Source organism: Pituophis catenifer, unplaced genomic scaffold (genome assembly GCF_029215685.1).
Source record: "Pituophis catenifer annectens isolate HBS135680 unplaced genomic scaffold, rPitCat1.0.hap2 SCAF_2, whole genome shotgun sequence".
NCBI classification, from domain to species: Eukaryota; Metazoa; Chordata; class Lepidosauria; order Squamata; family Colubridae; genus Pituophis; species Pituophis catenifer.
The window spans coordinates 157,035,233-157,106,989 of NW_027256882.1; the positions used below are offsets into that span (position 1 = coordinate 157,035,233).

A 71,757-nucleotide genomic window follows, 5' to 3' on the forward strand; every position below is an offset into this window, starting at 1 on the left:
GGCAAGCACTTCAATAATTCAGCAGCCAGGATTCAGGAAAGCCACTCTATGACCTAACTGGCTGTTTCAGTTTATTCAGCTCCACCTCTCTATGCTGCTCTGCAAGAAGAGACTGGAAAATGGCATTAGCAGGCTGAAGGCTTCTGCTTTGAAGAAACAGTTCCCATCTCTTCGAAACTACAGTTTGTCTTCCATCACATATTTCTGTGCCATGAATGGCTGTACCCGTTGTGGTTCAGTGAAGATGAAGCTTCCAGGGTGAATGTGGGAGAGGAGCAATTGAGCATCACGTCTCCAGACAGTTTGTGGGAAGAAATTTAGCCGGAATCTTCAATGAACCAGCTCCAAGCATGAAAGAACTCAATTCCTGGCTGCTGTAACTTACTTATATCCTCATTGTGGATATACCCCAAACCCTCCCTTTTCCCGCTCCATTAACACTAATTTTGTGTTGCCTAGCTTGGTATAAACCCTCCGTCCCCTTTCTAGTTACCCAAGGAATTTTTATTTTTGTTTAAAGCACTATTTGCACAAACCATGTGGGTGCAGGATTGCCAAGGCTAGGAAGAGAGTGCCACTGCGGCTATGTTTCTGTGGAAGGACTGAACAAGCTCCTTCTAGTGTCTCCTTTATCCTGTAGGCTTGGGTCATCCTGAGTGTGATGCTAAAAATTCTGGGTGTGTGTGAATGTGCAGTTTGGTGAAGAGGCAACTTTGGGGGCGTGCGAGAGAAATACTAGTGGATCAGTATATGTATATTTTTTTATGGAAAGGGCTGGGTATCAATGTAAACTCATAAAAACGAATAAATGTTTTCCTTGGGGTAGGGTGGGTGGGTCTAAAATAATATGCCTAAAAGTCAGGCCCTGCTTCAATGTGCCACAGGTTAGTAAACTCCCCCTTGGTTGTGCATTTTGAGAAGCCTTTGCCTGGGGAGTATTTACAGGGTAGGAGGAAGCAAGTATTCTGTTGAAGGAATGGCTCAGTGGGGATATGTGACTACAATGATTTTTCCTCAGAACTTTCTCTTTAGGATTAGAATCTCCAGATTTAATTTGTCATAGATAAAAAGCCTTTCAGATTTGAGTAATGAGGAGTGAGTCATATGCATAGATCCATGGGAAGATAGAACATTACTTGGGGTGCCTGTCACGGAAGCAGATTCCTTTGATGTACTGGACGTAAATCTTGGCTGCTTCTGTCTGTGGACTGTAACTGTTGCCAAACTTTGGAAGGAATTGCTTGCTGCAAAGCAGCTTGGCTTTGAGGTAATTCCCATGAATCAGTTCAGCTGCCATTTCTCTGCCACTCCTGGCTTTTGAGCGTTGGCTCCACTGTCATGGCAGAGTCCTGTAGATTGGGCCCTATAACAGCTACCTTTTTCTCAGCAAATTCCCAGCTATCATCATTCATATTTAAATAAGCTCCTCTTCCTTCCCACCCTCTCAAACTCATCAACTGCTTAATTCCTGTAAAATGCTTTGAGGTCGTTGACTTGCTCTTTATCTTGGTTTGTCGTTGTGTACCATGCATGGCAAGCTTTCACAACAGAGGGCACAGCCTGCAGTAGTCTTTTCTTAAGTCTCAGGCTTAAGAAGGCAAGATTGTGTTTGTGTTTTTAAATGAGGAATGCTTGCCTGAAAAAGTATCTTCTCTCTCCCCCACCCCTCTTTTTAAGAGTGGTGAAATCGCTCCTAGGAAATTTCAAATATCTAAACAGTCTAACAAAATCTAAGTTATGTTAGCATTCTGTCTTCCTCAGCAGACCGCATCTTGGGTTATGATTTTAAAAAGAAAAAAAAAAGACCCAGCAAATTTATAGAGATCTTCCTGACTAGCTGCCCTTGTTATACAAGGAGGATGAGCAGTTGGGCCAATAGTAAATAGTAAATTTCAGTGACACAGAACAGAGCCTTTGAATTTAAATCTAGTAATGCATGGCAGACTTTCACGCTGTATGCATGAGCTGTAAGCAACGCACTGAAAGATCTGAATACAGTATATATTTTAATGAAGCTCAGTTATTGTCTGGAAGAACACGGCATGTTCAAATCCCATCTAACCCTGCTGTAGTAGCTTTTTTCAGCTGCGTTTCTATACAGTGAGAAATAAGCATTTTAAAACAGTTGATATACTGATATTAATAATAATGCAACTTAAAAGAACAAACACTTCCCCCAAGGATTTTGAAATAACTATTCTCGGTCACCTTAACTGACCAAAGCTGCAAACCCTGTTCATGCTTCCTTGAAATTCAATCCTGCTGAACATGGTTAGACTTCTGTATAATCATATTAAGGACTGCTCATGTTTAGAACAACTAGATAGCTGTGCAACAGTCCAAGAGGAAGATTAAGGGCAGTTTTGACAGCAGCAGGCTTACTGCTTTGATTAAGTGTCACTATTGCTCTTCTCGTAAAAACCAAACCAAACAAGAGCTTGATGTATGTAGAAATCAGTTTCCAAAGAAACCTAGTATTCTCTCTTTAAAAAGTTTCCAGTTGCTAGGAACAACGATGTTTAAGAATCTCAGAAAGCAAGCAAGCCACTTAGGGATCTTGTTGCTGCCTCCTGTAATTTCAAGATTATAAAATGCAGCATTATGCAACATCCATATTGTTCAGTAATAGAAATCCTAGAATGCTAGTTTAGAATAACACTTGCCCTGGCATCAATTTGATTTCTGAATAACAGTACAGGGAGGCACCTACCCACCAGCACCAGGATTGTCTGCCTTTGTTTTTCATGCTGAGAACAGCTGTTGCTCTACAAAGCTGGTTTGTTGGTGAGTAGAAGATATATCTCACACAATTGTTTTGTTATAATAGTCACTATGAAGAATGCTAACTTCACAGAGGGCCCCTTTTAGCACAGGTGGGTGCCCCTAAAACTAAGAGGTAATTGTGCATCCATTAATTTGCCAAGAGGGGACCAAATCTAGCTGTTAATGAAGGCATGGTGGCTATTTTTAGTCACTGACAGGCAAATTAATCTTGAAATATATTAGAACCTTTTTTCAAGGAACAGGATTCAGAGTTGCAGCTTTTATTTTAAATTATTCTAAATGAAATCCTTGGAATCATTGCAGTAATTGTGATTGTGACCGCCTCCACTGAAATAGCTTTTATGCAGATCCAGATACTTGAACAAGAGTCCCACTGAAACCATTTGGATGTTAAATTAGGCACACAACCAAAATCGGGTGTTGTGGCATAGTTAACCAATTTATAAAGTGAGATAAGCAGGCTGTCCTGCCCAGGTGCTTTTTTTTTTTTACATCTTGTTCCTGAAGTTTCCTACCGGTTGTAGTTTAGCTGTGGTGTTTTATTTGCTGCCATCTAATGAACCTGAAGAATATGAGTTTTCTCAAGTCTGTCTGTATTAAATGCCTAATTTTGCTGCTGTCCTTTGTCAAAACAGATGTCTTAAATTTGTGCCTTCTGTTTTCTCCCTCTGCACATATTTTTATTGAATTAGCTGTCTTATGTTCCTTAGCCTGGTACGTGCTACCTCACATTGTAAAGAAAGGATGTTTGTAGACAAAAAGAGTAGACAGAATCATGCACAGTAAATGAAATTATTTTCCCCTATCCTTTTTCCTTATTTGATTATTGAAAAACTGAACAATCCCCACTGCATTTTTATGGACTAATAAAATATGTTTGCGAAAAGATGCAGCGATTCCCCATCAGATGTTGTGGCTTATATGAGGGCAGGGATGTGTTGAAAAGTCAGCAGAACATCTTATGGGTCGTGGGACATTAGAATGCAGTTGCTAAATGCGGACAGCAAAATTCCCCTTCTAGTGTAGGCAAGTATCCGCCTACTTCAACCACTGCTATCCTCTGGAATTATGGGAGGCCTGAGTGCTTGTACTCTCTCATGCCCTCAATTCTATATGAGAAATGATGAGCACTGAACTGTTTTACAAAACTGATAGCCACCCACTGAAGTGCAGGTGAGGCTAATTAGCACTGGCCTTACAAGAAGTGGACATCAAGCACTGATTTTGCATAGAAGAGAGACAGCAAACACTGTGGAACTGTAGTATAGGCAACTATATCCAAGCCAAGACATGATGTAGGCATGTTAACACAGTTTATGCATCCCTAGAAGCATGGGATGTTTCAGATTGAGACTTCTGGAACCCTTCAAGGTTTCTGTACCTAAAGCCATGCTCACAACTTCTGGAGAAAGTATTTGTTAATGTTGCCACTGGCCACTTCACTGCTTTGATTTATTCAGGCGGAAGTAGAATCCTGCTACCTTTTCTTCAGTAGCTGAAGGATCTGGGGAATGTTTACTGAAAGTGAACTCCCGTTTCTCCAGAAGATATCTTGCTGATTCATTAAGAATTCAAATCTTTGTTATGCATATTCAGATCAAAGAACTAGAAATGTGTTGAAAGAAAAAAAAAATTACTTGAGCTGAATGAAATTGGTCAGCCATTTGAAGAATATTAACATTTTGCCTGACTCCCAGTGACATGCGTGCACAAGTATCTCGATAGCTTCAATTGTAATTTATAAAAACCTATACATTTAGCTCCAGTGGTCCCTAGAATGCTGCAAAATTTCCAGTCAAAATCGGAGTTGAGTCTTTTATTACTTGGCTTTCAATAGAGAGCACTCCAACTGGATTAATGACAGTCATCTGATAGTGAGATGGGTGGCATATAAATTTAATAAATAATAAAGCAAAATCCCACTAGAGAGAATCCTTCCACTCCTGTTTGGATCCTTGGAATTTAATTTGTATGGACCCATTCATGTGGGATTGATAGCTCAGCTTTCCCCCTTAACTCCTTCCATGTCTGAGCGCTATTACCTATGGCTTTATGTGTGGTATGTGAACTAGTCTATAATTTTCAGTCACATATATACACTTTTGCTTATTGAAATACCACTATTTTAGTGAGCTTACTTTCTGGACACATAGAAAACGTACATTTCACCCTAAAGATAAGTGTCATAAAAAGCAGCTTTCAACTGTTAAGTGTCTCAACATTTCCCCCCCAAAAAAACTTTTAAAACAAGCTGAATAGATAATTAAATGTGCATTTTAAAGTGCTTCTCATCTTGATTCCTGTCCAGTTAGTCAACTAATCTCAGAATAAAATACATCTTTATCTTTGAGCTTATTAAACCAAAGCTCACAATAGAAGTTTCAAATTCAGCAATAGATTTCTTTAAAGCAAAAACATTCAAAATAGGATAGCCTATACAGTAATGCAAAATGGTGCTATTCAGAGGAAACCTGTTATCAAATGCTTTTTTCATTAATGTGTTTACTTAACTCTATGATGCTGCTGGATTAAACAAACAACTATAGTGATTTGAATGTTCAAACATAGCCTCTGTTTTCTGGCGTGTCCACAAGAGACGGGTTATTTATAGAATGTTTCTGGGAAGTTCATTCCAGCTGAATTTCATTCCCCACTATGGCATACATCCAACCATCTACAGCAGATGTTGACTTCCTGCCAGTGTGCACTATGCACTTCAAGGACAAAAAAAAAAAGTTTGTTCACAAGTTGAACTGAGGTCTTGATTTGATTGGAAGATCTAATTTCAACTTTTGTACTACATCTACAAGCCTGCAGCCAAAAGTCTACAACCACTATGTTTTTTCTGAGTTTGTAAGAAACAATGAATCAATTTACTGTAGGTTGTGCATCAACATTTTAGTTTGTTTGAATACCGCATGTGAACGCAGAATATTGAATAAAACAAAGGAGTGCTGTATAGCATAGAAAATTATTGTATGTACAATTTGTCACACAAAACAATGTATGATCTTGTACCCAAAACTACTTTGATGTACTTTCTTAATATCAACATGGGAAGATTTGCGTCTGGAACATAGAACATTCATCTGTGTGCCCCTGAAATATTACTGCAAATTACCAAATTTTGGCAATACATCTTTCAGAAACAAAGATAGGACCACATTTAATTTAGATATGGGGAACCGTTGCTCCCATTCATATTTTTAACTCTCTCCAATCAGCATAGAATGGAAAATCAATACTGCCATCTCAAGGAATTGAGATAAAACCAAATCTAACATTTAGCATTATCTTTCTACTTTGGTGACAAGCAACTGTACAAATATTCCATATAGGGAAATGGCAAGAGCATCAACCCAGACATAATTTCATGAGGATCAAGTAAGTACATACATGTATACTTCTGGTTGGCTGAAGGAGCCAAATGAAAAAAAGGAAACCATTTGTGATTTAGCTATTATGTGATATGCAAGATCCCTGATTAGCAAACAAATCAGAAGTTTCCCTACTGCTTTCTGATCCAGGCTTCTTCAAAGAGCAAAAAGTCAGATTTCAGGATGGAAGTAGTGAGAAAATCAACAAGAAAGCAGGATCAGATAACATAGTATTGCTCATTTTCAGGATCCCAAATGTTGCTACGTCCAAAGCAGGTAGATATGAAACAACGAAAGGAAAAACTACTACACAGGCCAGCTCTTCTCCCTATTCAGTCGTTCACAGAGCTTCCCCATCTATCCACGTGTAGCAGCTTTTGTTATTCCATTTACTGCCTCACTGCAGTATTGTAAAGAAATCAAATATTCTGGTCAAAATTGGGGGGGGGCGGGGCGGGGGGCGCATGAGGCCAATGGTAAAAAGCTCCAGAGATAAAAGCTACATGTTTTACGGAGGTGGTGGTGGTGGAGAAAAAGGACGACGTCACTGTAACTTGTTAATAAAAACATTTATTTTTCAGTTTATACAGAACCATCCAAAGTTTGCAACGGAAGCTGATGCTTACACAGGCACTTACCCTGCATCTTCAGCTTAAGTGGAGGGTTTTTTTTTCTCTTGAGGTTATAGGACAAAGGATTTCCCACGAACACAGAAAAACAAACATTGGTAGGAGTGTATGAGGTCCTTTCAAGAGAGGAAAGGAGGCCTGGAGGCAGACTTTGTCTCAAAATGGTGGCAACTGATTTAATGCCACTTTGCAGCATGTTCACAACTGCAATTATAGAAGCATTACCAATATTTTAGGCAACCTCCCCTCCACTTTTTCAATTTCACTGCTATGACATGGAAGTTAATGGTGAGGGGGAAAGAAAATACAAGAAAAAGGTTTCCAACATAAGGTGCCGCTTTGTTCCTGACTAGCTATCGCTATAGCTCTGATTTGGGAAACAAAGCACCAACCCACACAAAATCAGGATTTTTGAGGAGGAAGAGCGTATGCCCAAAGGGAATCCAGACAATCGGGTATTGTGGTAGTTTGAGGAGAAAAAAAGCAAACTGTCCCTCTTTGTTAGACAAAGAGGTAAGCGATATTTGTTCAGCACACTAATGCGGTGGCTCAAGCCTCAGCTGTGCCGGCATCTTTTATCTTTTTAAGAACATAAATCCATTGCTTCACACTATAACAGAATAAAAATAACACAGAATGGGAAGAAGGCTGGACATCTTGAAGGAGAGGACCATCCCTCCCTCTCACTCACTGATAAAAAAACAACACTCCAAGGTGGCTTAAAAAGGAGCACATTGTTCAAATGCAGAACACCCCATCTGTACGGAGATGAGAGATGGTTCAACACAGTGTGTGGTAATGACATGATTGTAGAAAGGGGCAGTGTGTCCTCTACTCCTAGTGGTACAACTTGGGGCAATGAAAAAGAATCTGAACTGGAAAGGAGCACTTTCTTTAGCTTTGGGCATCAGCTCAGGTTGGGAAGAGCTGCCTGTGGAGAGAGGGACATGGGAGGGAGGCCTTGCCCTTCTGAATCTAACTTTTGGTGACAAGGTAATGTGTGGAGGAGGGGGGGGTGTAATAAGAATCTAGCTTTATCTGCATTTATTTCATAAATAACCTGGAAAAAAGTGATGGCCAGTGCCTCTAAGGAAGGATCTTTTCAAGGCCCTTTGAACAAACACAAAAAAAATTGCATTGTCTCTATCATTCCCTCAATAGTTCTAAAACCCCTGCCGCTTCCCTTGCTTTTAACCAGACTTTGCACCCACAAGCACCATCAGCCCATCTGTGCTCATGGATTTTGGTCTCTCCAGTGGGAAGCCCAGGGCCCGACTCCAGATGAGTTGCGACAGAACGCCAAGGGCCCGAGACACACCAAACAGCACAGTGTAGTAGTTCATCTCCTTCATGCCATAGTACTGCAGAGAGGGTGGGAAAAGAGTAATGGTTAGAAGGCAGCCCGGCAATATTTCCACATACAACCCAAACAAGAGGGAAGGGTATTATTTCGTATGTTTTTCTTCCTAATTAACTTAAGGCTGGCTGGGATGTTGGTCCTGCTGCATGTCTTTCAGAGTCTCCTCATTCTTTTCATACCTAATGCCTGCTCAAAACAACATTCATTCCCACTAAAAAAATAACTAATTCAAGTGAGCCTGCCTTTCGAAAGAATGTAATATGAAAGATGCAAGCACATCCCTCTTCAGAGTGATTTTGGCAATTGAGCAGAAAAGGATTTCGGTCATTTTTATTTCATTATAGTCTGATTTTATTGGACAACCTAGCACATCAATCTACACCTACGAAGAAGAAAATGACTTGCACGTTTTCATGTTGCAAAAAAACCCTTCCATGAATTATTTCTGTGTCAGCATTTGGTGCAGTCGTTAAGGCACCAGGCATGAAATCAGGAGGCTATGGAGCTTCAAACTATTTATCTTCAAATGTTTGGAATTTAGCCATTAAGGAGGAAAAAAGCAACGAAATAAGTAGAGGAAGCTAAATGCTGAGACAGTCTGATAACATACACAAATTTCCCTCAGTTATGGGTAAGTTCACACTGGCTGACGTTTCTTGATCAACTTTTCTTTGACTAATCAGATAGTGCCTGAGAGGCTCCTCCAAACTATTAGGATACAAAAATACCATAGCACCTTCTACAATACATTCTCTGAATATCATCCTTTGTGACCACAATTTCATTCAGCACAACCATTCCTTTCAGTTTGAATCTGGATGCATGAGTACAAGTCTTCCACCCCATCCTGCAAGAAGGAAAGATATTAGAACTAGCAACTCACCTGTAGCAGGACTCCACTATGTGCATCCACATTGGGCCAAGGATTCTTGGCCTTTCCCTGCTCCAGAAGCACATTAGGGACAATCTTGTATAACTGGGCTACTAGCTTGAAGAGAGGGTCTTTGGGAAGATGCTTGAGAGCAAATTCTCTCTGGCAGGTGTAGCGGGGATCTGTCTTCCGCAGTACAGCATGTCCGTAGCCAGGAACCACCTACAATATGAACATTGCTTAGAGTACAGAACAACGCGGGGAGACCGTGAACAACAGGTTCTTATACTTCCTTTCCAATGACTGATCACCAACAATCACAGCTCTCCAGAAGACCAGAGTACTACTAGCACAACTTTCTTTGCTTTAGAAAGGATAAACCTATCTTTCTATGAAATCATACCTCAAAACTTTACCTTACAATGGTTGTTATGACTAAGTGTAAAGAAGCCTTGGTGGTGCAGCGGACTAAAGTACTGTTAAGTAGCACTTAGCTGCCAGCTGCCTGCAATTACTGCGAATTCAAATCTCACCAGGCTCAAGGTTGACTCAGCCTTCCATCCTTCCGAGGTAGGTAAAATGAGCACCTGGATTGTGGGGGCAATAAGCTGACTTTGTATATAAAAGAACACCACTTGGGGGGGCCGAAAGCCCTACTAAGCAGGTATATACAAAAGTATGAAGGCTATTGCTTAACGCATTGTAAGCCGCCCTGAGTCTCCGAAGAAGGGTGGCATATTTATTTATTTATTTATTTTATTTATTTTATTTGTTTCAATTTGTATACCGCCCTTCTCCAACAGGACTCAGGGCGGTGAACAGCCAGAATAAAAACAGAACATACAAAATTTAAAAACAGTTTAAAATAATTAAATATTTTTGGCCGCAATTTAAAACAAACCCAATTAAAATCAATTAAATTTAACCCAAAACTGTGGGATCAAGCCAGCCCGGCTAGTTGAAATAAATAAATTTTCAGGGCCCGACGAAAAGTCCGGAGGTCTGATATTCTACGTATCTCTAGGGGGAGGTTGTTCCAGAGGGTGGGCTCCGCCACAGAGAAGGCTCACCCCCTGGGGGTCGCCAGCCGACACTGTCTGGCAGACAGCACCCTGAGGAGGCCCACTCTGTGTGAGCGAACTGGCCGGTGGGAGGCTATTGGTGGCAGAAGGCGGTCTCATAAATACCCCGGCCCTAAGCCATGGAGCGCTTTAAAGGTGGTCACCAACACCTTGAAGTGCACCCGGAAGACCACCGGGAGCCAGTGCAGCTCGCGCAGGAGAGGTGTCACATGGGAGCGCCCTGTCGCTCTCATAATCCCCCGCATGGCCGCATTCTGGACCAGCTGGAGCCTCTGGGTGCACCCCAGGGGGAGCCCCATGTAGAGAGCATTGCAGTAGTCCAGGCGGGAGGTGACGAGTGCCTGAGTGACCGTGCGTAGGGAGTCGTGATCTAGAAAGGGGCGCAACTGGCGTATCAGGCAAACCTGATAAAAAGCCCCCCTGGCCACAACCGTCATATGGTCTTCTAAAAACAGCCGTGCATCCAGGAGGACGCCCAAGTTGCGAGCCCTCTCCGCGAGGGCGAGTGATTCACCCCCAATAGCCAGCGATGGCACCAGCTGGCTATATCGGGACGCCGGAAGCCACAGCTACTCGGTCTTGGAAGGGTTGAGTCAGAACCTGTTTCTCCCCATCCAGGCCCGCACGGCCTCCAGGCACTGGGACATCACTTCAAGGGCATCGTTGGGGTGGCCTGGGGTGGAGATGTACAGCTGGGTGTCGTCAGCGTACTGATGGAACTCCACCCCAAAGCCACGGATGATCTCACCCAGCGGCTTTACATAAATGTTGAACAGAAGGGGCGAGAGGACCGACCCTTGTGGCACCCCACAAGCAAGGTGCCTCGGAGTCGACCGCTGCCCCCCTGTCAACACAGATTATGACCGGTCAGAGAGGTAAGAGGAGAACCACCGCAGAACAGTGCCCCCCACTCCCAGCCCCTTCAACCGGTGCAACATGATACCATGGTCGATGGTATCAAAAGCCGCTGAGAGATCTAACAGGACCAGGATAGAGGAGCAACCCCTATCCCAAGCCCTCCAGAGATCATCCACCAACGCGACCAATGCCGTTTCCGTGCTGTGCCCAGGCCGGAAGCCGGACTGGAGCGGGTCTAGATAGACAGCTTCATCCAGGTACCGGGGAAGCTGCTGCAGCACCACACTCTCAACAACCTTCGCAACAAAGCGAAGGTTGGAGACTGGACGATAGTTAGCCAAAACAGCCGGATCCAGAGAGGGCTTCTTGAGGAGGGGCCTCACCACCGCTTCTTTCAAAGCGGCCGGCAGGACCCCCTCACTCAGAGAAGCGTTAACAATCCTCTGGAGCCAGCCTCGTGTAACCTCCCGGGAAGCCAGTACCAACCAGGAGGGACACGGGTCCAATAAATATGTGGTCGCATTCAGCCGTCCCAGGATCCTGTCCATGTCCTCGGGAGCCACAGGATCGAACTCCTCCCAGATAACACTCTCAAGACCTGCCTCAGTCATCCCATCCGGACATACCCAGTCAGAGGCCAGCCCTTCCCGAATCTGAGCTATCTTGTCATACAGATACTGCACAAAATCCTCAGCTCGACCCTGCAAGGGGTCATCCCGCGCTCCCAGATGGAGGAGGGAGCAGGTCACCCAAACAGGGCGGCTGGGTGATTATCTGATGACGCGATAAGAGCGGCAAAATAGCTGGATTTCGCCGCTTTTATCGCCACTAGGTAGGTCTTAATATGAGACCTCACCAGTGTTCAGTCAGATTTGGAGCGGCTGGTCCTCCAACTGCTCTCTAGGCATCTTTTCTGGCGCTTCATCTCCCTCAGCTCCTCGGAGAACCAAGGAGCTAGGTGAGTTCGGTGCCAGGTCAGAGGCCGCAAAGGCACGACGCGGTCCAAGGCCCCGGCGGCCGCACTATCCCAGGCGGCCACCAGGTCTTCAGCCGAGTCATGAGCCAGAGTCTCAGGGAATGGCCCAAGCTCCATCTGGAACCTATCAGGATCCATCAGGCGCTTGGGGCGGAACCACCTGATCGGTCCCACCTCCCTGCGGCGGAGTGCAGCGGTTAGAAAGTCCAGTCGAAGGAGCAAGTGGTCAGACCATGACAAGGGTTCGATGACTATATCCCCTATATCAAGGCCACTCAACCACTGACCAGAGACAAAAACTAAATCTAGAGTGTGTCCGCCTGTGTGAGTGGGGTCATGAATTAACTGAGTAAGGTCCACGGCCGTCATGGAAGCCATGAACTCTCGAGCCACCTCAGACGTTTCACCGATAGATGGCATCAAACCAATAAATAAATAAATAAATAAGTAAACAAACAAACTGCTTCAATCAACAGCAGGAGAAGCAGCAGGTGAACATATTTCTAAATGAAATACCAAAACGCTGCCACCCATATTTTTTAAAGAATGCCTGTAGGGCCCGGGGGTATTCTTAAATTTTGAAGATGGCATTTACAGAATGCTAGACTGTCTGTCCATCCATTGCCTGCCTGCCTGCCATGAAACACAGAGGTGAGTCACTGAAATATCTATTGGAATGAATAGATTGTAAGCCACTCTGAGTCTCCGGAGAAGAGCGGCATATAAATCGAACCGATAGATAGATAGATAGATAGATAGATAGATAGATAGATAGATAGGTAGATAGATAAAGAAATAAATAAAGAAATAAATAAAGAAATAAAATATAGACTAATTAAATCATAACAGTTTGCTTGGTGTAAACATAGCTATTATGGAGTTTTCTACAAACCATATTAAAACAAGCCATGATTTAGTGCAAAGTCTGAATCGAGCTATGCCTTAAACTAGGAGCAGATACTTCCGCAATTTTGATTTCTTGACCTAACAACATATTTTAAAACATACCATAGAACACAGTTTGTTAGGACATGTATATCATAATCAAGGCCACCATATCTATCTTTTCTATTTTATTATATTTCAGCTGTCATTTCCTGATTGGTGTCTGGGAAAAAGATCTCATAGGATAAGCTGACCATGACACCAGTTATTTCTTTCACACTGTCATCATCCCAAGCCTTTTTATCTGTCTAGATGGGAAGCACAATACATAGGGAGTACACTCCTTTAAATTACAAAGGCAAATTATGCAAAATTTAATGTTTCTAATATATAACTCATTTTCTACTGTTTTATCTTGGGAAATTAATGTTTTTCAGTTATGGCCTTTTTTTAAAAAAAAGTTTTTTATTTTAAACACATTAAAACAGCATTAAAATCAAACATGTACAAACAAGAAGTAACACAACAAAAAACAAAATATCATTTTCTTTTCAGCTATATACAGCGGTCTATTCTTTCTATACATCAATATTTACAGATATTTAAGTATTAACTTATTTGACATTCATTTTTACTTTATATCATTTCTTCTTTACTAACAAAAGCTCATACACATTTTCCCCCTCCTTTCTTCATACATTTAACTTATTTCCTTATTTTTCAACCATTCATACCATCTACTCCAGACCTTATAATACTTTGATTCTTCTTTCCTCTTTAGTTAATTTATCTAATTCTGCACATTCCAGGATTTTTTTAATTAAATCCTCTTCCGTTGGTACTGTTTCTTTCTTCCAATATTGCGCATATACAATACGTGCTGCTGTCAATATATGCAATATAAGGTACTGTATTTCTTTGGTATAATTTTCTATCGAAATGCCTAACAGAAACAGTTCCGGTTTTCCCTCTATGGCCTCCTAATTTGCCAGCTCAACCACTACCTTTTTGTGGTATCCCTGTTGAATTTGCCTGAACAATTCAGCCAGATAAAGAAATACCTTGTAGAGTAGAAGTTCAGATTATTTGTCTGTATTTATCACCTGCCTAGGAATGCTGGGAGTTAAAATATACCACATCTGGGCAACTCTGGGCACTAGTTTAGAAGTGATCAGCTTTGCCCAAATTTGTATACTCTGACTGTTAACAACTCTCCAATAATGTCTCAAGCAGAGAAGAGTTTTTCCCATTTGCAATTATTTAACCACTGCAAGAATTCTTTCACTAAATGATGTTTCTTCTCTAACATCTAAATCAACCTCGCTGGCAATTATTCTCTCAGACACTGAATTAAAGATAAATTTTCTTTGTGCTTGCCTATTATGCAGAGAATTATGCATTTCCTCCAGGGAAAGATTGAAGGCAAACGAGGTCCAGGCAGAAGAAGAATATCATGGCTTCAAAACCTAAGGGACTGGAGTTTGGACAAAATTCAGCAGCACTTTTTCATACGGCTGTTGACAAAAATAGGATTGCCAACATGATCGCCAACGTCCAATGACAGATATGGCACAAGAAGATTATGCAGAGATGTCAGCACTTACCCTGCCAGAGTTCAAAGTGTTCCAAATGAAGTCCCTCAGTTTTTCATCAGATACATCCTCACCCAGTTCCTTCTGTAAATTTGTCAACCACACCAGCACTTCCTATATCAAGGTAGTGAGATTTGATGACATTGTGAGAAGAAGAAAAAGCAGTAGCTCCTCAAAAGCTCTGCCCACAATGCAAGGTTGGCTTTTGGACAACATGTCTCTTACCTGATTTGCGAGACCGTGAAGAGGCCCAGCCAGGCCATTCATAGCTGCAGCAAAAGCTAGGTAAGGGTCAGAGAGAGCACTGCCCACAAGATGACTAGTGTGAGCACTGACATTGCCACCCTCATGGTCACTGCAAAAGGAGAAGGGCGGGGTGGGGAGAGATTGAGATTGAGAGATCAGCATTGGGCAAGCCAGTTTACAGCTATATCTACAGAGATGGAAAGAATTTCATATGCATTTGGCCAAGTATAATAAATTAAATATTCACCAAAATCTTCCCCTGAAAAAGAATATTTGAGGTGACGAACTGAAGCCTGCTTTTAGTCATTGGTCAATTCTTATGGTTAGTGACAGAAATTCCAGCCCTAATTGCCATCTTACCCCCGAGGACTGCATTTCATAATAGGAAGTCTTTTATTGAGAATATCAGAACTTGACAGTACTAGCACTGCAGGAGAATTTTCCAAGACAACAGCCAAATACTATCCTGTGTCCCAGAGGTGGGCATTGCCATCTTCAGCCCTAAAAAAATTCAGTGTTTGATTTGCTTGAGGGCTTATCCAGTGCTAAATTTTGATCTGGATGTCAGTGGATCTCTTTTGATGAGGCTTTCAAGAACAGAAGAAGCCCAGAGAAGTGCCAAAAGAAAATGTTTAAAACACTTTAAAGTGACTATCAGACTAAATTAGAATTTTACAGCTATTAAATATACCTCATATGGTAAATGTATTAATAAACCAAAGTATACATATTATGTTATGTTCTTAAAATAGTAAAGCAGATTAGCAAAGTGGATTTAGTTCAATAAAAGTTGGTATAAAAATAAAATAATAAAATAAAAAATGCATATTTTTGTTCCCTCCTTCCCTTCAAAAGGGGGATTGGGAGGTTGATTTTCCCCTCATGGGTGTAAATGTACTGGAATGTTTCCCTTTCTGTGTCATGTGCCATGTAGTCAGTAGGATTAAAACTCATCTCAGGGCTGTTTATTTTAAATCACACTAACAATCATTATTTCTGACCCCTGAGGACGTGGACAGGATTCTGGGTAGACTGAATGCGACCACATGTTTGTTGGACCCGTGCCCCTCCTGGTTAGTGTTGGCTTCCCGGGAGGTGACGCGAGGCTGGCTCCAGGGGATTATAAATGCTTCATTGAGTGAGGGTGTCTTTCCCGCCGCCTTGAAAGAGGCGGTGGTGAGACCTCTCCTCAAGAAGCCTTCCCTGGACCCGGCAATATTGGCTAATTATCGTCCAGTCTCCAACCTTCGCTTTGTGGCGAAGGTTGTTGAGAGTGTGGTGGCACGACAGTTTCCCCAGTACCTGGATGAAACGACGTATCTAGATCCGTTTCAGTCGGGTTTCAGGCCTGGGTACAGCACGGAAACGGCATTGGTCGCGTTGGTGGATGATCTCTGGAGGGCTCGGGACAGAGGTTGTTCCTCTATCCTGGTCCTATTAGACCTCTCAGCGGCTTTTGATACCATCGACCATGGTATCATGCTGCACCGGTTGGAAGGGTTGGGGGTGGGAGGCACCGTATTACGGTGGTTCTCCTCCTTTCTCTCCGACCGGTCGCAGTCTGTGTTGACAGGGGGGCAGAGGTCGACCCCGAGGCCCCTTATATGTGGGGTGCCACAAGGATCGATCCTCTCGCCCCTTTTGTTCAACATTTATGTGAAGCCGTTGGGCGAGATCATCCGTGGTTTCGGGGTGGAGTACCATCAGTACGCTGACGACATCCAGCTGTACATCTCCACCCCAGACCACCCCAACGATGCCCTTGAAGTGATGTCCCGGTGCCTGGAGGCCGTACGGATCTGGATGGGGAGAAACAGGCTCAGACTCAACCCATCCAAGACCGAGGGGCTGTGGTTTCCGACATCCCGATATAGTCAGCTGGTGCCATCGCTGACTATTGGGGGCGAAGCATTGGCCCCCACGGAGAGGGCTCGCAACTTGGGTGTCCTCCTGGATTCACGGCTGTCTTTAGAAGAGCACTTGACGGCCGTGACCGGGAGGATTTTTCATCAGGTTCGCCTGATCCGCCAGTTGCGTCCCTTTCTGGATCGGGACTCGTTACGCATGGTCACTCATGCCCTCGTCACCTCCCGTCTGGACTATTGTAACGCTCTCTACATGGGGCTCCCCTTGAGGAGCACTCGGAGGCTCCAACTGGCGCAGAGTGCGGCCGCGCGGGTGGTGATGGGAGCGACGTGGCGCTCCCATGTAACGCCTCTCCTGCGCGAGCTGCACTGGCTCCCGGTGGTCTTCCGGGTGCGCTTCAAGGTTTTGGTCATCACCTTCAGAGCGCTCCATGGCTTAGGACCTGGTTATCTACGGGACCGCCTGCTACCACCAATAGCCTCCCACCGACCAGTACGCTCCCATAGAGAGGGGCTCCTCCGGGTGCCGTCGGCCAAACAATGTCGACTGGCGGCCCCCAGGGGGAGAGCCTTCTCTGTGGGGGCACCTACTATCTGGAACGAGCTCCCCCCCGAGATACGGAGGATTCCGGATCTGCGTACCTTCCGTCGCACGCTTAAGACGTTCCTATTCCAGCAAGCCGGCCTGACCTAAACTTTTCCTCTTTTAAATGGGAATTTTAAATTTGGTTTTAAATTATTGGGGTTTTAAAATGGTTCAGCCAAATTTATTTAATTTGTTTTATCTCTATTTTAAATTTTGTATTTATATGTTTTATTTTATGGCTGTTCACCGCCCTGAGTCCTTCGGGAGTAGGGCGGTATACAAATTTAATAAAATGAAATGAAAATGAAATGAATGAAATAACCTTTGGAGGAATCTTGAATTTGCATTTGCCATAAAGACTTTAAATTGTCTACCTTTATTCTAAATTATGTGAAGGCCTTTACAATATTAATGCTGTTTAATATTTGACACTTTTTTTGCAATCCTAGAGTACTGCAGATTTTAGTTTTTAAAAGCAAGCATGACACAGCCTTCTCTTAGTGGCTGTCTGACAAAATTAACTAGGAATTATAGGAAAAACTATAGTGGCATCTCACCTTCCCAAGAGCCATGTATGCAGAGAAATCCCATAACAGCTGCTTAAAAATTAGATGAATCGTGATGCAAAACTAGATGACCTATACACACATCTTATGTCAGGACTAGAATGCAAAGCTAGCATTTGTGCCATCGCACACTTCAACTTTTTTTCATCATGGTTGTTTGTACCAGACATATACGAATGTACAATAATATTCAAACATTTGAATTGGTCAACTTTCTGCTGAAAAAAAAATGTTCTTTGCCACTAGGTGGAGTTATTCATGAACATCAGCAGCTTTAGCAAGTTTATTTAGATCAATATTGTTGGCAGTCTAACCAATTGCAGCTTCCAGAAGTCCTTGCTAACCTAAGAGCTTTTAAAGAGTGAAACTATGCAATGAACTGAACTCAGGAGCTTATGCTGCAGTTGAAATCAGGCAGTTAAAATATTATGCCTTTGGCTAACAATGTCCTCAAAGACACTGAAACACAGATCAGCTTCAAGCATCACACAATATCATAATGTGGATTATTTTGTGGATTTTGGCTTCCTCAGTCAATGTGGTTTATTAACCAAAATTTATGGCTAACTGAGTGAACCTAATCAACTACGGCTTACTTGACAATCCATACTTAAGTAACTATATCAAGAATATATGAACCCAACCATAGTTAGTCCTCACTTACTGACCACAATTGGGACCGGCAATTCCATCACTAAGTGATGCGGTTGTTAACCGCATCATGTGACTTACGACAGTTCCACTGTAGTTCCACTGTAGTTGTTAATAGTATTACAGCTGGTCATTAAGACAGGCATCAATTTGTGACTTCCTGCTGATTTACCCGTTGACTTTATTTAGACTAATCCAACTTTTTACTGTGTGCCAGAGTGCCCACAGGAAAAAAAATGACAATAAAGGTTATCTTGTCTTATCTTATCTTGTGAAGGTCACAAATAGCAATTGTGATTGTGAGATGCTGTGACTGTTGTAAATGTACGCTGGTTGTGAAGCTGAGGTGCTTCACTGGGACACTGCAAGAGCCGCAAAACTGAGGACCGGTTGTAAACCTACTTTTTAAGTGCCCTCATAACTTTGGTCACTGAACAAGGCAGTAAGTGAGGATTATCTGTATTATCATCCACCGCTTAAATCTGCTCAGATACTCCCAAATTTAGCCGCACTGGAAGTAGCCACTGGAAGAATTTGGATTACTCCTGTTAACAGCACATGCAATACCCAGAACTGCAACTGTAGCCCTCTTTGTGCAATTTTGGTTGGTGATTTCACCCACTTCCCTGCAGCCTTTTTTTTTTTTTTGACAATTATCAACCAGCTGCCACCCAAGCTCTATCTTTCTCCATTGGTCAATTCAGCCTGTAACTGTAGATGTACCCAGAGAATCTAGGGCTTTCATATAGGCACGGCTTACCTGTGAATGGTGAGGTAGAGCCGCATAAGTTCAATAAACTGGGGGTCAGTGTAGCCCAACATGTTGGTGAAGTTATATGACCAGTCTAAGGCGGGATCAATGGCGCCGATGCTGCTACCTTCACGGTAGAGATTGCGATAGATCTTTGCAGCAATACAAGGCAACTTGGCAATCAAGTCCATGGAGTCTTCATAGATAAACTACAAGGCAAAACAAGAAGAGAAGACGATCAGAAGGACTTGTTAAAAGGCTAATTTCCCAGCAGCATGTGATCTGCTAAGCAGACCCCCTCGCTGCAGAAGTTTCAATTAAGGCAAGCGCATATGCAGTTTTAAAAATGTTATTTGTATAAGAAATATGCCTCATGTAAGGCTTTACAGAGTGGTTCCCCCCCCCCCAAGCTTTGGAAAAAGATTTGATGTCCTGGTTTTGCCCCCCGAAGCTTTGGAAAAAGATTAGATGATGGCACATTAGAACAATTTGGTTCAAGGTTTTTATGGTTTTTTATGTTTTATGTTTTAACTGGCTGTGTTCATGTTTTTATATGTTTTTTAATTTTTGATTGGGAGCTGCCCAGATTTGGCTGTAAGGCGGACAGCTATATAAATGTTTTAAAGAAACAAATAAATAATCATGTCTTCCCTGCTGGAATTGTAAGACCATTATAAGATTATCGTTAAGGGGCTGGAAGGCTCTTGTCTCTTACTTGCTTAAGCGCCTGAGTTTGCTAATAAATACTACTGCCAAGAGCCTTTGTAAAGACTAAAGAGGAAACACCCATAGTAAAGGGGAGCAGTGAGTACCACTGCTACCCATCATCTCCCAGATTTGTTTTACATTCCCCATTTAGACTTTCAGTGCTTATTCCTACTCAGCATTAGTCAGTAGTCTGGTGGGATAAATGTGCCAATCCTCCTTGGCCTTCTGCTGGTTGGCACAATCCATCTGCTCAATGCAAATTGGAGGACACACCCAGAACTGAAAAACCATTTGCGGTATTCTCTCTCTCTCTCTCTCTCTCTCTCTCTCCCTCCCTCCCTCCCTCTCCTTACAGCAGCTGCCCTGATAAGAGTTCACAATGCTGGCGCAGCCAGGTCAAGAAGGACACATAAATCTGTCCAAATCTATTCAAAATCTGATCATATGGGAAGGGCACATGGGAAGGACATTATGGCAACCACGAAGCCAAAGCATACTTAGATCAGGAAGCAAAATGAACATTGCCATTCCTGGGATCTATAACACTGGAAAAGGAAGGATAACTAAGGGGTCTGGCATGAGGGAAAAAAGCTACTTTTAGGCAAGGGAAGACAGAAAACAGCAGACACATAAAGGTGTGTAAACAGCTCAGAGAAGCTCTATCAGACATGGGGATTTGACAAGGAAGCAGCAGATCAGTCAAGGAAACTCAAAGGTTGGATGGAAATCATAGGTTAAGTGGGCAGGAGGGTATTATTTAAGAAATCAAAGAAAACAAAATCTAGGATCAGATTCCAGCTACCTTTGCTTTTCCAAGGGTGTTCTGACAGATTTAGATAAAGAGCACTTTTGAAACAGTAACTCATCACCACTTCTATCATAATGCAGTCCGCAATGAATATGTGGTTTAAATATTTTGCAAGGACTCAATTGACAGGAGTTGAAGACATGGCAAAACGGAATGCCAACAGAATTTATATGGTAGTAATTTATACTAACAATCAAATTGTCAGTACTGGTTGCCTAAAAAAGGCTCTGTCAAAAATATGGAGAATTCTGTAAGCGAATGAACTGAAAATGGTGGTCGTCAGATGATACTGCCAAATGGATAATATGTATACAGGTAGTCCTCAATGTACGACCACAATTGAACCCAAAATTTATGTTGCTAAGTGAGAAATTTGTTAAGTGAGTTTTGCCTCATTTTACGACTTTTCTTGCCACATTTGTTAAGTGAACCACGGCAGTTGTTAAAATACTAATGTGGTTAAGTGAATCTGGCTTCCCCATTGACTTTGCTTGTCAGAAGGTCGCAAAAGGGGATCACATAACCTTGGGACACTGCAATCGTCATAAATGTGAGTCAGTTGTCAAGCATCTGAATGTAAATCACATGACCACAGGGTTGCTATAATGGTCCTGTGAAAAAATGGTCACAAGTCACTTTTTTCAGTCCCGTTGTAACTTCAAAAGGTCACTAAACAAACTGTTGTAAATCGAGGACTACCTGTATTATCATGTATCATAAAGGGTTTGCTAATATAAAAACAGGACAGGGGGAAGAAACAGAACTGGCTGTTTAGAATGAAAAGTGTCGTGTTTTCTTAGTTACACAATGATCGCTACGTTTGTGCATTGCTTTGGATTGAAAGCAAAAAGATGCTGTGAGAATGTACACATGGTACCTGTTACCATCTCTTAAGACAAATCTGTCTTTCTGAGGATTATGCTTTAACTGCAGAAGGCACCCGGGCAATTCCAGGGAGACAGCTGCAGAAAGCTGCTATAGGAATAACTACATTTATTTCGAGTATCTTTTTGCCTTCAGATTGGAAGGGTTGCACGGCTCCAACTATCAATTTCCAATCCAGCTGCAGGAACAGGAAGTCATTTCAGGGCATGTTTCATCATACAAGTTGGGGAACCTCCAATCAATGGAACGAATCCAGCATATCTGACTGGCCCATTCATCCAGTGAGCATTTTAGAAACAGCCCTACCCAAAGCTGCCCACGTTCCGATTACTTGATATCTTTCTCCACATAATTATTTTCTCCACAATTGCAGAAGATGTGAAGTAGTCAAGTAATTTGGAGCCATGATGAGAAATAGCTGAAAGATGAGCCTACAGGTTCTCTCTTGGTTAATCTATCTCTGATGAGGAAGACTTGTGAGAGCTCAGCTTCCAGTTGGCATTCCTGCAAGGATGGTGATGTTATCGTTATCCCTCATAGGTTGAAGTTAGGCGTACAGGTAGTCCTCGATTTAACGACCACAATTGAGCCAAATTTTTTTGTTGCTAAGTGAGACATTTGTTAAGTGGCTTTTGTTCTTTTTTATGACCCTTCTTGCCACAGTTGTTAAGTGAATCATTGCAGGTGTTAAATTAGTAACACGGTTGTTAAATGAACCTGGCTTCCCCATTGACTTTGCTTCTCAGAAGGTCACAAAAGGAGATCACATGACCACAGGGGCACTGCAACCGTCAGAAATATGAGTCAGTTGCCAAGTGTCTGAATTTTGATCGCATGACCACGGGGATGCTGCAACGGCCGTAAGCTTGAAAAACGGTCATCAGTCACTTTCTTCAGTGCTGTTGTAACTTCAAACAGTCACTAAATGAACCGTTGTAAATCGAGGACTACCTGAACTGATTTCATATTCTGTAGCAACTGCTTTTGTTTTTGCAGAGTGAATGCTCTGGGAAGGAAATTCTTCACTGACCAAGCAGCTGCTGAATCAGGCTGCTCTGTCCTGCGTACAGCTGCTTTCAATAAGCAGGAGGTGCAGGAATGTTTGGCGCTCTCTCTCTCTCTCTCTCTCTCTCTCTCTCTCTCTCTCTCTCTCTCTCTCTCTTTCTCTATGGCAGGAGTGTCAAACTCATGTCATCACGATGGCGTCACGTGACTATCGGGACCCCCCCCCCTTTGCTAAATTGGGTGTGGGCGTAGCCAGCGCATGATGCATCCGGCCTGTGGGCCGGGAGCTTGACAGTCTTGCTCTGTGGAAAACTGAAGAATGACAAGGCAAAGAAGGGAAACTGATTGCATCCTGAAAGTCCACAGGATCTCATTCTTCACCTCATTTCAAGACAAGACATCATCAAAGGCAAGGGCAGAACCAAAGCTATCTTCGGAAAGAATGTATTCTCTTCTAACAGACTCCTCAGTTTCAAACTGTATGCTGGAAAGATTACAGTTAATGGGCAGCCAAAGCAAATTTAGCACCGTCTCCCCACCCCTGTCATTTGCAAATCAGATAGCAACACCTCATGGCAGATAAAGATCTATAGAGCCAGACCAAAGTCTCCTTGCTTCAGTTCAGAGGGCGAGCACTCACAGTGTAAGTCAGGCGAGAGCACATGTCATTACGCTCAAGGTCTCATATTACCAGGACAGACACAGTCGGACCCCAGAGACTGAGAACCAAGGTCATATGCTAAGCTGATTCTTGTCATTTACCATGTGCTAATCGGACTATCCTAGGGAAATTCTGTCTACTTGGTCACAAAGAACCTGAAATGACTGAGCAGTAACAGGAGGATCTTCAGGAGAGAAAAGTTAATGACTGGGCTAACTGAATGGTTAGAATATAGCAGTAACTCATTCAGAATTTAGTAAAATTAACTGGCTAGATTTCTTTCCTTTGCAATTGCTAATTCATAGGTAAGCTTACATCCCTATCAAAATTTCAACAAGTTAAGCAGCATAGTACTTAACATTAGCAAATCAGTCCTAGAATCAAATTTGTATTTAGCAGCATTTAAATATATCGAATTGAAAGTTCTCAATTGGCAGGTGCAATAAAAAGACTCTGCAGAAACAATCTTCAGATTTTTCTGTGATTTTAGTTGTGCTTTTAGTTAGTTATGCAGAGCACAATAAAACTTTGACAACAAAAACTACCAAAAGGTTTAATCCAGTTTCTACATTTTAACAGGTATAGCCTTATATTTTCAGCCTTAAAAAGAAGCTTGGAGGAAAAACAAGTTCAAGACAGTGAGTGCACTGTGAATTATAATTGTTCTATGCACAGCCAAGACCATTCATGTATGCATTTTCTATTTATACATACATGCATACAATTTCCAACATATAATTCTGGATTTTAATTCTAGATAGCTCAATCAATGGTGAAGAAAATCCTGACACGGTACCGGTACATACATTCATAACAGTGCCAAGCTTGAGGTCTCTTCTATAACCTCTTCTACCAATACTTGTGGAAAGCTTGCTGCTTGTGGCTTACCTCCCAGTACTTGGTCCGGCTAATTCCTTCGGAGTAGGCGCGGGCAAAAGTGCTCTCGCTGTTGAGAGCTGTGACAGCAGCACTGAGTTGTGACATGGGATGAAGATTGGTGGGGAAGTTGTCAAGCATAGTCACTACATGGGAAGGCAGGGCTGCTCTCTTTGCCCACTCTCGGGACACCCAAGTCACCTGAGTAAAGAAAACCACAACATTATACATCAGCGGTGAAATCCTCTGAAGTCTGTTCTGTTCTGTGAGTCTGCTATTGAGCGCACGCTTTGCACGCAAACGCACAGTGCTAAAAAAGGAACATTTTGAAGCCTTCCGAGTCTGCTAAGGTAAATAGAACAGCGAGGGGGGGGGAATCCACTGTGCCACACTAGAAAGCAGGAAATCCAATGATTCTAGCTAATATAAATCCCATGACACAGCTGATCATCGGAAATACCGGTTCGCCCAAACCGGTAGCATTTTTTACTACCGGTTCGCCCGAACCAATCTGAACCGGTAGCATTTCACCCATTACACATCTATAGCTAGGAGGAAAGTTGCTATCTAATACCAGCCTTCCATGGTCTTGGCTGTTCTCGTCATTACAATAGAGCTCTTACTGTTTTCCCCAGAAGTTCTCTAGACATAAAAAAGGTTGCACAATCACTTTGCAGGTCACTTTAAATGGGATGAACATGATAGTCTCCCAAAAATCTTTGCCATGACTTATTATTACCTGGTCTTGGGAAGGAATCTCTCCTGTCACCAGTAACCAAAAGAGCCCTTCAGGAAGGGGCTCTGCACCTCCGGGGGCTTTGGGTAGCAGCTTCTGGCACTCAGGAATGCTGTAGCCACGGAAACGAATGCCCTAAAAACCAATCCCAGAAGCAGGATAAGAAATCACATTTCAAATGAGACGCTAAGAGCTAATTACAAAAGTAATGTCGCCAATTCTGCCCTCCTTACCTCATCAGGATCCAAGACAGAGGTCTCGTATATTAGTCCTTTCATACCTCTCATGCCACCGTAGACCTGGAGAAAAAAGAGAGTTACTTAAAACAAAGAAAAAAAATTGCCTTCACCTTAATCCTCTAGCCGACCCAAATGCAGAAGTCAGAAAAATTACTCTCTTGTTTGATTGTGTCTGTCTCCACAAATATCTGACTGGACAGTATTTGACAGAAATTGGGTCTGAGGTCATTTTTAAGACACATTTGTAGTTACCTTGTTGATATACTTTTGCATATATTTCACTTTTTATTTTCCATCACTTTTAGCTATCTGAAACACAACAATAAGTTTTAACAGTGTCTCTTGCTTCCTATTTCTCTCAATTCTTTCCCTTTCTATCCACTTTTTGTCTACAGCTTGAATCAGGTCAAATAGAACAGCACTTTTTAACAAAAAATCAAGGCTAGCTTTCCAGCTGGCACTCAGAAAGCCTACTATAGTTTTTCACATCCAGTTTGTACTAGATTACATAGGACATCAATTTAAAAGCAATTAATGAGATGAATTGTAATTCAGAAAGAAAATGAGGCTCAGCGCAGCCTAAAAAGTTAGTAGAAATCAAGAAAACTGCTTTGGCTGCTCCACGCTTGAGAAAGAACTGGGTTACAAATAAAAACAGAGATATTGCTGCATTGCTTAATCATGACTAGGCTTTTCCTGACAAGTTAAACTTTTACATCAATTACTGTGCACAATGCCAGAAATGAAATTTCCTTAACCTATCCCAAAGGTTTCCATCAATAACTTTCTCAAACTGGTACTCTCTGGATGTTTTCAACTACAACTTTCTTTAAGCCAAACCATCATGAATGTGCTTGGAGTGAATAATAGGAGATATAACTCTCATTAGCATGGACTGGCTTGAGGAAAGCTGCACAAGAAAAACTAGACTTTGAGGCAGTAATGTCAGCATTTATTTCTTTTATCTGTCAGTATTTCTGAGCTTTCTTAATCACCCAAGGACTCTGGGTAATGAGCAAAATAGATTCAAATTAAAACAACAAATATCAGGAAAACATGAAGATATCTTGGCATCCCCCATTCAGCTTAAGCTAAAGGAGACTTACCATTTTCTTTTGAACAGCAAAGGGTGTAGGGGCTACATGTATTTATGTAGGTAGGGAATACAAAACCTTGCAATACACAAAATGGGGGTTACTATGGAGATGGTCTTGTATCTTGTTCATACCTCATGCACCTTGTAGGAAAGAGGGACTTTTAGAAGACCTTCTGTACACTACTGTTCCACATGGACAAATTCTCTTCTACCAACCTGCTGCCTGATGTAATTGAGCCTGGGAGCATACTGGTATGTCAACTTTATTGCGATGTTGTAACAGTAACAGAGTTGGAAGGGACCTTGGAGGTCATCTAGTCCAACCCCCTGCTCACGCAGGAGACCTGTACTAGGGATTCGAACTGTCGAACTGCTGACCTTTCTGATTGACAAGCTCAGTGCCTTAGCCACTGAGCCACCTAGTCAGTTACCAGGCTGTTACCGTAGATTTATGAGATTCTCCCACGGGCATTCTTGTCAAAGAATGTTGTGTATGTTTTGTATCAGCTGCACTTCTGGGTCATTTCCAAAGGCAGCTCCACATAGTGCGTATTAAAAGTATTCCAACTGAGTAGCAATCAAAGTGTAAGATACCCTCCCCTGATCTAAGTAGGATTGTTAAGTGGTGCATAAATTGGGTGAAAGCTCCCCTAACATTGCTTCCACCTGCTGCTTAATCAGAAATCAGAAATCCAGTTGGCTTCCCTAGTCAAAGACCACCTCCTTCACAAGCATGACCCACCCCCCTCCAGAGTAATCTTGGCTTTGTGCTCTAATGTTTATGGGCAAACAGCAACTCCGTCTTGGAGAGGCATAATTGAAGCTCCCATTCAGTTCCTCACAGATTCCAGTCATCGAATCAGGATTTCTATAATATCCCTGGCATAATCTGAGATGATGATGTGTGGCTTCAGCATACTAATGGCATCACAGCACCAGATGTCCTCTTCCAGCAATGTTATGAAGACATTAAATAGCATAGAGGAAAGGCTTGAGCCTTGTGGGATATCATACTGGAAGACCCAAGGGCTGGAGCATTTTCTCCCCTAGCATCACTGACTAGAATTGTTTATTCAGAGAGGAGGGGAATTATCAAAATCATATCCTCAACTGTTATATATGGGCCAAACAAGATGTGTTTGATGGTGATACTGAATGCTGTGAAAAGATCTAATAGGATTAGATGAGAGGCACTCTACCCATCAAAGTAACAGCAAAAGTCATGTACTAGAATGACCAGTACAATTTCTGTCCTCTGACTGGGCCTGAATCCTAACTGAAAAGAATTCAGATACTGTAGTATGTTTCCTCTAGAGCCCTCTCTAGCTGGTTCCCCACATTCTCACTTTTTTTGTACCTCTCCTTCCCATGGTATTTTTGGGAGAGGAAGTGGAATGCTACAAGAAGTAATTATTCCTCTTTGGCCTGGGATTGTAAGCTTTTGGAAGTTTGACAGCATGTCACCAAGGCTCCCATAAAATAGTTGCAGAGCAGGATAACCATGCTAATTCAGAAAAAAAAAAATCTAAAAGTCAAACGAATGTAGAGAAGATTCAAAGTCATTTTCTTAAACATATTTTTCTTTTACCTTCAAGACATAATTTACTGATTCATTTACTGAATCAAAAAAAACACAAGCTGATCAAGACAGAACTGGGACCTGAGTCCCAAATGTCAAATCTCACCCTTCTCTCCATAAAGCACAATAAAGCACCTACTTCAGAAAAAGAAAAAGCTCAGAAAAGATAAGCTAATCAATAATGAGTCATATATGAACAATTTTCAAGAAACAGAAACAGAATAGAGACAAAATGCAAAACTATAAAACACTACCCTGTTTTTCATCATGGCTTCCTGTCTCCAGATCTACCAGTATAATCCTACCAAACCAATTTATCTTTTCATTTTTTATATGAGAAATTCATCAGTTTTATCTTGTGCCCACATGAACACAGAAACTTACACAGACATTTACAATGAAGGCTGTTGCTTCTTCTCAACCTAAAATGATTTTTGTAATGAGACAAGATGAGGAAAAAGCCTGTCTAGAGATGAGGAATAGTAAACTAGGTGCCTGCTAACAAAATGCATCATGCAGAAAATATGTTCCCCCTTGACCGCCATGAGTGTCAAAGTTCTGCAGAGTTCCCAATGGGCTCCAGTTTGACAGGATCAAAAACCAGGAACATTTTGGTTGCTTTATTTATTTATTAAATTTGTATACCGCCCTACTCCCAAAGGACTCAGGGCGGTGAACAGCCAAAAGATAAAATACATATAATACAAATGTTAAAAAACCATTAAAATACAATTAAATAATTTGGCCCAGAAAAACAAAATTTAAAACACCCCGAATTTATAAGACAAATTTAAAATTTAAAAAATTTAAAAACAGTTTAAAAAGAGGTTAGGCCAGGCCGGCCTGCTGAAATAGGAATGTTTTGAGGGCACGGCGGAAAGCGCACAGGTCTGTAATCCTCTGTATCTCCGGGGGGAGCTTGTTCCAGATGGCAGGTGCTCCCACAGAGAAGGCTCTTCCCCTGGGGGCCGCCGGTCAACACTGTTTGACCGACGGCACCCTAAGAAGCCCCTCTTTATGGGAGCGTACTGGTCGGTGAGAGGCTACTGGTGGCAGAAGGCAGTCTCATAGATACCCCAGTCCTAGGCCACGGAGTGCTCTAAAGGTGGTAGCCAAAACCTTGAAGCGCACCCGGAAGACCACCGCGAGCCAGTGTACCTCACGCAGGGGGGGGTCACATGGGAGCGCCACATCGCTCCCATAACCACCTGCGTGGCCACATTCTGGACCAGCTGGAGCCTCCGGGTGCTCCTCAAGGGGAGCCCCATGTAGAGAGCATTGCAGTAGTCCAGGCAGGAAGTGACGAGGGCATGAGTGACCGATGAGTGCTTCAGGCTTCGGTCAAAACAAAATCTGGAGGTGTTTTACCAGATGATTAGGGAAAGGCTTTTGGACCTCATTCTCATGTTCCTTCTGCACCTGGCCTGGGTGCTAGCCTGCTTGTTAATCTTCTTAGTGCCTTCCTTTCCCTATTCACTTAGCCACTAATGCTGATGTCCTAAGTTTTTTTCCTGATCCTCTAAACTGCTTCTTCCTGGAACAAATACATGTGCTTTGGTCCAGACACAGGTCATTAAAACTAGCTAGAAGGGTCAGTAAATCCGCTAGGATTGCAACTTTATCTGAAGGCCCAGGCCTAGTGGATAAAGAAGCCTAGGATATGCAACCAAAATGAATGCACATGAGTGTATCCAACAAGGAGAAAATGCTATATATTACGGGAAATTGGAACTCATGGGTTAGGAAAACAAGATTAGATTTGGTATTTAGACATGAAGAAGAATCAGCTATTACTGATTGAATCTTGAGCTAAAACAGGAAATTAAAACCAAAGCTGAAACAGTTACCACAACCAATATCTGTGATGTAAGGTGATGTAAGTGGTACTCAGCTTCTAATTTATTATCGGTATGTCCTAGCTGTGAGCATGCAGACATTTAGAACTGTAGATATATGGTGGAAAGTATTGGTACACATGTGAATAGAAGCTTTAAAAGACAGAGAGGTGACTAAGATTTCCAGGGATTGAAGTGGTAGTGTAGGGTAGGGTAGTGGCAGTTACCTCCCTGATAAGCAGATGCATATTACCAAAATAATGCACGTTTCAGAATAAATCAAGGAAGATATATTAAGCAATGGCTTTAATCTGTCAAATGTATGCAGGTTGCAGATTCTGAACTGCTTGATATAATTTTCTGTTCTGTTCTTTTGTTTTTTTATCTCTGAAGAAAGAGGTGGACACATCCTTAATTAAAATCAATTCACCACCAGCAGCAGGTTCCAAGTCAAGAACCTCACTCTATTCTAGGAGACAAGAACAAGAGTTGTTGCCAGACCAATGAGAAACAAATACTAAGCAGTTCTCCAAGATCCCACAGAGAGGTTAATTCTAGTCCTGATTCTTGCCAGCTTTTCACTAGAGACACTCAAGCTGAATCTGGAGCTCTTATGTAATCTACAGTTGGATTTGAATGTTATTCCTTTTTTCCCCACATACTCAAAACATTTTCTGTTTTTTTTTATCCAGACCCAATACTAATGTCTGGAACACAGCGTATGTGTCTAGCAACGTACCATCATAACAATTTCATTTCCTGCAGAGTACAGGAGCCAGACTAATTGCACATTGTTGTATTCTCCATTCTTGCTTGTATAACAATGCAACTTACCATATCTACAGTGATTTGTCCAATGACAGTATTGCCATGTTGTTGCCTGAAGCTTTTAAGTCTTGCTTGTTCTTTGGGTATCATATTAGCAAGAACATCTTTCAGATTCTGAAAATAAAATAATGTCTAATGTTATACATCAAAAATCAACTATTGTTAATGGTAGAAAGCCAATCTAGAAAAGTGGTACATGAGAGAAAAAGAAGTCGACGTTATGAAATAAAATATTGCTCATATTTGTTTTATACTTATTTTACAGAAGTCCTGCATGCAATCTGCACAAAAAAAAAGCTTTGTCTTAATACCATGACATCTGGTTCACTCGGTAGATTCCACAACCCCTTTTTTGTTATTTCTATACCCTTTTTCCCCCTTCAGATCACATTTTCAAATTTTTCACATTTACAATTTTGTTGTTCTACCGAATTGCCTATGCTTTAATCTAGTGGTTTCATAATCTTACTGATAAAGGTGACTTCAAAAATCTTCATTTAATTTTTTTAAAGATTTAATTATTTGGTACCATTTTCACCTATCATCTTGTTTCATCTGAGCACAAAAGAATGAGATGAGATTGGAGACTATTTTCTATTCACACAGTTATAAGTATTCTGATCCTTTTTTCTTTTTCCACTGGTTTTCTTGCATGCAAATTAAAAAGGCATGCACTATGAATGATATCATATTTTAAAACCATTGATATAGAATTTCAATGGAAATATAAAACTTTATAAACAAAACTACATTCTTCCCTAACTATGGGAATGCTTCTGAAGTCTTCCTAACTTAAAAAGCAACATGAGAAACTATCACTTCTTCCTTCTCCAGTAACTACAACACTGTATTTATGGTTCTACTATGAATTCTCATCATAAATGGTGAAACATGTTATGGTTTTGCAAATTATTCCTCTATCTCTTGAAATTTATTGACAATGTGAAGGAACTATTGAATTTGAAAAGAATATATACGGACACCAAGTATGTGTCTGGTGCCAATAATGCAGTCACCAACCTAGAGTAATCTTGGGTATAGTCAAGACTCAAATAGTCAAGCTGTAGTGCTGTGGGAAACTGGGAGGGGGGATTGTATAGAGTGAAGTGATATCTATCCATAATATTTGCTTTGAGAGTCAAGGACATTTTGCCCTGCACCTGGAGTGGTGTGACTGGGAGGCATCTCCAATTGGGATGGTGCATTGATTTGACCATGTGATGGACATATGGATGCTGGGGCAGGGACCTGGACTTTCTTTTGGGTGGGGAAAACCTGGAAGCTTTCAGATTCAGGTTTTCCCAGATGTGCCAATATGATATCTCTAATAAAATGGAACTTTGAGGAACTTCTAGCCTCGGAGTCTTCTTTCATTGGGGGTGTTACTTGGAACCCTAACATTAACCCGAATCCCTGGCAGTCCTGAAGATCCAAAGTAAAAGATGGCTTCCAGGACTGACACAACCAACAGATTTTGTACATCCTACAAGAAATGAAAAAACCCCAAAACTTACACTAGAAGCACTTGCATGTCTGGCAGCAAAAATGATACATGATGAGTTCTGTAAAGAGAAAGAAGTAGCATGTTAAACATTAGTTCTACACTAATAATCCTCCATGCTCTATAATGCACCTTTAGCATACTTTGTCCCACCTAACTCCATCACAGTCCCACCCCCCCTTGAAAAAGATTTGAAAATACAATACTGGATTTCTGAACTATCACCATCAAGGAATTCTCAGCAGCGTACAACAATAATCTTGAAATGTATAAGCATCAAGTACCCATGATATAATAGAGTCACAAAAAATAAAAACCAGTAACTGTTTACTGCTACACGAAGAAATGTACAGCACTGACTCAATAATTTAAGATGGGCCAGTGGCAATCACAATCAAGCACCCAAATTCAGTTCAGTTTGGAACCCCTTGAGCATCTTTCATGATTTAAATTCTTACCACTCAAATTTTCATTTTTTAATATACCCTCTTAGCATTCCCATTAGTTGTTATTCCCAAATATGCATTTGGATTACTACTGATTTCTGTTAAAATGTTTAGTCTGGATCTAGAAATCCAAAGGAGGGCACTTGAGGAAAGAATGAGATTAGCAGATGGCCTCCCCTTTAAGCAGTAGCAGCACCATTAATGCAACCTCAGTATCAGGGAAGCTAACAATTGTACTGTACTGCAACAGTTTTCTCACCCTGGCTTTAGCCCCAGCAAATACCGGACTTACTTCCAGAAAGTCAACAGTTAGAGCTGATCTAGGGGAGGCTCAACGTTTATTAACAGTCTCCTGTCAGTTTTGATCACTTCTATTTTCACAGTCCAATCATCTCAGGAGGGTAATACTTGGATTGGGGTTTTTTTCCCCTCTCCAAACTTGGTGCTAGAAATAACATTGCATCTCTGCTTAGCGGCTGTAACCCAACCCCATCTTCATATTCATCTTAATGCCACACCTGGGGCATGAACAAGTTTCCTACAATCTTAATTACAAAACAAGCTAAAACGAAGAGATAATGTTGGGAAAAGCTTAACTTTTAAATACTGGCTAATATTCATTAATAGGTATTTTCTCATCATTAGCCCATTTTCCTCTACCATACTTTGCACCAACTTACTCATATATTTCTCTATCATATGGTGCCTTTTATATGTTTTGGAATTCTACAAATCACATCTAGCATAAATAGAAGAGACTATATTAGCTCAGGATTGAACTATGGAGTCCTGATGCTGTCTGAGCTTGATACAGAGTGACTCCCTCTCTCTTCTAGCACTGAATATATTATTTTGTTAGGTAGTGAAACATCTGCGAGCAAACAATCAAACTCGGAAAGACCCAAGGACTCCACATCTCATCTAGTATGGTTAATGGTCAGACTTCCTATGAATTGTAATCCAAATATCTAGAGAACGGAAATATTTGGACAATTGTTTTTATAGTATTTTGGCAAACTTTCTGGAGCTGTTAGGGGGAAGGTAGTATATGTTTGATAAAATTGAGTGCCTGGTTCACACCACACCCTGAATCAAACCAAAGAATCCACATATTGCTTTAATGGATTGAAAAACAGTTTAAAAATACCAGTCAAACCACCTATGGAGTTACAGAACACCTTTTGCCTCAGGAAAATATAGTTTGGTAGGACCATCTGTCCTACCTACTAAGGTTATTCCATCAAGTTGGAGACTTGTTAAAACTGATTGCTTCTTAAGTAGATCTGATTTTATCTAATCATAGCACAGAAATAAGCCACAGTGATAGTGAAAGGGCTATGATGATGATTTAATGAAAGACATTGAACATATGAAGCTGCTGCCCTCCACAAATAACCCAACACAACACGTCTGCCTTGCCTGGCAGCAACTCTCAAGGTTTCAAGACTGCAGTATTTGCCAGCCTTTGCTACAGGGGTCAGGGATCGAACACAGAGCCTTCTGCATGGAAAAATGCATCCCTTAACAACAAGAGTATTTTGCATATAATTCTTCAGATTGATACTCTTTGTCTACACCCGAGGCACCAATAGACTATGTGAGTTACATCCCACTACATCGAGTCAAACCTCTGCAAAACCTTTGACAAGATAAAGCTACTTTCCCCCATTAAGTAGAAATAGTAATCAGTGCTTTCTAGAACTCAGCCAAATTATAAAATGCTAGTTTCTTAATAAATAATTTCACAAACATTGCTGACAATTTCTTACCTACTTCCACCTGACTTTCAGCTTCCTTGCGGAAACTTCTCAGCATCCTTGAACTCGTGTTTGTTCATGTCTCTTTTTATCTGCTTACCTCTTCAACAGCTTTCCTTCTAATGCCTTCTGAGGAGCACATACATGAAGGCTTTTGTTCTTGGGCAGCCCACGTAGCAAGTGAGCAATCTGGCTTGACACGTACATTTCTCTGATTGACAAAAAATGTCCCACTACAGACACTGCTAAGAGCTAGGCCCATTAAAAATATTGGGGCATCATCAAACTCTTTCATAAATTGTTATTGCTGTTTCCACAAAGCCATTCCACTAAATAAAAAGCAGAAAAAGCCGGCTGTAACCAGAAATAGTGACTTTCAATTTTAAGACTATTAATTAATCAATTATACTGCCAAAACTGGAAGTTCAACATTAAAAAAAACAGTAGCTTAGCTTTAGCTTGCACCAGAAAGCTGTTTTACTCCTAGAGCGGATCAGAAAGAGGAAGAAAAAAATCTCATTCGCTGCTCAAACAACTGAAGGAGGCTTAAGGACAAGCGGTGTGGTTCCTAGAGCTGTATCTAAGCAACTTTTATTTCTTCTTTACTCTGGACTTAAGAGAAATATCCTGGGACACCTCCCAAAGGAAGGTTGTAGAAAAACAATATTAATTGGATGATACACAAAATACAGCTATTTCAAATCATTTTTATGGCCAAGTGATTGAATTTCCTACCAATGTTTGAATTATCTTCATACAGATGGTCCTCGACAAGTGCAATTTTACCTAATCACAACACTTGACAATCCTGACACTCTTGTGAGCTGGACTGATTGCCAGTTTGCTTTTGGGTACAACTCAAGGTGCTGGTTATCACTTCTAAAGCTCTGCATGGCATGGGTCCATGTTACTTGAGGAAGTGTCTTATTCCACTGAGACTGGTCCGTCCCATCCGTGCCAACCAGAGGGGGCATACTGCAGATCCCATCATTCAAGGAATTTGGGCTGGCAGGGTCCAGGAGGAGAGCCTCCTTTACCATGGTTCTTGACTTTCGGAACATCTTACCCGGAAATGAGATCAGTTCCCTCATTTCTGATCTTTCACAAGAGCCTTAAGATCTGGTTCTGCCAGATGGCTTCGGGCCCCAAATGAGAAACATCACACCGGATGTGGTTGATGGATTTAGAGAAACCCCCACCACATCCCCTGTGTAGTTGGTTCCCTCTTTCCTTATCTTATGACTTACGGTTAGATTATTGCAACGCGCTCTACATGGGGCTATCCTTGAAGAGTGTTTGGAGACTACAGTTGGTCCAGAATGCAGCTGCACGAGCTATCGTGGGTGCACCTAGGTACACCCACATTACACCAATTCTCCGCGAGCTGCACTGGCTCCCTATTGGTCTCCGGGCACAATTCAAGGTGTTGGTTATTACCTTTAAAGCCCTACATGGCTCAGGGCCAGGCTATCTTCGAGACCGCCTTCTACCGCGACTGGTAAGATCCTACAGAGTTGGTCTCCTCCGGGTCCCATCAGCTAAACAATGCCGGCTGGCGGGCCCACGGGGGAGGGCCTTCTCTGTGGCTGCCCCAGCTCTCTGGAACCAGCTACCTCCCGAGGTCCGGACTACCCCCATCCTATTGGCCTTCCGGAAAGCAGTGAAGACCTGGCTTTTCCAGCAGGCTTGGGGCCGTTGATCTCGCTGTTCAATTTTGTGAGATCCAGGCATGGATGGTGTGCATGTGTTTTTAATGTTTTTAAAATGCTTTTATAATGTTTTTTTTAAACTTTTATGTTCTCTGTTTGTATTATTTCTGTTGTAAGCCGCCCAGAGTCCCTTTGGAGTTGGGCGGCATAGAAATATGATTAATTAAATTAAATTAAATGACCACAATTTTACTTTGATAATATTGTCATTTTATTGGGTTAGGAATATTTGTTGTTAAGTTTTAATGTTTTTATGCTGTAAGCCACCTAGCATCTCTTCAAAGTGAGATGGGAAGGCCTGGAGAAAAAACAGGGTTTTTTTCCAAAGCCGTTTGGAAAAAAAAGAAAAAAAACTGTTTTTTTCTCCAATTTTTCCATTTTTTTTCCAGGCCTCCCCATCTCTAGCATACACGACAAATAAATTTAATAACTAAATTAAAAAATCCCAATCCTATTGCTGTTGTTAACCAAATTCCACCTGTCGATAGCCAAGGACCCTTCTCAATCCAAGCCATTCCCAGCTAGGTCCTTCCTAGTCCCAAGCCAAAGAGACTGTCTATAGTACCCCCATCTCTGCCCTTTTGGCCACCCTGCAGCCTGCCTTCTGGGACAGGAAGGAGCCCCAGAACTGTGCGGTTCTAGGCCTGCTTGCCATGCTGCGATTCTGGCAGCTACTTGCCAGGAAGCCGTGGATGCCCCTAAAGGCCTCCGACATTTGAGCCTGGCTCAGCAGTGAGCACAAAGGAGCTTCTTGGTGTGCTCTGGAGCTGAAAGTTCAAAGAGCTACAGTTCAAAGCACTTCACAGTGCAAAGCCCAACCCCAGCTTAGTCCAGCCAGCAGTGCAGCACAAAGCCACAGCTGCCCTAGGAAACCCCAGCCCAGTCCCAATTGCAGTTACCCTTGCCAGCCCACAGCTTGTGGCCCCTGTTGCCCTGTGCTCTGCCGTCCCAGCTGACATTCATCATCTTCTTGCTCATGCTGCTGGCTATGTGAAGCCATCTTCCCCAGATCTCGCAAGGAAACCATCATGTACAACCTAGAAAAAAGAAGTCTCATGCAGCCAGCACTTCCTTGGAAAGGGCCAAGTCGGGCATGCTTGGTCAGTAGTAGAACAAGAAGACAACGGTCAGCTAAGGCAGCGGAAGTCCTGTATGGCAAGGGGTCAAAAGGGCATATGTTGGGGGGGGAGAAAGGGGGGGATAGGAGGAACTGAAGTGTCCCTGCGGTCTTAAGTAGAAACAGGTTACCAAGCACCCAAATTTTCATCACATGTCCCTGGAGATGCTATAACAGCCATAACTTCAGAGTCTTTTCAGTCAGTGTTGCCATAATTTCTAGTGGTCACTGAATGGTCGTAACTTGAAGACTACCTGTGTTCCTAACTAGCGTTGGCTGTTCTAAAGACACCATTTGGAAGATCAGGAACAGTACCACTGCAATTATTCCATCATAGTATTTAACTCTGTATTAAGGTATGGAATATAAAAATAATTTATATATATCTCCAGGGCTATACTTTATTATAAACCCTACACTAGCATTTTGTAGGTGTTTACATATTCAGTGTTTCAAATTAATATTTACAAAATCCTAAAGGCTTTGGAATTTAGTCAGATTTAGAAAAATTTCTATTTGTTTTATTATTTTGAGCTATGAGTTATTACTGCAGGTATTTGGACAGGTGGGCTAGGCGGGTTAGCAATTTAGATGCTTTTTCTGTTTGTGTAACTCAATAAAGGTATTAAGAGGGAACATGGAGATCACAACCTGAGGACCTCACCGTGTCCTTGAAGAATCAAAAATCTTACCAAAAATCTAGATATGCAATTACCCTGTAAATCTGTAATTATTTGGATTGTATCATATATTGTTTGAATGTAACCTACTGATGTTCAAGACAAAAGAAAGCTAGGAAGCAGTTAAGAAGCTATAATTTGGATACATTAAGACATATATTACGAGCAATGATATTATAAAGCAATTCATTTTGTGCAGAGTTATAAAAAGTTAGCTTGTATATATAAATAGGTGAAAAATGTAATGGACGGTATTATAATAATAATAAACTGCAATACCTGGAGACCAAAGAATAGAAAAAAAAGAAGTGAAGAAAATCACAAAATATAAAGATTTGCAAATAGAAATACAACTACTGTAGCAAAAGAAAACAAAGATATTACCAATAGTAATATTGGGCACAATTCCAAAACATTTGGAGGAGCACCACTTGAACACCATCAGCATTGACAAAATCAGTCAGTCAATTGCAAAAAGCAGCTCTGCTTGGAACAGCTCACATCCTACGCCAGTATCTTTAACATCCTTAGATAATGTCTGCCTATCCCAAGTCCTTGAAAAGGATTCAAAAAAGCCAAATCCAGTTTAAAACACCTGGCTGTGAGACCAACCATAATGTAAGCACAAGTAGACCTTGTTTAATGACTGCTCATTTAGTGACTGTTCAAAGTTACAACAAACCACCCCAGAGCTTCTTTTAACCATTTTCAAAATTCTAATCCCCCCCTGCCCCCACGGTCACATAATTGCATTTTGGGTGCTTAGCCACCAGCTCTTATTTATAGCTATTTGCAGGGTCTCATGATCACATGGGCGTGATTTCTGGCATTTCCCCCCCTTTCCAGAATTTTGTTTTGGCTTCGGGCAAAAAATGTCCATTGGGGAACCCGGGCTCACATAACAGCTGTGGAGGTCACTTAATGACCACGCTGTTTGACTAACTACTGCTGTCAACAAGGCTGTAAAATCAGATGTGGTCACATGGTGACCCGTTTAAAACTGCCATGACTTATGGCTGTATTTCCAGGCTCAATTATGGTCATAGGTCTAGGACTACCTACATAATGAAATTGTCATTTTGTATTACTGAACTGAATCTAAGCCAACTATATAATTCAAAAACAGCCTTGCGAGTTATTTAGATTTCTGGAATGAAAATGGTAGTTATGTGTTCCTGTTACTAGTATAAATAATTTGCTGTGCCCATTTGGATGACTTTTAGCTCCTATGCAACTGGCCGCAAAGCAGAGAATGGGCGTTGGTCTTACCTGATACGCCCTTTCTCGAGCAGGTGCCCACGGCAGTCAGACTGGGTATTGACAAGGCAGCTATCCTATAGGACCGAGTCCACTGGAACTTAAAGCCCGCCTCTTCCTACTTCCGTCCAGTTTGGAGGCGAGGTCGACCAGCGGACTGATGTGTCTGTAGCAAAGGAAACAGAGAAGTGAAAAAGAACCCCTCCCACCCAACAGACAACCAGGTGCGGCCAGAAGGGGAGGAGCTGACTGCCGTGGGCGCCTGCTCGAGAAGGGGCGTATCAGGTAAGACCAACGCCCATTCTCCGATAATGGCGCCCACGGCAGTCAGACTGGGACATACCAAAGCTTGGTGTCTCCTAGGGCGGAAAAGGCCGGACCTGTTGCAGAACCCGTCTGCCGAAAGCCGCATCCGCTGAAGCATACTTGTCCAAGCGATAATGCCGGATGAACGGCGTCACGGATGACCACGTCGCAGCTCGACAGACTTCCTCCAGGGGAGCCTGGGTGGCCCAGGCTGCGGAGGTGGCGGCGCTCCTTGTAGAGTGCGCAGTGATGTTCCGAGGAGGCAGAAGTGATTGCGCCTCGTAGGCCGATGCAATCGTGGCCCTGAGCCACCTACCTATAGTGACTGATGAGACACGAGATCCCATAGATGAAGGCTGAAATGACAGGAACAGGGCTTCAGTCTTTCGGAAGGGAGCAGTCCTGGCCATGTAAATTCTAAGAGCCTTGCATACGTCCAACGAGTGCCAGACACGCTCTTGTTGGCACCGAGGCGAGGGACAAAAGTTTGGAAGCGATAGCTCCTGCGCCCTGTGAAAAATGGTGTTAATTTTTGGAACGAACGCGGGGTCCAGGCGGAGGACCACCCTGTCCGTATGAAAGATGCACAGATCCGACCGTACGGACAGGGCTGCAAGTTCAGAAATCCGCCGAGCGGAGGTGATAGCAACTAAAAAGGAGACCTTGAAAGACAAGTATCTAAGGCTGACCTCACGCAGTGGTTCGAACGGTGGACCCGTGAGGGCCGTTAGGACCTTATTCAAATCCCAGGTCGGGAAGCGATGGATTGTGGGTGGTCTAAGGTTGGTGGCACCTCTCAGGAAGGATTTGATGAGGGGATCGTTAGACAGAGAGGTCTTGGAGCCGCACGATAGAATAGAAGAGAGAGCAGCCACTTGACGGCGGAGCGTATTGGGAGCCAGGCCGGCCATAAAGCCATCATGCAAGAAGTCTAGGAGGTTGACGATGGAAACCTCCGCAGGAATGATGGTCCGTCTACGACACCAATCAGAAAACGTCCTCCAAGTAGAGTCGTAAATACGTCGTGTCGAAGGTCTCCGAGCCGCCTGTATGTCGATGGCTCCCAGAGAGACGAAGGCCCCCGTCAGGAGGAACTGCTCAGCCGCCAGGCGGTCAGCTGGTAAGTCTGAGGAGCCGGATGCAGGACAGGACCTTGTCGGAGGGATATCCGCTCGTCCGGGATCCGCCACGGGGGAACAACTGACAGGGACATCAGATCGGAGAACCATGGATGGCGAGGCCAATGAGGGGCCAGCAAGAGGACCTCTGCTTTCTCCGATAAAATCTTCCGCACAACCCTGGGAATGAGAGGCAAGGGGGGAAAAGCGTATAGTAGTTGACCGGAGGGCCAAGGGCTGCGCAAAGCGTCTATCGCCTCCGCCCCTGGAGAAGGGTAGCGAGAGAAGAAGCGGGGAACCTGAAGATTGCTGGCCGTCGCAAATAGATCCACCGAGGGAGTGCCAAAGCGGGATGTGAGGTCCTTGAAGATCCCGGGAGGAAGGCTCCACTCGGCTGGATCGATGAGGTGCCGACTGAGAGAATCTGCACAGATGTTCGCCGTCCCGGAGATGTGTTCCGCTTGGAGCGAAGACAGGTGAGACTCCGCCCATAGCCCCAGATGAAGAGATTCCTTTAGAAGAGAGCGAGAGCGTGTTCCGCCCTGCTTGTTCACATGAGCCTTGGCCGAGACGTTGTCCGTCAGGATAAGGACATCCCGGCCAAGGACATGAGGCTCGAAACTCAGGAGAGCTAGGTAGATAGCCCGCAATTCCAGTAGGTTGATGCTGAGGTTCTGTTCCGGAGGGGACCAAAGTCCCTGGGCAATTAATTTGTCCAGATGGGCACCCCAGCCCGACAGACTGGCATCCGTGGTGATTATAACCCGGTTGGCCTCCCCGAAGAAAGAGCCCTGGGATACGGCTGGTGATGTCCACCAAGTGAGAGAGTCTCGCACTGCTGAAGGAAGGACCACCTTGGAAGCCGCTGTACTGTGATGCAACCGCTGGAAAGGCAGCAACAGCCACTGGAGCTCCTGGCTGTGGAGGCGAGACCACGGCACAATGCCGTAAGCAGAAACCATCTTACCTAGTAGGGTGGAGAGACCTAGAAGGGAAGCGGAGCCCCGCCTCCCAAAGGATGACGCCATGTCTGATAGACTAGATTGGTGATCCTGAGACAAAGAGACTTGTAGATTGGCGGAATTGATAACAGCCCCTAGGTGTTGTAGGCACGTAGTCGGTAACAGGTGGCTCTTAGCCCAATTAATAGAAAAACCGTGCCGTTGTAGTGTGGCCACGACTAAGGATATATCCCGTTGGGCCTGAGGCTGAGATTGGGACAGGATGAGAATATCATCCAAATAAAAGAGGGCACGTATAGGAATGGAAGATATGTGTGCCATAAGGGCCGCCATAATCTTTGTGAATACCCGGGGAGCAGAGGAAAGACCAAATGGGAGGGCAGCATACTGGAAATGTTGCCCGTTATACGAAAAACAAAGAAATTTGCGGTGGGAGGGATGGATGGGGATGTGAAGGTAGGCTTCGGTTAAGTCTATGGAGGACATAAGGTCTCCCGTACGAATACAGAGCAGGATGGTTTGCAAAGACTGCATCTTAAACCGACGGTAGACTATGTGTCGGTTTAGAGATTTCAAGTCGAGAATGGCCCTCCAGCCCCCCGAAGCCTTGGGGACCAAAAATAAACGGGAGTAAAAACCGGAGCCTCTTTGGGCAAGAGGAACCGGTTGAATGGCCTTAATGGACAGTAAATGATGAATGGCGTCCTTAACCCGAGCCCGTTTAACAGGGTCTAGGGAAATGGGACAACGGAAATAATGACTAGGGGGAATGGACCGGAATTCGAGATAAAGGCCAAACCTGACGGTGTCCTTTACCCAACTGTCAGAAACAGATGAATCCCATTGATCGGCGAAAAAAGTTAAACGGCCGCCGATCAGGGAGTCAGGGACAGAACTAACGGGATCGTCTGTAAGGCCTGCCCCTCCCGCCTCGAAAGGGCCGTTTGGGGGGAAAACGGGAGCCCTGTCTGACCTGATTGTCATGTTGCTGAGCTCCCCTGGGATTAAAGGACCGTTGCTGACGAGACTGGGGATAGGTAGAGTCGATGTTTCGAAATGAAGATGAACGAAAGGATCCATAAAGACGATACTCAGACCGACGAGACAGGGAGGGAAGTATCTTCCGATGGTCCTTAGTCTCGATGAGTAAGGGGTCCAGTTGTTCTCCAAATAATTTAGCACCCCCGTAGGGAGACAAAGCAAGACGCCATTTATTTCTGGCATCGGCCTGCCAATACCGCAGCCAGAGGAGATGGCGTGAGGTCACCGAGGAGCCAATGGCCTTGGCTGAGAACCGGGCGGCATTCAACGTGGCATCCGCAGAGAACTCCACCGCTGCCAGGATCTTAGTAATGTCCTGGTGTGTGCACTGATCAGAGGGTGGTATACGTTGTTGCAGCTGGCGCAGCCACAGGATTGATGCCCTATTGAAGAATGAGGCTGCAGATGAAGCCTGCACAGACCAGGCTGAGGACTGATGGGCCTTGATGAGGGTCCGCTCTGCCTTCTTGTCTTCCGGTTTCAAATATTCCTCAGAAGGCCCAGTTAGAGGTGATGAAGTCAGGGCCACCACCGGGGGATCCACAGAGGGGACTTGAAGCAGAGAGGAGAAATCCGTGGCCAAATTATAGAATCTTCTGTCCAGGTTGTTTGGGATTGGTCCAGAACTGGGAGAAGACCACTGTCGCTTTAAGACGTCCGAAAACAACTTTGGTGCCGGAACTACCTCCGAATGAACAGGAGGTTCTTGAAACAAAGCCGAAGTAGGATCGGGTTGGACAGATGAGGTGCCAGAAGATGAGGTTCCCTCATCCAATCTGGTGACCGTCTTGGCCTTGAATAGAAGTGAACGAAACATGTGGGGCTTGAAAAGCCCCACAAAGGCCGGCTGATCAGGCTCTAATGCCTTGTCCTCAGAGAGATCTTGCTCAGGAAGAACCTCCTCCTCTGATAGGGAATCTTGGCTAGCAGAATCCTGACCGTAATCATCAGCCATGGTCTCCTCATGGTAAGAACGGGAACGGGAGTGAGACCTGTGATTAGGCCGGGCTAAGGCCGATTGTTGTTGCAGACCCTGCGCTATGCCCTGGCGGATAGCTTCTGAAATAAGATCTGCTAGAGAGTGCTGCATATCAGGGGGAATTTGAGCAGGAATTTGAGAGTCCTGTAAGGGCGCTGGACCAGAAGGAAGTTGTGCTGGAGGAGCGGAGGACTGTTGAGCCTGTGGGTCAGTGGCTGTGGAAACTGAAGGGAAGGCCGAAGCCACATCAGCCACACATAAAGGTTCTCCCTGTGAGGATCTATCAGGAGATAAGGACGGAGCAGGAATTGCCTCGTTCGATTGAATAGTGGAAGGAGGTGCAGAAGCTTTGGAATGGGCCTTCTGGAATGCTTTTTCCATTGCTTTATGGCGCCGGCTTTCATCCCTAGAAAGGGAGGAGCCCTTGGAGGAATGGGAACGTTTAGTAGATGAAGCCCTCTCCATTCCCCTGTGGCTTGAAGAAGGGCCCTCCCCAGGGTCCTCCTCCACATGGCGCTTCTTGCCCTGGGCCTTGGGGCGACTCGAGTTCGAAATGAGTGCATCCGCCATTTTAAATTACCTCACGGGCGCAAAAAAACAACCGCTCTTAAAGAAAGGCAAGTACCAATTAATATTTGACAGTGTACCTTGCTAAGTCTCAGTTTACGGCCGAGAAGTATGCTAATGAGCCCAGAAGCCTCTCCAACTGTCCGGCTTGGAAACGCGGGCGAAATGGAAGGGAAAGACCCAAAAGCGCCGATCAGATGTCAAGCGGTAAAAAGGAGAGCGCGGCGGAGTCAGACAGGGCTGGCTCGTGCACGGCGATGACGAGAACGGCGGCCTATAATTCCTGCAGCTCCGCGCCGAAACTGAAGATCGTGGAAGCGTCTCAGCTGTAGAACGGTAGACGGTAGCGCGGCGGAGTCAGGCAGGGCTGGCTCGTGCGCGGTGATGAAGAGAGTGTCGGCCGACAACTCTCACAGCTCCCAAGCCCAAATTGGATAGAACGAGAGGGCTGGAATCAGAGCGAAGCGCAGCGGAGCTAGACAGGAGCAGGCTCGTGCGCGCCAAATGAGAAACTGTCAGCCGACAGTTCTCGCCGCTTAGCGGCCCTCAGCGGGATCGGGGTCCGTCCTTCTCACTGGGATCAGTCTTTCAGATCGTTCAAGTGCAAGTTAGAGATCAAAATGTTAAAGTAGTAGAGAGACAAGGCTACAGACACTGCTGTCCTGATAGAGACCGAGTCGAAAAACTGGACGGAAGTAGGAAGAGGCGGGCTTTAAGTTCCAGTGGACTCGGTCCTATAGGATAACTGCCTTGTCAATACCCAGTCTGACTGCCGTGGGCGCCATTATCGGAGAACTAAAACCTAGTAGGACCTATCATGCAAACAATATGTTAGTAGGCACCAGCTGCATGTGCCCCCAAATGTTAAAAGTGGCTTCTAACCACTTCAACATTTGCACTGCTTTTCTTTCATAACATCACCTTTTTTTCCTGTCCATTTATTGCCCCATTCATATTTTGTAATAGTAGAGTGCAATTTCTACAGCTGGTTGGGGCAGTTAAAAAACAAATAAAAATTAAAAGAAATCTTCTGTCTGTACTTTCTGTTATGGAAAAAAAGAGTCATTCTTTGTTACAAAATTTATCAAATAAAGGTCTTAAGGTTCAAAACATGTTGGCTGTATTGTATTATAAATCCCCCCATTTCTTTTTAAGATTGTCTGTTGGCTTTCAGCTCACAAATATGGAAAGCAAACTAAATATGAATGAAGTACTACTACACAGTACAACTTTGGGTAAGTCAATTATTAACCATTATTCTCAAGTTTAATACAAGCCTAAACTTACCATAACTTGTCGACCGGGCCACAATGGCTGCATTCATATATTTCACTAGGGTTAACTAAAAATGACGACTTAAAAGACTCAATGGTTTGGACCGTACAATGTTCTATAGAGGTAGTTCTTGACCATTCAAAGTTACAATGAACTTCAAAAAATCTTACAATCCATCCTCAAAGTTATGACTGTCACCTCCACATTTACACAACAGTATTTTGGATGCTTGGGAACAAGCTTGCATTTACAACCAACTGCAATATTCCATGGTCATGATTGCAGTTTCCAGCAAAAAAATGCCCATTCAGGAGAAGGGATTTGCTTAACAACCATGTGAATTGTTTAATGACCACAGCCACTCATTTATAATGAACATAAAAGTGATCATAAAATCGAATCCAGTCATGTGATGCCTCCACTTATAACTGCAACAATTTATGACTGAAATTCTGGGCTCCATTATGGTTGTAACTTGAAAACTATTTGTATTTTGTTTGATTGTGTTTGGTTTTAGCTTAGCATGCTCTGTGGAATGTCGAGGTTTCTCAGATCTACAATACCTCTCATACTTTATCTGATCCAGGGCAGAAGAGAAGAGAGTGAGAAAAGCATTTAGGTTAGCAACATAAAGCTTCCAAGATTCAGGGAAGCATGGGAATAATCCTTAACTATGTTATATTGATATATATATTGGGTGTTCCAATAAAAGGGAGTATGTATAGTTATGCTTGAACTGTGCAGTTCTTGGTGCTCTGAGTTTAGCTGTTTGCTTGGAACCATTTCATTACCCTACTAGGCACTGATGACGTTACCCAGTTGAGTAATAAAACATCTGTGAGCAAAAGACAAAACTCAGAGATCACAAGAGACAATAGAATTATAAAAAGGGGGACTCAAAAGTCTCAAAAGACAATAAAAAAGCTAAGCTAAGAAGGAAACAAAAAGATCAAAATATATCTTCTTCAGCAGCCAAAAAGCAGATTAACACAATCAAGCAAAAAGTATTTTAATCAAGGAACTGCCATGGAGAAAACCACACCCCCACCAACACTGGCAGGACAAGCTATTGTATAAAAATCCCACACTCACTAGCACTGATATTATCTAGTTGGGTAATGAAACATCTGCAAGCAAATAACCATGCTCAGAGAGTACCAAGGACTCCACATTTCAACTCTGAGCTACATATGTTACATTGAAATTTGCCTTAATAGACTTAACAGGGAATCTAAATTATATAATTTGTAATAGAAACAAAAGCAATGGAACTGTGGAGGGTTGGTGGTTGCACACCTACAATTTTCTTTTCAAATGTCCTTCATTAATCAATCAAGTTAGTAACATAAAATGCTTTGTTTTTATATAGAATGCACAGATTCTAAACCTACTTTCCAGGATTCAACCTTCCTTCCACCTGCTCTCTCAATTTCATATGCCTCTCAAAACAGCACACACACTGTTGCATTCTGAAAACCACTGCACAAAGTATCATGCATTTGAAGTAGGAAGAAATTCCAGGACCTAGACAGTGATAACAAAAAAAAACAACTGCTGCAGACAGAAGACCCACCCCCTACTTAAAGGGGCGCTGCTATTTAACTTTCTCACATTAGCGCTTCTCATACAGTTCAGAACCACCCTGCCCCAAAGCCAAGAATAAGAATTCTAGAATGACTTGTTCTCATTTCTTCAATTAAACTTTTCTTTTACTGAGGAACATATGAAATCAAGTTTCTATGTGATGTAAATATTCACCATAATAATTATTATAGGATTCTGTTTAATCCTTAGCAATCAAGTTATCTAATAAGGAAGTCAGGAATTTCAACTGATTGTATTAGCTTTCCTGCAAATTAGCAACTTGCATGCCAGCTGCGAATTTTAGGAGCTGCAGCCCCTACGTATCATGAACTCATCGGGTTGAGGATAAGTAGACTAGTTTACATGATCTCTTATTTCCGTATTCACCAGATTAGATGTTTAATGTCAAACTAATTTTTACTTCATGGGCAAGAAGTACAGAAATAGTATGGTTTCAGTAAACATCATTGTAATGTGTCCTATATTACAGTAGGATTTCCTTTTAAAATCCAAAGCCTTTTTTCATGCTCTGCAGGTTCAGGCCTTCATGTATGCAAAATGCATAAAAGGAAAACCAAAAAAATGCCTAAACACACTTCAATGGTGAGCCCAGGTCAGTATGTATGTATGTATGTATGTATGTATGTATGTATGTAATTTGTTTGCCACCTATATCAATACAGCTTTAGGATATATTTTACTTCTTTGAGAGGGCAAGTTTAATGGATAAATCTGTTGTCAGACCAGCTAGGGCTCAACTGACCTACTTCAATAAAAGCACTTATTAGCTCTCCATTTCAACACAGCAGCCTAGTATTTAAGCACTGCCAGTCAATGGTTGCACCTAGTAGGCCTTTTGTGCATTTAGCTCAGTATAACCAAGCTTGTTTATTATTACGGTGAGAGACCACCAGGGAATTTCAGGACAGCAAGCTACAGTGGAAAGTTTAAAACAAGCATCCTGAAAGATAGCATCCAGAAATCATTTTTGTCTTGTTGGCAAAAAAAACCCCTGCAAGCTTGTGCCCATGTAGTCAACCTTGATTCAATATTTTTATTTTATATAGTTTTAAGTCAAACAGAACCAAGGAAAAGGTTTAACAGAAAAGAGAAAGAGAAAACACGTTCTATGTCCATGCTGGAAACTGAGCAGGTTGTCAAAATTTGTAACTTTCTTTCTTCGTACCTAGCACAGAAATGTTCTTTATTAGACAACCATTAACAGGTTCAGAGATCCCCTGATAAACAAACAATGACAAAGTTTACTGTACTACAACCTTCCTTTGCTTTTCAGACCTGCAAAGGTCGTAAATGCAAGGTCTGATCACAAAGTTACCTTTTCATCACTGTTGTAACTGCAAGTGATCACTAGCAAGGCAATCTCTAACCAAGGAATAATAAATTCTTTCATTTATATAGGTAATTACTATATCCCACACAAAATTTGCCCTAATTTCCAGAAAGCACAGATTAGCTGAGCTACTCACAATGATAGAGCTTGCTACACTTATCAGAAGAAATCTGGGTTTCATTCCCTCCAATGTTGTTCCACAAAATGCTAGGTAGGTAGCAGCATTTAGATGGCCTCATTTTCTCTGGTATCAGTCAAGCAGGACTGGCCCTGTTTAGTGCTTAGATGTGAGACAACTAGAAAATCCAAGGGCAACAAGTTAGGCTGAGAAGTAAACAAACAAACCAGAAGTCTGGTTTGATCTGTACCTTTCAGCCAACACTTGCCACATGCTCATATACCTCTCAGAGCTTCAGAGAGACCAAGAAACAAACCTGTGTCCAGATTCTGCATTTCATGGAATCAGCGCATACTTACCCACGTGCACATATACAAGCCTAAAACTTACTCTATGTTTCAGTCATTATATATTAACAAGCACCAACATGTACATGTGAAAGAAGCATTTCCAAATTTTAAACCAATCCTTCCCATGGATTTGGCTTTTTAATATGCAGCTTTGCTGTAGCTTAAGTATATATGCAAAGAAGGAAGACAGCCATTGGTTAAAATGGCCCTCAGAGGTCCAATTTTTTTAGGTCTAGAAGGGAAAAACATGCTAGCATATACTATATATTAACATATATATTTACGTTAACATATATACATAACATATATACACATATAACAAAAAGATTTGACAATCAAGTCCTCACATATCCTGTCCTTCTAAATAGGGTCAGGAATAATAGATGAAGAACCCCATCCAGGCCAATATTTTCTTTCTACAAAAGACTACTTTTTATTTGTCAAGTGTTTATGGAATACTTACGTAAATCTACTCAGGTAGCAGAACAGAGGATATGCTGAGACTCTCAAACAGAGACATGCAACTGCAATTTTATTTTTCCCAAATCTAGCAGGAGTAATTAAATATTATCAGGCTTGATCTGCTTGGCTTCCTAATATTGACATTGAAGTTATGTACATTTACAGAAAAATAGAATACTATTCCCATTTTCAGACCCTCTTATTAGAGGACACTGTCATAATAAGTGCCAATAACCATACAACCCTCAATATTTAGCACCATGAGCTGACACCCAATGCACCACTGAGTACAATTAAGGTGAGACAAGGCCAGCCAAATGCCCCTGTGTCATTTTAACCTGGTTATCAGCACCTGAATGATGCAATCTTACCAATGTATCTGAGCATGGCTGTTAATTCACTAAGGGAAAAAACCTCCCCAACTGGTTAAGCAAGAACCTCTGGCTCTTCTTGTTCTTTTCATTAAGAGGATGCCAATTCAAACTAAGGTTCAGCCGTGCCAATTAGTCTTCCTTTTCTCTTTACAGCTTTCAACTGTATCCAAGAGAAAGAGTAAAAGTGGCCCCAATAACACTATGGATCAAGACTAATATAACAACACAAAGCGAAGCTGTTGAACCAACCCGACAAGAGAAAAGAGCTATTATCTAAACAGCTTGGAAAGTCTCTTACAAGATATAATCAAGTACTTTTCCTTATTTGAAGTTGACACAATAGGATTGTCAAATACGTTTAATGCATTTATTTATTTTAAAAAACATACCCGTGTAGTGTTATTTGCTTTCAGTTTTGGAGGGGGGGGGAGGGCCTTTGTTTTGGTTTAAATACAACAAAAACTAAACTTGGAAAACTCCAGAGGTCAAAGCTTGGCTAATTCAAGAATCAGCTAATATTAAAATTTACTTCTTAGGACCAACAATATATGTTCCTAACTTCAAATAAAGGTTGTAAAGGAAGTAAAGCTGAATTTGTTTCATTAATCCATTCCAACAAGTAGATTTTTTGTCAGCATAAGCATATATGTGCATCAAAAAGTCCTTTTTTACATTTTGAGAATTAAAACAAGTTATATAAGTATATTTAACTGGCTAAACATATAGCAAATCTTTAAATGATTACTGAGTGAAAATTTTGCAATTTTTACTTTTATTTTTGAATATGTATTAATTCATTCTTGAGATTCCATGTCTTAATCAAAGTTTAGGTAATACTGAACAAGCTATACATTTTAATGTTTCTATAATGCTTTTTAATGTTAAGTCATTCCAAACAACAAATAAATATTTCTGGATGTGACCTACTTGTTGTATAACAAGCATATCTATCCATCCATCCATCCATCCACTCATAATCTCTCCTTATTTTATATAATGCATATAAAGGTGTCCATTCAAAATGGCGTAAGCCTGATTAATACAGTTTTTACTTCACTGACATTTAGGACTTCCTTCCTCTTTTTACTTTTAGTAGCTATCCCTCTTTTCCTCATTTAATACACATTTGTATCTATAACTGCAAAACAGCATATAATCGCACATCTTTAGTTTCAGAACATGTCAGAAATAAAGACTTGGCTGAAGTTAAAAAATACCCAACATGCTTTTAACAGAAATTTAGGGCAAGGCTAAGTTTCTAATCAACATATCTTCTCTGTGCATAGAAAGTGGGCAGACACCTGTTCCACTGATTATAATAGGATAGGCAAGTAAATCACATTTGAATCTAATTGCACAACAATAGTCCAATCATAATTACAGCTTTTCCCAAATTCTTAAGCACCAAGGATTCATGCTTCCACCTTTAAAGATTCACACTTTACATAGAATATACCAGGCATGAAGCCAATCACTGGTTTCATCATTTTCCCAAACATGTAATGATTCCCAATACATGTGTTTCCCTAACAATGAAACTAATACATTAAAAAACCCTGTCATTCCATACATTTCACCCACAAAGATATTTAATTATCCTTTATAGGCACTTCTAAATAATTATCAAGACAATGTCCGTGGTCATGGAGCCATTAGGCCACACTAAAAATAATGTTCTTGTAGATGTGCAAGTCTATCCTTCCTTTTCTTGTCAACCTCCCATACATTTGCTCTTGAGCATATTCCAACATATGCACAGAAAATGAGGGAACCTGTAAGAGAAAGGGAATACCTCAAGTGTATTGACAACCACAGGATACAGGTTGCAGGTTGGAAGAACGTTTCCAAAGAAAGCACTTACCAAAGTATCAAAAGTTCTGGAAAAACATGTATGATGAATCCTGCTAGGTATCTAAACTTCAGGCTATTAACAATGTTTCTTGCTCCTGGACCTGGAATACCTGCTACCCCTTATAAAAACTAATATAGGAGAGAGAATCATATGTTCATAGAAATTTCTAATTCTACAGTAGAGCCCAAGAACATGTTACATATCCTATTCCTAGACAATACTACTTCCAACTTCCATCTAATAAACTGAAAAGTGGTAGAAATGCAATTACTCAGAAGATAATAACATATACAAATATAAAGACAAATAAACCAAACAGAAAAAAAACAGCAGTCAAAAGTATAAAGGAATTAAGAACATAAAAATCAGCAGTTTATGCAGGTCATTACAATTGCAGTTTATTTAGCTTTCATCCTAATCTTCACTATCCATGTTTCTTGTACATGAAAGCACCACATTACTGTTCCACCCAGTATTGGCTCAGATTAAACTTTTGGAGAAAAAATGCTGAGTACAGCAAGGGGGAGGACGGAAACCAGGAACGGTAAATAAATCTAAAAATAAGTGCTCTGGAATCAGCATTTGAATCTATTTGCTAGGAAACTTAGTAGGTCTGGAGGCCAGATTAAAAAAAGAGAATCTGTTTATCCTACAAACAGATCGTGGGCAGACTCCCTGGCAAGACAAGAGCAAACAGGCTATTGAACTTTCTGTAAAAGTCAGATAATGGGATTGTATGCCAAAAGAGAACATTACCAAAAAGATGTTCAAAGAGGAAAATTACCATCTTCAAGAACATGTTTGCATAAATTACTATTACCTATTATACTACATTAAGATATAATATCAATTATATATTTAAAATTTAAATATATTTTACATTTTTAAAAATTGCAACTCAGCTCCTTTGGTATTTGATTACCAAAGTCACATTAAGAAATCAGCAACAATAATTAATCTGATGTTAAGAGGTTAACTTAAAGAGACTACTACTCAAAACTATACAAAGGAAAAGCACAGGCCTAACCCTCTCTTCAGATGCAATACTAAGTTTGCACAAGGAACAGCTAGTTTCAAGTGGTTTATGTACAAATCAAAATATGCATTTTTCAATTTTTTTCCAGATACAACTCTAAACAGCTATTTTATTGTGGGCGTGGGTTGAAAGTTGTTCAGATGGTACTCTTTCAGCTCCTATAATTGGGTGGGGGTTTTTTGCTGCTATCTAATAGCCATCCAGATTTTGACAGTCCCAAATGCTCAATCCGAATCCTACTGCTTTCCATAGATATAACATCAAGAAGGTTTCAGGTGTTTATTCTATTGAAACAAAGAACAGTAAAAACATTTCCGCTTTTGTTTCCATCAAACTGCATTCAGTCTAAAACAAGCCAAAATAATTTAGGGAATGAAATCCTGTGTTTTATGTTTGAAACAAAACTCATGTACCGGTATTTCCTTTTTTTATGGCCCTCCCTAGAAACTGACCCCTCCCCAAAAAAAAGCTCATTTTAACCATGGACTTCACTGCCTTCAAGCAATCTACCAACGGACAGCTTCTGCAAAATATTTCTGCAAATATAGAAGGAAGATCAGAAAGGGGGGAAATAGAAACATATTTTCCAAGCTGTCTTTCCACCAGTTCAAGCAGTCTGGCCATATCGGTTTCACGCTTTACAAAGGAACACGCATATACCCAGCATGCACCTTTCCCCTAAATACCAACTTAAAATTGTATTCGAGTATATAATATTGTATATAAATTGAACATGACAGAGTTGCAAAAGAGCTTCCCCTTCAGAGGCCACATGAGCAGGGGAGGGGAAAAAAAGGGTGAGCCGTCCCGCCAAGGCCTGAAAAATACCATAAAGGCCCCAAGATAGTCAAAACTTCGCAATATTGAGGAGGGGAGTGGGTGGGAGGGACAGAAAAGGGCTACCTCACGATGTTTGCTTGCTTGTTTGTTTGTCTTTTAGGAGCCCGTCAGATCTCCCAACTACCAACCTCCCTCCCGTTTCTGGAAGCAACCCCCCCCTCATACACACACAAAAAAGCTTTTAAAATAAATAAGTCTCTTGGCGACGTCTCGTGAGGACGAGAAAGGAGAATAAAAAGAGTGAGGAGGAAGAACGTTTGAACGTTAAATCTCTCCTCCTGGCAGCTGCTGGAGAGAGAGAGAGAGCGCGCGTTGAGGGAGCGTGGGGGGTGGGGGGGGAGAATATATAGCCCGCCTCAACCCAAGGACATTGCATGCCAAGCAAGCGTCCGTAGGGCTGGCAATGCATCCCCCAAGGTGGTGATGTGGGGAGGGGGGTAGATAGAGACAAGACACCCTTGCCCAAAGTCGCAACTTCGGCTGCTTTGCAAGCTTGACGTGGGGAAGGGAACTTCCACGCGGAGAGACCGCCCTGCGGGGTGACAGCTTGCAGCCCTTTTTTTTTTTCCCCCTCTCTCTTTTCCCCCGCGCCCGGTCATGGCGCTCGCAGAAACAGCCACCCCACCCATCATCCACCCACCCACCCACCCCGAAAAAAAAAGGGAAGGAGCAGAAGGGGGGAGGGGGGAAAGGGGAGGGGGGAGGGGGGAAAAAAACCAACACCCTTCACCTTGGCTCCCAAGAGGCGCGCGGCCGCCCTGCTACCGTAGGCAGTCAACAAGGTCATGGCGAGCACCGACCCCAAAAGTGGTGTGGCGATGGCGAAAGGGAAAGCAGAAGCCGTCCTCGGGGAAAAAAAAAAAAAAAAAAGAGGGGGGACAGACAGGTCTTGGAGGCGGGCAGAAAAGCAGGCGGCGAAGACCGGGAAAAAGGGGAGGGAGGGTGGTGCAAAGGGAAAAAAAGACGAGCGGGCTGCGCCGGGTTCTGGCAGCGTCTGGGCGGAGCAAGGCTGGGAAGAAGGCCCAAAGCGGCATTAACAGAGTTGGCTCGCTCTCGCCCCAGAAAAGCCGCGCCTCTTTTCCGGCGGCGGGGAAGCGTTGCGATTGGCTGACAGGAGGTGGATGGACAAGGCCTCGCTGCGCGCGGAGGAGCCGGGAAAGGCGCGGAGGGGGGGGGAGGTGGAACGTTTGAGCGAGGCGTCTGAGACCGCGCGCCCGTGCGCGTTCCCGCTTGTCTTGAAGTTCGGCGGCTTCTTGAGTTAGCGAGCTTTCAGATTCCCGCTTTGCGGGGGTGGGGGGGAGGAGGGAAATGGTTCTGCCCCCAAGTAGACGTTAATATAATGTATCTCGGGATTAAACTGTGGAGTCCCCCTTGTGGTTTTTTGAGGTTGCTGGATTTGCTTGCAGACGTTTCGTTTACCCGACTAGGTAACGCCATCAGTGGTGGCTAAGTGTGAGGTTCGCATCCTGTATTTATAATATAGCAGCTTTGTTTTAGCCAAGGGTAGAAAGGTCTGCAGCCAATCGCCATATCAAAATGCTAAAATTCTTCAGCAAAATGGCCATTCTCCCCCCCCACCCCGTGATTAACGAGAATAAAAATATTCTGTGATTTGTCCCATGCTCAAGCACATCTACCAGATCACACAAATACACCCTGTGCTTCTCAGAAGTTAACGTAACTTTTTAGCAATTTTGCTCATTTCTGGTTTTGTACAATTGGGAATCCAGCCAACCTGAGACATAGCTTAATGCCGTGTATAAATCAGGATAGTTTTTAATGATACACTTACCTTATAAAGCAAATATACTTATAAAGTATATATACTTATAAAGCGAATGGAAAGCAATTGCAAGGTGGAGGAACCATGTGCCACAGGGCCCTGTTTTGCCTCTCAGCAACCATACTAAATTTTCCAGTTTTTAAAGTACAATTAAATCAATCCAGTTAGCACCAGAAGACACCATCTTGTCCTTTGTTTCAAGCAAAAGAATAGGATAATGCCCAAATCTTGAAGCAATTTATAAAGGCTTTGCATTCAGCTTTTGACAAAGGCCTCTGTCAGCAGTATGCCTTTCAATGCAGTACTGTAGTGCAACATCACTCGGCTAGTATTGACATATTGCAGATCGGAAGAGTGTGGGAAGAGTGATAAGGCAAGAGATATTGCAGGACAAAGGCCTTTCCTTAGCTGGTGGGTTAGTCTATGCATGGCTGTGCCTCTTGCTCCATTTGGCTGAGTGCCTTACCTATTGCATACCCTCCTGAAATCTGCAAAGTTCCAAATACACATTCTGCCTTTAGCCTGTGTTCTCACACAGCAGATAGATGACAGTGCAGAGTCCTCAGACTGAACCAAAATGCCGTTTAGTATTCCTTTTTTGAAACCGCAAGAGACTTTTTGTCTATGGGTAATTCAAGATATAAACATCCCCTTTCTATAGAGAATTCTTATTTATGTAAATTTCTATGCAGTGCAAGTGGAAGGACACCACCATTTTAGCAAGACAACCATTTTTGGATGTAACTGCTTAGTAAGATTTTTTTCCATGCTGATGCAACACACACAAATTTGACCCTGAGAGTGAAGGTTGTTCCTTATAGAAACATCATCTCAGTATTTCCAAGATCATGTGGTGCTTTTTTTTTTCCAGGTTGTCACAAATTAACAGAGCTGCATACCTGTTTTAGAAAGGTCATGACAACTATAGAAGTAGAGATAACTCAGTGGTAATTTCTCTTTCAGGAGGCTAAATAGCCTTTGAAAAATGCTTGGAAATTTTTGTTTAGAATGCAGCAATCAATACCATAGTCCAGCGATATGCGTTCTGTTTTTAGAATCCCAGTGGTGTTTCATCTACACTTAGTTGCCAGTCTGCTTCTGAGCGCAATTCAATATGCTGGTCTTAACTTTGAGCACGCCCTAACTTCTCACTGTTTTTCTTGCCTTTGGTAAATAATTTAAAATGCAAGTTACCTGATCATTTTCTGCCTAATGAAAAAAAATGTTTCAGTAAAGGCAGAAAATGCAACCAATTGCTGCTTTTGAGAAGTTTCACTGCTTTCCAATGGAAATTGAAAATATATGGAAGACACCAATCTGGCTCATACACTACTCATAAACTACTGAATCATAGTTTAACAATTATTTACTAAATAAACCTCAGCTGGCCATGTTTTCACAATATAACAAGTCAAAACCAAACAAATCATTTTATGGCTAAGGACTGTGAGCTCTACAAAATAATTTTATAGTAACTGTATTATGTGATTTTTAAAAAAAATCTGCATAACAGTGGCTAATTAGCTCCCATGTAAGAGGGTAAAGTATGGCATTCTTTGCCTTAGTTTAGTAATCTTTTTCACCATCCCAGAAGATAGGCCAGTAGTATTTCATATTAGATTCAGTAGGTAGTTAAAGTTGAAGGACATAATGGAAGCAAATCAAAGGCTTGTAATATGATTTGTGTGATTTTGGCTTAATATGACATGGGAATCCAGCATAGTTCTGGACATTGTCTGAATAGATCATGTCTGATAATGCAAGTGACTGAACTCCCAGTTGGAAGGTGAAAAAAATCTAAGACTTGCTATAGCAGTAAAGTCAATATGCTTTATAATGTTCTAATATTCTTTTCCGTTAAAAATGGAGAAAAAAAATCCACTAGCCAATTCAAGTAGGACCCAATTTCAATTTATTATCTCACCATCACGGAATGTATTTTATTCTTTCATGAAAACGTAGGTTAAAAGAAACCGTTATAAAACATGTAAAAAGCCCTTTGAAGAGTACAACATTTTCCCTATTCTCCAAGTGTCTAATGCCCCTAATCAGCAGATTCCTGAATCTCACTCACATCTCACAGCAAGGGAGCAGCCATTTTATGTAATAATTTAAAAGACAAACAAAAGACTGTTGTGTGGTTATCGCTCCACATACAGGCAATAGAGACTGGCTTGCTATCTGACCTGAATGTTTTGTGCAGAATCTCTGTAATATGGCCAATCATTCCTAGAGGCCACTTTCTAAATTAGTTGGCTCTTCGCACAAAAATATTGAACCATGTAAATAACCAACTGGGTATGTTCTACAAATACTCCATCTACAGTATGGAACAATCCCTGCACGTTAACAATGTTATGTGGCCTCCATATGGCCCTCACAACCATAGTTCACAGTTGTGTTGAAGACTGGGAAGGTACTAACTATACAATGGTCCCCTCTTTGGCTTTATAATGAGGGCATCTCTATAGATTCTATTTATCTTTCCCATTCAGAGAAATAGTTTTACAAATGACTATTCTGTCCCAGATCTTTAAATAAGATGGGTTCAAAAGTGAGAGTAACATTCATAAGATTCTTCTGCTCAAATTCTATTTTGGAAGTGAATGTGGAAGTTGTATTGCTGGTTGCTTGAGAGAATCTACAATTCAGTTTGCATACTGCCACAAAGCATTTTTTTTTCTTTAAAAATTAGAACACACTAACAATGTCAATGCTACTGCAAAATGGTCTTTGATAATGATAGAAATCTCATTCCTTTTACAAAACAATCTACTTAGTGTGTGCTTTAAAAAGTCATATGATGGATCTGTCATCTTGTGTTTGCATAAAATTCTGTAAAGAAGCTTGTCTTGGGATTTTTTTTTTTTTGTTTGTTTTTTTGGTTGCTCTCCTCTGATTACATAGTCTTCAGTTTCTAGGATGTCCTGCACTTTCCCCCAAATTGAAAGATAACTCCTGGGACAATAATTGTAGGCGCTTGTAAAAAGGAACGTAGTCTACAAAGAATTAGGCAAAGTCTTCTACCAGGTCAGTCAGCCTTTACACTTCACAGTTCATCATGTGGGAGATGTAAGGCGTGGTCACAGAGATCTATATAAAAAAAAAATCAGTTCTCATTATTACAAGAACTAGAACTTCCAGCTAGCCAGCATGACTAGTTTACACTTATCCAATATAATATCAGTAACAGTTCCCAAGAGCATGACAATAAACATACCTCTATAAATAGCAGTTTTTGAATTTGAAATACTTCCCTAGCTGGGCTAATGCCAAGGAATTCTGGGAGTTGAAGACTATCCATCTTTAAGTTATCAAGACTGAGAAACACTGTTCTAAATCTAATGTACTGGTAGCTTGTTTCACTTTGCTAAGCCTATTTACAAACAAAATCATGATTGGTAAAATATGTATTGTTTACCTTTCCAAACAAAGCCATATGGGGTTTATTCAATCATGCATAGTTCTAAAAACCACATCTTGCAATCAATTATTTTTAGAATCCTAATTATTTTGAATAATTATTTATGCATATTTAGATTTTACTTTGATTAAACATGCAAGTACACTCCAAAAAGAAAGCACTTGATGAAATTATTCTATTTGTGCCTTTTCTTAGATCTAATCATGTTTATGCCTGCCTTCCCTGCACCTTAAGATTCTGCTAATTGTAAATCAACCTGTTTTAAAGCTTAACTCCAAATTCTAATAGCAACTCAAATTATTATTTTTGGACAAGAGGAAACTCATCAAAAAGATGTAATATTCTCATTCTAAGTAATCATTGGTTCCCTAAGCCTGCAAAATTTATGCCCTAGAAATATTGTCTGCATACCTGCCAGCCCTATTATTTTTCCTGAAAGTCTGGTCTAGCTTAAGAGACCTACTTACAATTTTTTATCTGGAATGCAAACTTCATTTCCTCTATTGAAAGCTAGAGATCACTGATGACTCAAAGACTGGCAGAGGATCAGAGTTTATTGTACTTTTTATCAGTATGAATAGTCATGAATCTAGTCATGCCACGCAATTCCAAGGGTTCTGACAAACTGATTGTATGAACAGATCATCAGGTGACTATGCAATTGATTTCACTCCACGTCAGTCATTAAGGACACTCCTTCAAGCCAATGTAGCTGCACTTAAAAGCATTATGTGACTCTTAAGAATGTAATTTTCCATAGGCTTTTTTCTTTGGCAGGTTTTAACATAGAAATAAAGATTTGTATTTTCTTAGCCAGCTGCTACAAAAGACTTATGAAATTGAAATCACAGCCAACAGGAGTTACTACACCATGCTTTAATGGTCGAAAAAAGTTGCTGCTCTTTGGCTGTAGCACCATGGCAAGTTTCCACTTCTCAAACACGAGAGGGCAAAGGTCAGGTGGAAACAAGCACAGCCAGGTACGCAATCCAAAAATAAGTCAATGTTACAGAAAAAGTCAGTTTTCTAAATGGCATCTTGGCAACTGGATGTTTGTCATCTCTCTCCTAGCCAGGGAAAATACACAGAAGGAAAGAAGATAAAATAATTTCTTCTACCGGTTTAAGTTATATAGCATACAGATAACAAGCAGTTTTCAATATCCTCCCAATCCAGAGAAACGTCATTTGAGTTTCTAGGGTACTGGGTAAACCTCCATTTTGTAAAATATGTAATGGAGGACCAAATGAAACATGGAAAAACTGGTGTACTTTTATATATATTGTTCTCTTGATGTTCCAAGATTCTTCTCCATAGTCATACAGACTGGAGTTGCTGGTAAGGCTCCCCAACCCTTATTATGCATAATTGACCTTTTTTTTTCTTAGCCCTATTCCAGAAGCAGAGATCTTATGGGGAAAATATTTTCCTTTCTATCTAATATAGTTGCATGTTTTCAGCAATAAAGTTAATTTTAATCACAACATGCAAAAACACAGACTCCAGACTCCTCGTAAAATATTATAGCTTGGTTGGTCAGGCCAAAATTTGGAATCAGCCAATTAAAAGTAGAAATGCCAGAGAGGAAAACAGAAAAAAGATTTTAAAAATATATTCTTTTCTTGCTTTGTTTTTTTCTAATCATAATTTTATTAAAGATTATAATTACAACAGTAAAACCTAATACAAACTGGAAAAAGTAAAGGAATAAAAAAGTAGAAAGTGCAGAAAAAAGGGAAAAAAGAGAAAGGGAAAGAAAAGATAATATAGTAAAGAAAAATAAAGAACAGACTTCCCAATTCATCACAAGTATAAACAATTGTAGTAACTTATCACCTTCTCTTAAAATACAGAAAATAATCTCTTCTTTCCATATCTCTTATTTATAAACATATCCATAAATCTAATCATTTCAGCCCTGTTGTCAGCAAAAGTCCATTGTGGTTACCAGAGATAACAACATATCTATTTTAACCTCAATCAAATAAACCAACTTTATACTGTATTCCTTGTAACAATCTTGATATTTAATCCCTTCAAATGTCATAGAATTTGATTTCTTTTCATTTTTTTCTTTGTCTATTTTCACAAAGTTCTTCAAAACTTTAACACGCTTTTTTATAAATTCAATATAACAAAATTATCCAAGTTATTATCTTGGTTTGTTATTTGTGTATCTCTTAATTATCAAGACATCAGCTGATTTCTTTTGTATGTCCAGACTCCAGAGTAACCATCTTTTACTATGTCATTCTTATAGCCTGTCATTTAAAAAATCCTGTTTCAAGTCAGTCTTGGTCTTGTCTGAATGAGTAGACAGCTCTTCAATAATTCCTCTCTAGACAAGGAGGGTATTAGAGATTTCCCACAAGTGTCCAGACAGCAGATCTCCAGAAGGTTTAGAACTATGGTTGAAGAGGTAATAAACCTCAGTTTGATACCCATGATTGGTATCTCTGAAAGGATATTAAGTTCACATACTTCATTTTCTAATCACTGTCAGAAATTGCTTATTAACTGCTTTTCAGATATTAGGAACCTTCTCGTTAACAGGTTTTATAGCACTGAGTTTCCTTCAATCCTTAATGAAAGCAGCTTTAATTACAGGTTTACGAACACACACACAAAAAAACAGAATAAGTAGCAGCAGGGTGATTAAAATATTGACTTTAGAAAGTTACAAACAAGCTAAGAGTCCAGATAAATTTGAAATAAAATTTTGGAATTAATTAAAAAGAATCCTTCTCGTGGGAAAATGCTTTAAAAAAAAAAGACTTTAAACACTGGACACTAGAGGGAATTAAAAGGACCTAAATATTGCAATTAAAGGAGAGCACTCAATCCTGATTTCCAAGTGCAAAACGAAGCAAAATATTTTTACATTGGACATATTGAAACATATTTTTGAACAATAGACCCAGATGTTAATGTTTAGGGTGTTCTTTCTTGCCTTGTCATATTCATTTGTGTGCTGTTACTTCTCCAAGTAACTTTTCTGGGGAGGAAAGAGATGGCAAATCTAGATAACTTACTAAAAAGCAGAGACATCACCCTGCCAACAGAAGTGCGTATAGTCAAGGCTATGGTTTTCCCAGTTGCAATGTATGGCTGTGAAAGTTGGACTATAAGAAAGGCTGAGCACCGAAGAATTGAGGCCTTTGAACTATGGTGCTGGAGAAGACTCCTGCGAGTCCCTTGGACTGCAAGGCGATCAAACTTGTCAGTCCTAGAGGAGATCAACTCTGCTCTTTAGAAGGCCAGATCCTGAAGATGAAACTCAAATACTTCGGCCACCCAATGAGAAGAAAAGTCTCACTGGAGAAGAGCCTATTGCTGGGAAAGGGGCTTTGAGGGCAAAAGAAGAAGGGGACGACAGAGAATGAGGTGGCTGGATGGAGTCACTGAAGTAGTAGGGGTGAGCTAAAATGGATTCCAGAGGATGGTAGAGGACAGGAAGGCGGAACATTGTCCATGGGGTCGCAATGGGTCGGACATGACTTCGCAACTAACAACTACTACTTCTCCAAGGAACTCGGTATGGTATAGATTAATTCTTTCTCCTCAACTCTTTATAAGAGGTACATCTGGCTGAAAAGAAAATCACTAGCTCAAAGCTACAAGAGATATTCCCAGGCTGAGAAGGGTTTTAATTATTATTTCTCCCCAACAAAGAGCTGGTCCTCAGTCTGTTGAAAGCTAGAATTATTACCTGTATTTGAAATGATTACTTTTGGTGTGATATCTGAAATGAAATGCAGGGGCACAGCCACAGTATCAGGAAGAGGGACCTTTTTTTTTTAACTAAGGGATGTCTTCCATCAGGAGTGCCACATCTGTGTTAAAAGCCAGATTCAAAATTATGCAAAGCCAACATTTTTCCTTTCCTTCTGCCTTCATTATTTTACCTATTTATTTATTATATATTGGTTGGTTTAGAGAAAACATACACTGTGAATAAGCTTGGATTACTTTTGCATTCAGAAACCAACAAAACACAGCAGAAGTGCTAACTACTAAAGAAGTACATTGAGATAATTCAGTCACAAAGAGAAAATGAATGAGGATTCAATTAGAAAAAAAATGAAAGATTGGATTAGTTGAGTGAAAGGGAAAGACAGGAAACTCACGGAGTTGATGGTATCATGAAAAAGAGAGAAGTTTAAATAACAAACACACAACACATGAAGCAATGTAGGTATGTGGTGGTAATAACAGAAGAGGTGTTTTCATTTTATATCCACTTAAATACCTAAGAACAATACAAACATAGTATTTGTTGTATGCTGCACAGAGTAGTTTTGGTGAGATGTGCGATTAAATTATACACACACACACACACACACACACACACACACACACACACACCCCTATCTATCTCAGAACTCTTCTGGAAAAGAGAGAAGTGCCTTCCTAGCAGCTAGCAGCTAAAATGTTTTCCAAGTATTTTTATAATATTTTAAAATTATAAGTCAGTAGACCAGTGATGAACATTCCATTTAATGAACATTGCATTTTTCATCCAAGAACTCAAGGCATGGAAACAGAGGAGCCCCTCTTTCTATTTCTTGTACAATGACCACCCTATGAGGTAGAATGAGTTGAGAAAACGATGGCCAAAGTCACCCAGGGAGCTTTCAGGCTTGAGTATGGATTGCACCATGCTTTTAATTTGCCAATCAGCAAAAGATTACAGACCGGTTTCTGCCTTATATGCCCGATGATCAAGTAAAGCCATAACGGATCATATCTTTTTAAATTCAACAGTGCTACCAATTCTGTGCTTACCTGTTCGTTTACTGCACAGCCTGTCCTTGACATTTTCTGCCTCATGGGAAAAGAATTCTATGAGCTCGTCTTCGTACTCTTCAGCTATTTTCTCACACTGTGAGGAAAATCAGGGAATTCAGCTGAGCAGCTTTTTCATACCTCTACTTCTTATTCTATTCCAGGTCTATTGGCTAAGCCAATTTTAAAGCCCAGCAAGCCTAAACAACTTAACTCAAGGCAATTGCCACGACTCTCTCCTTCAGTCAAACTGCACTGGAGAGAAACCACAGTCCATTGGGAGGAAGGGGAGATGGTTAATTGGCATAATACAAGCTGTTCTTTTCAGAAGCCATGAACAGGTTTTTCTGACTTCTTTCTCAATGCAAATCCATTAATTATATGTGGAAGTCAAATATGTATGTTTTCACATCTCTCCCAATTTCCCGTGACAAACAGAAAAATCACAGAACACACGGGTAATAAGATTGTGTATGCTTAGAAAATGATTTGTAAAAAGTGTTCCAGCACACATGAAGATGAGTACAGCACTTCCTTAAAGCAGCTGTATCTTTTTTTAAGATTACACACAGAAGTTGCATCAAGGACACAATCACCTTAATGAATTGGCTCATTAAAGCAGCTAATTTTCAACCTTGCATTGGAGCCCCTAAAAAAATATGACTATGTTAAAGCAGTGTTACACTCTAACATTTTCTGAACCAACTTTCTTGAAGCAGGTAGAGCTTCTCTTTTGCTTGAGAAACAGCAATGATGAGAAAAAGACAATCATGTAGCTCTTGATTTATGCAAGGAAAAAATTCTGAAGGTTTTAGAGGCAGAAGGGAAAGGAAGATGGCCCTGTCATTTTTCTAAAGCTCCCCCTAAGACAGGGGTGTCAAACTCATGTCATCACGGCGGCATCATGTGACATATCAGGACTTTCTCCCCCTTCGCTAAACCGGTCATGGGCATGGCCAGTGCATGACGCATCTGGCCCACAGGCCGGGAGTTTGACAGCCTTACCCTAAGATATACTTGTATTTTCATAGGGCTACTCTGCATGTGAACCACTAATATGGAGTTCAGCAATGCCTCCGAAATCAATGGTCTTTTATCCTTTGTGTATCTCTTCTATTGTGTTATACTTGTAAGGCACAGTTATTGGTGTAAAGTATTGCTTCGTCAATCTATCTTTCGCAGCATGCAACCAGAATTTGGTTATAACCATAAAGTTATAAGTAGCATGTCAGCTGTTTGTCACCATAACCCTTCACTATTAAGGTCTCATAAGAGGAAAACTGTTAGTCTATGGTGACAGAAAATCAGAAAGAGACTGATTTTCCAACTAACAAATTTTATTAAAAGGCATAAGCTTTCATAAATTGCACTCACTTCACCAGATGCATAAATAGCTAGACTGTTGTAAAATATAAACTGGGATGAAGTGGGGAATGGTTATGCAGATGCAGATTATACGTGAGACAGATTACAAGTAATCAAGAAAGAAAGAAAGAAAGAAAGAAAGAAAGAAAGAAAGAAAGAAAGAAAGAAAGAAAGAAAGAAAGAAAGAAAGAAAGGGAGAGGGTTAAAAATCAATTGTGTCTCTTGAGATCTTCTGAAATGTTATGTATGTAAGTTCAACAATTTCTCGCTAAGCTGTGAAGCTTGTCTTTCAATAGCAGTTGCTGGTAAAGGAGAACATCTACTGGATTGTACTGAATAACTATTTCAAGAGAATGTTTGCATTTATGTCTTACTTATAAGCTTCTATAGGTATTTGGTTGTCCACTCTTAGAACAGAATGAGCTAAAAATGCCGCTTCCAATCTAGTGTGTGGCTCTTATATTCTACAGAAAAGCAATACATAATAATTAGGAACATCTAAAAGAAAGGATATCCTTCTGGATCACTTACTGCAAACTTCAAGCTTGATGTCACATCACCATCAAATTTGGTTTCAGAAAGATCCATCTTGGTCCCATCAAAGGAGACCACTCTGACATAATTCTTCCTGTGAGTTGAAGGATCCACCTTCTCACCATAGTTATTCATGTTTTCACAGATGTTCTCCAGCAACTCTGTCAAGTGAGCCTCAGATCTGGCATAGGGCACCTAAGAGCAAATGAATACTTTCTGTTAAACAGATGACAGAAGCTCTCCCTGTCTATCAGAGACAACTGCAAATCCTTCTTCAGTTGGCACAGGAGATACAAAGTATGATCTGCAAATATTAGAAAACTCTCACATTATATACTTAGTAAGTAAAATAATTTCTTATTACTATATTTGCAGCTGTAACTGTTTTCAGTAGACAATGGGCCACTAAATTTTAATCCACTGTGTTTTGACTGTAGGTTACTATACGTTTACAGTATGATATAATCTTCTGACTAAAATTATTGGATGGTGCTCCACCTTTTTCAACAATATTGAAATAAAAAGAAAAGCTCTTAATTATATTGTTCACAATATATTGGGTATGACATTGGTAGGGGGAAACAGGATAAAAAGAAACCTCTAAATACTTTATCTCTTTCATCAGAAATGTAAAACCTTTCCTCACATGAACTTTCTAACCATTTCACAGTTTGCCCATTTCAGAAATTGTAATGGAAGTTTTCAAAGATTCAACATCTATGTCAAGTATGGAATGTATTACCTCTACTATGGACTGGCTTCCATCAGGATTAATGCGGAAGGAGCCTACTTGGATAGTTTTTTTCGGATCTATTCGAGATATTTCCCATTCCAGCTCATCCACCAGAGCCCTACATACTAAAAACAAACATCAATACTAATGAAACAATTATTTATAATAGTAATATACAGGGACAATTTTAATAAGGATTTTCCACGCTTTTGCAATTTATTTCCATTTTTTGTGGTTTTTTGCTGGATTGAGTCACCAGATCTTTTACAAACCTATAATCACAGATGAATATCTCAGCAAATGAACAAAGGAAAGTAAATTAGTGTTAGCAAACTCAGATTAAACTAAATTTCAGAACAGTTTTGCTTTCTCACTAATTGTCAGTCAAGTGGCCATCTGTCCCATTTTAACCTTTCTTTCTTTTTCTTCTTTCTAGCTAGCCATCACTCAGGCATTAACTCCATGATTTCCCTCTGAAGCTATGAACATTCTTCAGCATTTAGCTTTAGCAGCTGAACAAATGCATTATTTATAACACAGCATGCTGCAGATGGAACCATGCCAAGGGACTGTGTCTATGCCTAGTGACAAATGTATTTAGTACCATAGTAAACTCAGCAGAGAATTTACAGTCTACGTCAGAAAACAAGATATAAACAGCAAGAAAGGGGTTAGATAGCCAAATTCTTCTTTGCCTCAAGTACCAATTGCAATATTGTTATTGTTGTTACTGTTTTTTTTTTACCAACATACATAAATTCTGGTAAACTCAAGGCAGTAAACGTATCTAATAGTCCTACCTCCTATTTTCCCCAATAACAACAATAACTTTCTGAGGTGGGTTGGACTGAGAGACAGTGCCTGGCCCAAAGTTACCCAGCTGGCTTTCATGACTAAGGGGTGGGGTGGGAGTGAGTCTAGTTTCTAGAAACGCTTGGTTTCTGGGTCAGCAACTTAACTACTAGATGAAGCATGTTCCTTTTCCTACTCTTCTCCTCCTCTACAAATAAGTAAGCAGAATTATAACAGGTAATGCTTTAAATCAGGAGCAAGACAAAAGGAATAGCAGGAAAAGGATGATGTTAATATGATCCCTTCCTAAAGATATTTTATGTGATAAGGTCCAATAATCTTGCTTCTAAAAAAAATACTTCTGCACATAAGCAGCCTACAACTCTCCAAATATTGCAGAACATCAGTTCCCAGTCACGGCTTGCCTAGTTAAGAATAAAACATGTTTCAAATGGCATAAAATGTCCAGAGTGCAACCAACTACAAGAATTGACATGCAGTTCTGTTGTTAAGTCCCATCATTGGAACTATCTTAGTTTTGACCTCAAACAGTTATTTGGAAGCCACTTTTCTGCAGTCTTTTTCCATATGCCATGCAGAATTTGAATGAAAGCCAATTGCGTAATCCACAATGAAAAATGGTGAAATACTTCTAAAATGAGATGGGAGAGACCATTGTCTAAGGGAAGCATTAGGCTTTGGTGAAGGACAATACCTAAGAGAAGGAAGGCAAGGACTGAAGGGTAAATTCTACCAAGTAAATTCATTCTACCATAAGTGAAGAAATAAGGCACAAGGCTTTTTAATCCTTTTCTGTCAGGAAGTTGTAAAAAGGTTGTGATTTAATGTAGTATGCTAACTATTCAGTCATAAATGTGGGGAAAAGATTTTTAATAATGCATTTGTTCAGCTATCTCAGTTGCTTGTCCATGTGCATGTTTGTATAAGCAGAGGGGTAGATTTTGCTGCAAAGAAAATAACATGCATATCAAATAGTTTTTTTAGGCCAAAAGAGAACTCCAGGGACTAGATGAAAATATTTAAGTACTTTACCAACTCATTAATTTTAAAAATAGCATAGTTTACCTCCACAGCGGAGATCTTGGCTCTTCTGGGTAAAAACACTACTCAATAACAATAAGAAGCAGACGATCCTTGAAATCCAGCCATTCATCTTCCTAAGTGTGGACAAGCAACCTGCAAAGTCAGATGTTAAGTTCAAGATGCATTAATGCTCTTGGGGGGGGGGGGAACCCTTAAATCCAAAACCAAGCTTCTGCAAGGCTTCAGAATCTCATCTTCATCTTACAAAATGTAAGTATATGCATGAGTTAAAATACCAATCAATGCCCATACTCAGACTGTAGTACCATTTATTATACAAAACTGCATTGTGAAAGGTAGCAGTTAATCATTGAGTTCAGGTGTAGAAAATGAAGTACTTCTTGTGTAACAGGCCAAAAGGCAGCAATTAGAACTGCAGGTTCCCAGTTATTTGCTTCTTTTTAACTACAGTAGTCAGAACTGTAAAATGTTTGCTAGCAAGCTTTGCTTTCTATAGAAAATCCAATTAAAAGTAATCTCTCTTTTTGGTATATGCCTAATATATAAAAATGAAGGACAAAATGTATTTGGTAAATATAGTAAACATTTGTTAAAACGATTTCCAAACAGAACAGAGCTCCTTGAGGGTGATATTCATGCTTATCAAATTGATTAAAACCTACCAAACAATGATCCAGAATACATCTCAGCTACTAAACATTACTGGATCCTCAAATGAAATCTTCAATTACTTTATATTTTTCTGATTTATTCAGATTTCTATGATTTCCCCATTTTTCAGTTGCCACGATCTTCATGATCCTAACCACCAAACAACCTGAACCTCATTATAGCCTACACCCCAAAAACTAGTTTCTAGTTTCATCATAGAACTACATCAGTTCAGACGTATGTGCATTTTTACAATGTGGATGAAAGAAACACATCACAGAGACAGTAAGCTTTCTTAGGTACATTTTATTTCTACACATAGAAATAATTTTTTAATTGGGGATGCTTAAAAGTGCAGTCTGAAGTGTAACTGGGGAGTCCTAAACCTCAAAGCTGTTACCTGCAGTTTTGGCTTCTACTATTTATTTTGATAAAAAAAAATTGTCTTGAGTTGAATCATACATGTAGCTTGACTCGCACTCAAGGGGAAATTAAATTCTCACCACCAAGCTTGGTAATTCTAGTATATATTTTATTGGTAAGATGAGGAAAGATATTGAACAAGGATTGCAGGCAACTAGGTAATTATGACATTCAGGGACAGATTATGCTATCCAAACATTGCTAATTTGCCATTTTTGTTCTTTTTCACAGTAATTCTCTCTTCAATTTTCCTCCCAACGCTGAAAATATTACTTCTACTCTTTATTCTAGGAGAGCCACCCAGTACCGGTGTTTTTGCCAGAGATTTTCTCCAAACTTTGATTAACAGACAACCCCTGTTATTCGTTTCAACCAGCACGTCCAAGAGTCGGGATGAGACTTTTGCAAAGTTATCTCTCTCTAAATTCGAGTTGAGGATTCAGCGCTGTGTTTATAACAGAAGCGCTGCTTATATATGTATTCCGACTACTTTGCATATATTATCACAATGATCTTTAGTACAACATGTCTTAAAGACCGGCCACTATTCGTCCCCACTGTGCAAATCGGGAGCCAAACTTCAGAGCCCCATTGGCAAAGGCATTCGGTGCCCTGCGTGGCAGAGCCGAATTCGCAACCAGAAACTTCCTAGCTCTTACTCTTACTCCGACTTGTAAGTGCTACCCCCTATTACTTCTCCCTGAATTAGGTGCCCCGTTTCCAAGCTCATCTTAAGCTCTCACCGGCATCCCCCACAGCGGACCCTCGCGCTCCCTCGGATTCCCCCACTCAGTGCCGGTTAGAGGCGCTTTCCCAGGCTTCTTCTTTCCCGGGGGTGGCTAACATCCGCCTGTCTTTTTTTTTTTCCCCCTAAATTTCATTTCCTCGGTCGCGCTTGGAAACGACGACTCCTAAACTCTGCTCCGTTCTTCTTCTTCTTTCAACACCCATTTGTCAGACACCCCACCCGCCGAAAGCAGGCTGTTTTAAGCACAGGCGCTTCTAAGCCGACTCACCTTTTTTTCCCCAAAAGACCGTTCAAGGCCCCCCCAAGTCCACGTGGCGAGCAAAGCGGCAAGGTGGCGGTGATAGGCGAAGTTAGGTTGGAAGAAGGCTGTGGGTTGAAGGACGGCTGGGGGCGTGGCCAGATCTCCCCAAAGCATGGAAGCGCAGCCTCTTTTAACCGTTAACTTCTCTCGCCCGTTAAAATAGGAAAGGTGATTTAGGCACTACATATCCATTCCACCGGTCTGTAATTGCATGAGTCAGACCTCTTTGCCAGCAGGTGGAGAAAGCTGGTGCGATTATATCTTAACCCTTACCTGCATTCGTAGCCATCTGCGTGACTGTAATAACAATTCAAATCATGCTCAATAAATAAGGGCTGCAAAATTTGGAATGGAAGCACCCCCCAAATTTGAAACAATAATTAGAAAAGGATCTCAGAGGCTTCTGCAGCAGACTCACAGTTATTACTCGAAATTTGTAAAGCTTTATTGAAATTTCCAAATAAGGAAATTTAGGAAGATTGCAGGGTCTTGATCAGAGAAAAACCAGCATTCCTGATAATTGGGTTTATGAGTGCCAGACACATTGATGGGGACACGAGGCAGTGCTGCAATACAAAGATGACTCAACTTCTGTATTTGAGCGAATTGTATGAGAACAGTATATTTGCCTATAGTTTTCTTGGAAGAAATGTCCATCTGGGGTCAGTTCCAAGTGGGGAGAAAGACACTGGAAATATGGAGGCTGTTTGAAAAGATGGTTTAATGGTGGACAGGGCCACATGGGTTTTTTTGATCCTAGGCAAATGAGCACATGGGTGAGAGAGATTTATACCCTCTCTTGGGCCCCACCTTAGAGCTTCCTGTGTAGGTATCCTGATTGGTTGTCAGACTCCCATGGGACCATGCACGGGTAACTAATTATAGGTTGTCTCGAGTCCCAGGCTTGGTTGAATCTTGCTGGGTGATGATGTAATGAAGAGGATTGTGTTCTGAAAGAGTGTTGGGCAATTACTATTATGGCTTAATGGCTTTGTCCTGGTTTGGGTCTTGAGTGAGGGCTAATCCTATCATGTCCTGAGAGCGAAGGTCTTTGTTTTGTAGATAACCTGGTCCAGCCTTTCTGGGGTTATGGGGCTGCTTTCCAAGAGCATGTTTCTCCTTTTCTCAACCAAGGGGGTATAATATTCCGCCTTTTTAATATTTCCTAGAATGTTTCATACTTCTAGGAGAGGGGTGGGTGCTAACTTCCTACAGTTTCCATAGTACCAATTTGAGCCAAGGCTAAAAAAAAATCTTGCCTTGATTTGTATATTTTAAAATTACTTTAGAAACTTAGTTTTAACAACCAGTTTTAACCAGTTTTATTCAGCTGGTTATTCCAATAGATGGGGGGGGGGTGTTTTTGAATATTTTACATATAAACCAGATTTATTTTCCTTCTATATATCTGCAGGTGTTAAATAAATTTATAGCACTTTTCTGCAGATAAGGCAATATACTCTTCATTTTCTTTTTACAGAAATGGGTACACAGGACAATATCCTAGAATGGTATTAAATTCTACAGTAACTATGCTAAAACCCTAAAATATTCCATATTTCTATAGCTTGCTGTTTCTTTCCAGCTTAAAGAAAAATGGGGAAGTACTCAAGTATTAACTTACCAAAAATTACCCTGCCACTCTCCCAATTTCAAAGTTAGTAATATTCATTTACTACGGTAGTAATAATCTTACATTTATATTTTAATGTGTTTTCCAATAACAAAATCATGGCTTTTCTTCAGACCACCTGCACAATATATTTTCATCTGAAAAGGAAACGCCAATCTGATATTTCAAACCTTGAGAGGAGAGGAAAACAATTTTGGCAAAATGGCATCAGTAGATTTGCTTCAGATGGGACAAGAGAACTGAGATATTATCTAATTCCCAATGTCTCCATTCTTTCCATGATATCAACTGAGTCACCCACAAACAAAAACACAGACTACATCAGACTCACATTATTTATCTTGTGTTATCTAATGTTAAATTAGCTGTGATATATCAGGTAATTATAAATTACATATTATGGCTTTGGTTTATTAAGTATTAAGACCTCCTGTAATCCATAGTTTCATCTCATTAAGCATTTGCACTTCATGGAGATGTTCAAAGGATAAGGTTAAAATTTA

General features: G+C 41.3%; 3 protein-coding genes across 5 annotated transcripts in view; 1 reads left to right on the plus strand and 2 right to left on the minus strand.

The window, feature by feature from the left end:
• Positions 1 to 786, plus strand: part of COQ10A (coenzyme Q10A) — a 17,280-nt gene extending 16,494 nt beyond the window's left edge. The window contains exon 5 of the mRNA XM_070934873.1: positions 1 to 786. This exon is cut by the window's left edge and continues 1,013 nt beyond it. The gene's annotated coding sequence lies outside the window, so the exon portion shown is untranslated.
• Positions 787 to 6,713: 5,927 nt separating this feature from the next.
• CS (citrate synthase) lies at positions 6,714 to 54,029 on the minus strand. Its single transcript, XM_070937842.1, has 11 exons — positions 53,748 to 54,029; positions 31,850 to 31,897; positions 30,342 to 30,449; positions 24,992 to 25,057; positions 24,762 to 24,893; positions 24,035 to 24,223; positions 19,089 to 19,288; positions 14,640 to 14,769; positions 14,427 to 14,528; positions 9,034 to 9,243; positions 6,714 to 8,151 (listed from the first exon to the last, which is right to left on the minus strand). The coding sequence occupies exons 1-11, from the start codon at positions 53,802 to 53,804 to the stop codon at positions 7,981 to 7,983; spliced, it is 1,413 nt and encodes a 470-aa protein (XP_070793943.1). The 5' UTR covers positions 53,805 to 54,029; the 3' UTR covers positions 6,714 to 7,980.
• A 3,509-nt stretch (positions 54,030 to 57,538) lies between these two features.
• Positions 57,539 to 69,662, minus strand: CNPY2 (canopy FGF signaling regulator 2). 3 transcript variants are annotated; one of them, XM_070934875.1, is made up of 6 exons: positions 69,589 to 69,662; positions 67,520 to 67,630; positions 65,651 to 65,766; positions 64,906 to 65,103; positions 63,010 to 63,106; positions 57,539 to 57,893 (listed from the first exon to the last, which is right to left on the minus strand). In XM_070934875.1, the coding sequence occupies exons 2-6, from the start codon at positions 67,605 to 67,607 to the stop codon at positions 57,850 to 57,852; spliced, it is 543 nt and encodes a 180-aa protein (XP_070790976.1). In that variant the 5' UTR covers positions 67,608 to 67,630; positions 69,589 to 69,662; the 3' UTR covers positions 57,539 to 57,849. The 3 variants fall into 3 exon arrangements, with proteins under 3 accessions (XP_070790976.1, XP_070790975.1, XP_070790977.1); XM_070934874.1 differs by lacking the exon at positions 69,589 to 69,662 and adding an exon at positions 69,316 to 69,391; XM_070934876.1 differs by lacking the exons at positions 63,010 to 63,106; positions 69,589 to 69,662 and adding an exon at positions 69,316 to 69,391.
• Between the last annotated feature and the right edge of the window lie 2,095 nt (positions 69,663 to 71,757).

What these genes read in the sequence shown, in the direction of transcription:
- CNPY2 (XM_070934875.1), bottom strand. Translation starts at nt 67,607, where the DNA reads ATGAATGGCTGGATTTCAAGGATCGTCTGCTTCTTATTGTTATTGAGT. An exon ending in CCAAGATCTCCGCTGTGGAG is followed by an intron (nt 65,767 to 67,519) that starts GTAAACTATGCT and finishes GTTTGTTTTTAG; the next exon opens with TATGTAGGGCTCTGGTGGAT. An exon ending in CATCAAGCTTGAAGTTTGCA is followed by an intron (nt 63,107 to 64,905) that starts GTAAGTGATCCA and finishes TTTTCCTCACAG; the next exon opens with TGTGAGAAAATAGCTGAAGA.
- CS (XM_070937842.1), bottom strand. Translation starts at nt 53,804, where the DNA reads ATGACCTTGTTGACTGCCTACGGTAGCAGGGCGGCCGCGCGCCTCTTG. An exon ending in CGCGCCTCTTGGGAGCCAAG is followed by an intron (nt 31,898 to 53,747) that starts GTGAAGGGTGTT and finishes TTCTCTTTACAG; the next exon opens with AACTCATCATGTATCATTTT. An exon ending in GACATGCAAGTGCTTCTAGT is followed by an intron (nt 30,450 to 31,849) that starts GTAAGTTTTGGG and finishes TTTTATTTTCAG; the next exon opens with AATCTGAAAGATGTTCTTGC.